This window comes from Xenopus laevis, chromosome 6L (assembly GCF_017654675.1).
Source record: "Xenopus laevis strain J_2021 chromosome 6L, Xenopus_laevis_v10.1, whole genome shotgun sequence".
Classification (NCBI taxonomy): Eukaryota; Metazoa; Chordata; class Amphibia; order Anura; family Pipidae; genus Xenopus; species Xenopus laevis.
This window is the reverse complement of record NC_054381.1, coordinates 136437075-136489483: the sequence shown is the minus strand read 5'-3', so window position 1 is coordinate 136489483 and position 52409 is coordinate 136437075. Positions and strand designations below refer to the sequence as shown.

Below are 52409 nucleotides of genomic sequence, written 5' to 3'. Positions count from 1 at the left end.
GTTTGACACAGGTCCACTCTGTACAGTGTTGGAACAGGGAATTATGCTTCATAAATATATAATCAAGATTGTGCCACAAATAAATGTCATTATCAGATGACCTCCCTTACAACATCCCTGTTATCTACATAACAACATTTTAGATATTCACTAACACCATAGCAAATAAAATTCCTGTAAGATCATTAATGCTAATGAAAATGATTCTGAAAAGAACATTTTAATTACAGTAAAGATATGACAACAACAAATGCTAGCACACACTTACATTACACTGGCACTACAGTCACTATTTACAAATACCAAAACTCAATCATCTGCAACTTATTGTACTGCAACTCCAAAGATACCAGCTTGTTTTTGGTTGAAACATCTGTAAGAGCACAATAACACTCTGACTGGCAGAAGCTGAAGATTACTTGAAGTCTTCATTTTCTGGAAAACAAAATGGGGAAATGAAAGAGTTAGATATTTTAATAGATTCTGGATCCTTCTGGAAATTTTTTTAGTACTGTCCATTATTCTGTCATCTAGAATTCAGAGCTTTGGAGTTGTGGAGTAGGAAGCAATATTGGGTAACTGGAGTCGCCAAAAATGTATCAACTCCTAATAACTTTAAATACAAGCACTGAAAATAATCAGATTTAAGAGCTTTTGTGAAGGAGGATATGGCAGAAGAAATTCTGTTTCTAAGAAAAAATACTTTAGTTAATTGTGTATTTAACAGATCTTCTACAAATGACTATGAAGATTTTCATTCGTCCAGGTCATGGTATATCTAGTATAGGTAAATCTAAAAACAACTGGACTTGCTACTCATCCGAGCAGCTGCTTCAGTTCAACTGGTTCGACCGGTGTGGTACGTTCTCGGCATATAAACTCTTCCACTAATCCAATCACAATGGCACATTGTAATTTTTCAAAGATGTGACATCTGAAAATTCACTCTTCTACAGCTATATGCCATGTTCATTTGATATATAAGTTGTTGTAGGTTTCCCAATTGTGTTTGGTTTATGTAGTATAACTTTGATTTTAGTTTAGAATTAACAAAGGATATGGTTTATAATTTTGAGCTTTGGCAGTGATAAAATGCCTTGTATGTTGTGAGCTTAATTTCTTTCAATCAACATGGAAAATACATTATTATATTAAAGGAACAGTAACATAACATATAATATACTGTTAGCATGCATTGATAAAAACTGAGTGTTTGCTTCAGAAAGACTAATATAGTTTATATAAACAAGCTGCTGTGTAGCCATGGGGGCAACCATTCAAGCTGGAAAAAAGAAGAAGCAAACACCAGTTTGTACCAGTGCAGAGGATCAGTACATTATATTTTAATTGCTTTGATACACTTTCAGATTATAGTGATACTGTTCCTTAAAAAACATAGGAGTCAGAGGTACCATAAACTGAGGAATCAGAATCAATGGATTTATGTACTCACTCCACAGCCCTGCCAGCATTTAAATATTTCCAGACCATTATCTGAGGCATCATTGACGGTGCCTTGTTGTTAGGTCACCTGTTCTGTGGTAGGTACTCCTGCTAAACTTAGTATGCTGGTCCTGCTATTGACCTACTTCTGTTCTGACTTACATGAACGCTGCCTGCCTTATACTGTTGCCTGGAGTTTGGACTGTGCGCTGAGTTAACGCATACTGTACTGTGCCTTGGGCTCTTGCCTGCCTGTTCTCTGAAATGTGCCAGTACCGATATGTGTGTCTTATTTTGTATACCAGGTACCCCTACCTGTACCAGTGCCTGCCCTTCTGTTGTATGTTGCTTTAATAAATTTATTTCTGTCCACAGTCAGCTGTCCAGCCAGTTTTCCAGTCTGCTTCCCTTTTGATCCTCACTGGACTCTTAATAAGGACCAGAGTCCATAGCGACCCCTGGTTTCCAGACAGGGTGCCACCTGGTTGACCTGGTGACCACTTACTGTGGCTTTGTGTATAGTTTACCTTGTTGCACACACTCTATAAGAGAGCTACCAAAACCTTTCACTTGAGCCCACAGGCTTTTGCTAAGGATGTTTTCTACTGTTTGTGGCAGACTGACTTTTTAATCCCATACTTTTACACATTTATTCTGAATATTCCATTTTAATATTGATTGCCTTTCCTCAGTAGTCCTAGGCTACTTTTCTAGGGTTTAAAACATACCAGAAATAATGTTAGAAATGCATCCATGTTGCCATGTTTAAAATGCAAAGCAGGTAAAACCAAATAAAATATATACTTTTTTCACATCCACAAATGTTACACATTCGAGCCACATGTCTAGAAACCACGTTCCGCACAAAGCACAGATGTTTCTACTTGAGAGGACTGATCTTGCTTCTGGATGTTGCTGGATTTGTTCTATGAAGAATGAGTTTCTGCTGCGCAGATGGTTCAATATCAGCCTAGCAGTTATTTCCTAAGGAAGAATATGAAAAGGGTAAACAAACTGTGAACAAAGGAAGTATGTGATAAATATAAAAAACTGTAGTCTGCATCTGACATCATCTGATTCTTTTCTGTTGAGCAGACCAACTTCTCTTGGTTTTACCATTACTAAAACTAAAGCAAGCTGGGTTTTTACACAGCCACACTTGGAGAAGAAGCTTAAGGATGAAGTTGAAGTGCCATCGTGCTGATACAGCCAATAAAGTAATTGCATTGTCTTACTGTGTCCAGATGTATTTTTGGGAGAGCATCGGGTCAAAGTCAGACTTTACTGTATATACAATCCTTTTTTAGACCCTCCAGATCCAAGCACAGACAACCACAGAGCATGCAAGGACCAAACTGGCTAGAGAAACCTCCTATGAGTGGAATTTATCCAAGGGATGCTGGTTCTATGGTGATCCTTGATCGCTGTCATAGGGAGATTAACTTTTAGATCTTCAATAGCTTGAAAATGCTACAAATATTTCATTGTAAAAGTGCTTTGGGTAACAAAGCCATTAACCAGTGTGACAGTGTGTTTAGAAAACCCATCTTTATTGCATGTACAGAAAAGCATGCATTTAAAGGAGAATTCAACCTTTGGATAAAAAAACCCTAACCCCCACCCCAGGTAGACCCACCTCCCTCCTCCCACCAGGCTGACTACCCCCCGGAGAGATGCCCCATACTCCATACTTACCTCTCGCTGCAGATTCTTCCAGCGAAGTTCCACGCGTCCATCTGCTGCGTCCTCGGTAAGCTGACTGCGAGATTGGCCATTTCCGTCTAATTCCGTGCATGCACAGTTGCGCAAACTGCTCCAACTGCACATGCGCAGAAATACAGATCACGCAGTCAGCTTACAGAGGATGTAGAAGATGGACGCGTGGAACTTCGCTGGAAGAATCTGCGGCGAGGGGTAAAAATGGAGTATGGGGCATCTCCCGGGGAGGGGGGGTAGTTAGCATGGGGGGAGAAGGGGGGTCTACCTGGGGTGGGAGGTACGGGTTTTTTATCCACAGGTTGAATTCTCCTTTAAGCTGTATGATATGGGCTGAAGGGGGATGCCTACTCCAGATAGGGTTAATATTCCCTCCCAATCAAGTAATTAGGTAGCAGAGCTGCTACTGCAGGTAAAAGGGGTGCGCTCCCATACCTATGGACTCTTCCCTGGATGTCTGGGAGAGACACAGTCCTGGGGGTTCCTAGTATGGGAACAAAAGCCTGAAAGAAGACCAAAGGGCCCATGGAGCCTGAGACACAGAAAGTGTCTGATAAAGAGAGACAGAGTGCCTGAGCTTGAGAGAAACAAGTGCCAAGGGACCAGTGACTGTGCCTGGCTGAGTGTTTAGGTGAAAGTGCAGCAGTGAAGCTGACTTGGAACTGTGACTAACAGGGTGCAGACCTTGTAATGAACCAGAATCTGGGAAAGGCCCTAGGTTAGTCAGAAAGACTACATTTCCATATACGAGAGACCGCTATATGTTGATGCTATATCTGCATTTGTGTGTGTCCCTGTCTCTTCTGTCTCTACCATGACAAAATCTAATCTTCCCACACCAGTTAACTAGACCTAAATTGATTTTAACATATTGTTTTAACATACTGTCCAGCAGACAGCACTCTTTATGAAGAACGTTGTCACTAAACCTGTTCCCTGATGGGATAGTCAAAAATACTTTGAATGATATGAAAATCCCATTACAAAAGCTCAATAGGCTTCCCTGTTACTGGCAGAATAAGAATGTGGTTAGCCAACTGTTTAATTCAAGAACAGAATGAAAGTTTAGATTGGCTAAGAAAAGCAAACAACTTGTATTTCAACTTTTACTGCAATAAAAAAGAGAGTTCATCTGTTATTATTGTAATAAAGAAAAAGGTGGCTCTGTTTTATCTGTGTCCTTGAATATTTGCAAGTCATTCCACAGAGATCATTTCTGGAGTGAGATAACTGTTATTAATATCAATATGTACTACTGTGTTTTGGTCAAGGTCTTTCACATTCTGCTTGTCTGTATCAGCACTTGTTTATAGATACTAGTATTTGCTGTGAGCAAAGTTTGTAGCCCACGTGACTGAATTGACTTTAAAGCTGACGGCATTCCTTTTGGAAGGCCTCTTTTTGGAAAAGCTTTAGCATCAAAAGTGGGTTTCTCACTATATTGTAGTCTGTTTTATTCATACAGTTAGGGTTAATAATCCAGTAGACTTCATAAAATCAACAAGGCTTAAGGGGGACCTGTCATACTAAGAAATAATTCCCAATTCTTTTCAATAATGTTAGTTGAGCAGCAGCTATTTATTATTTAAATTTTGCTTCTCTCAGTCTTGAAATTCATAATCACAGTAACTGGCAGGGGAATGTGAGGAGTGCAGTGACATCAAGGAAATAGGGATGATCGATTTTTTTTGCTAAGTTTTGCTGCAGAAATGACGCCCTTAGACTTCAATGGTGTAAAAAACGCCCATAGACTTTAATGCTTTTCGGCAAATTCTCGCCATAAACTAATTGACTACGCCACTTCTATGTCTACGGCATAGAGGTGGGGAAGGCAATATATGATTGACAGCTCACAGCTTTAAATACATTTTAACAGGTATGTATATTTTAATTAAAAAAGAATTTGGGTTTCATGTTTAATTTGCAAAGAACAATATACAGCTTTTTATGTGTGGGTGACAGATCCTACTTCAGGCCAACTGCACATCTCTAAAGTGCCATAGACAGCAGGCAGGCCTTTACTGCAGCGGCTTTCAGTTGTTGTTTGTGGGCCTTTCTGTCCGAAGTTTAGTCTTTAACAAGTGAAATGCAGCTCAATTGGGTTCAGATCAGGTGACTGACTTGGCCATTCAAGCATTTTCCACTTCTTTGCTTTAATAAATTTGCGGGTTGCTTTGGCTGTATGTTTTGGGTCATTGTCTATCTGTATTATGAAACGCCATCCAATCAATTTGACTGCATTTAGCTGGATTTGAGCAGACAGTGTCTCTGAACACCTCAGAATTCATTCGGCTGCTTCTGTCCTGTGTCACATGATGGATAAACACTAGTGTCCCAGTGCCACTGGCAGCCATGCACATCCAAGCCATCACACTGCCTCCCAAATGTTTTATACATCATGTGGTATGCTTTGGATCATGAGCTGTTCCACACCTTCTCCATACTTTTTTCTTGCCATCATTCTGGTAGAGGTTGATCCTGGTTTCATCTGTCCAAAGAATGTTTTTCCAGAACTGTGCTGGCTTTTTTAGATGATTTTTAGCGAAGTCCAATCTAGCCTTTCTATTCTTGATGCTTATGAGTGGCTTGCACCTTGCAGTGCACCCTCTGTATTTACTTTCATGCAGTCTTCTCTTTATGGTAGACTTGGATATCGATACCCCTACCTCCTGTAGTATGTTGGTCACTTGTGTTGTTTGGCTGTTGTGAAGGGGCTTCTCTTCACCATGGAAAAGATTCTGTGATCATCCACCACTGTTGTCTTCCATGGACGTCCAGGTCTTTTTGCATTGCTGAGTTCACAAGTGCTTTCTTTCTCAGGATGTACCAAACTGTCGATTTTGCCACTCCTAATATTGCAATTTCTCGGATGGGTTTTTTCTGTTTTTGCAGTTTAAAGATAACTTGTTTCACCTGCATGGAGAGCTCCTTCGCCATGTTGGTTGTTCACAGAAAAATCTTCCACATATAAGCACCCCCCCCCCGCCCTCAAATCAACTCCAGGGCTTTTATCTGCTTCATTGATAATGACATAACAAAGGAATTGCCCACACCTGCCCATGAAATAGACTTTGAGTAAATTGTCCAATTGCTTTTGAGCCCCTGAAATTAAGTGATTGTGTTAAAAAAAAGGCTTTAGTTCCTCACATTTTTATGCAATGTTTTTGTTCAACCCACTGAATTAAAGCTGAAAGTCTGCAGTTCAACTGCATCTGAGTTGTTTAATTTAAAATTCATTGTGGTAATGTACAGAACCAGAATTAGAAAACAGTTGTCTCTGCCAAAATATTTATGGACCTAACTGTACATGCTACATAATTCTCTCACAAGCTTTACTAAAGACTTTCGCCAGCATTGCCACCAAATTAGAACAAATTTTAATTTTTTTTTTAAATTTTCAAAGCGCATCAGTTAATAGTACTGCTCCAGCAGAATTCTGCACTAAAATCAGCAAAGTGTTTTTTTATATTTAATTCTGAAATCTGACATGGGGCTGGACATTTTCCCGGGTGCCCCCAGTCATGATACTTTTCACTCTTTACTGCTGCACTGCAAGTTGGAGTGATATCATCCATTTCCCCCCCCAACAGCCCATCAGCAAAACAATGGAAAGTAACCAGAAAACAGATGCCTGAAATAAGAACAGCACCCAATAGTAAAAACCCATGTCCCACTGTGACTCCTTCAGTTACATAGAGTAGGAGAAACAATAGCCTGCCTGAACGTAGTTTCATTGCATACCTCCCAACTGTCCCGAATTTAGAGGGACAGTCCCGCTTTTGACAGCTCAACCCGCAGTCCCTCGTTTGTACTGGAAAGTCCAGTTTTTCTCTGCACTGAACAGCCACAAAAAGAAACAAAGTTTCTAACTTAATTGGCTTTTGGCAGAGAGCCCAGAACAGCAACTGCTGCAGATAAGATACTGTTGTAACAATTTCGAGATAAGCAAATAAGTAATTGTAACAATATAAGATAACAGGTCTCTTGGGAGAAGTTAGACTCACAGTCTGTTGGGAATAACATTTTACCTGGTACAGTGAATTATCTGCAGTGTAAACAGTGTAATTTAGAAATAAAATCTACATAATAAAAATCATGACAGAATCCCTTTAAATGCTGGCTTATTGCAAGAAAAATTTGACAAACTGCACTTTATTAAACACGGGGACATGCAAGAATATTTGCAGCCTTAATGGGGGATGAGTTATAAGCAATCTTTAGTAAAGGAGTGCCTTAATGTAATACAGCAACTCACAAGGGCTCTCCTTTGAAGTCACCTGACATTTCTAAACATACAGTTGAAGTTGTTTCCATCGTTACACCAAAGATGAGCTATGCATGTTGCTGCCCTACCAGTAATTTCCATAGAAGTCAATGTATGTGGTTCCTGTGTGCTCTTGGAAAAAGACAGATTTGATTCTTGGTGAGTAGTTGGCCTAAATGTCTTTTACTCTTGAACCAACAAATTTTGTTTGTTAGCTGTAATATTGTTGTGGAGGCATCTATCTCATTGTGCCTGATTCTGAGGAAGGAAGGAGCCAGCACTTCAGGATGGAACTGTTTGAGACAGCTATTGTTTCTCGCCTTCTCATTGTACTTCAATATGCTCCACCTAGTGGTAGAAAATCATTTTTTTCCTGCATGGGTACAATTCTCTTTATCAGAGCACAATCACATGGTTGGGGACACCTGGGAAATGGACATCATGTCTAGCCATTGCTTGTTGTGTCATGGACTTTCCAAATCAGTACAACCACTGAAGTTTCATAGCACCCCTAGCAAAGCAGACATTTTTTTTATTTCTTGGGGTTTCCAGTGTCTAGAGAAAATTAATCATACACATGAGCATCAAAAACAATAAATAATGTTTCTTTCCAAGATTTCTTTTTCACCATTCCATTTGTAAGTATTAGGGCAGAGCGGATGTACAATAATTACCTTCAGAGTCAATATTTCCTCTTGTTGTCTAGCAAACACCGGCTGTTTCTCTAGCAGCGGATTTTCTTCACAGTACAGTTCCGTCAGAGGAACCCTGTGCATCTGCAAATAAAATGCAACAGTCCAATTTCCCAGCAGCATTAGTAAATTAAGTATGCAAATAGTATGGGTTTGGTGAAAGAAAAGGTTCTGGAGCTCTTTAAAATTTGGCATGGAGATAAGTGATGTGCGGGTCGACAAATCGTCGAGCCGCACCTAGGGTTGCCACCTTTTGCAATGGTGGAGACCGGGCAGGGCTGTGACATCAGGGGGCGGAGCTGTGACATAGATGGGAGTGTCTGTGATTGCAGTGTCAATAAAGGGAATCCTGCCCGGTTTTCCTTTTTTGGAAGTTTTGGCCGGGGCAGCCCTTCAAAATATCAGGCTGTCCGGGTCACAACCAGACAGATGGCACCCCTACCCGCATCCGACTCTAACCCACCACTCCACTTCCCCTTATATACAGTGCCTGACTATAACTAGACGATTTAGGTCAAGAATTCACTGTGCGTGATGTCCCAAACCTGACCGGCCCGCGGGTATCAGACCGGAACGCACATCACTAATGGAGACGTCTCTGGAGTAAGGATGCACAGAATCCAGGATTCGGTTCGGAATTCAGCCAGGATTCTGCCTTTTTCAGCAAGATTCGGATTCTGCCGAATCCTTCTGCCCGGCCGAACCGAATCTGAATTTTAATTTACATATGCAAATTAGGGGCGGGAGGGAAATCATGTGACTTTTTGTCACAAAACAAGGAAGTAAAAAATGTTTTCCCCTTCCAACCTGTAATTTGCATATGCAAATTAGGATCCGGATACGGTTCGGTATTTGGTATTTCCAAATTTTGGTTCAGCCGAATCCAAATTTGTGGATTCGGTGCATCCCTACTCTGGAGAAAGGCTCAGTCTAAATTATCTTATGTGCAATTTTGCATAGCATTACATTCAGTTACATACAGTGTACATTAAAGACAAATATTAAAATGGTCGCTCTATTAAACCTGTAATGCTTTTTTTTCTCTTTTCAGTTAGCTGAAATGAACTGTCCCCCATTAATTCCAACACTGTAAAACCTGTACAGTACCTGCAGTAACCAATCAATGACTTGATGGGGGGGATGCACATGGGCCATAACAGTTGCTTTTGAATCAGAGCTGAATGCTGAGGATCAATTGCAAACTCACTGAACAGAAATGTACCATGTGCCCCCCCCCACTTAAAGTCACTGACTAACTCAGTGTTAGAGAGCTGAAAGCAGGAAGTAGTGTTCTGGCTATTATGTTAGCCTTCCAGTCACTCCAGCCTTTATACATTACATTTTTGCCTAACTAACTATATTAGAAACCTTTTTTGTTTTGCACAGCCTATCTATTTTTACACTGAACTGATCCTTATATATGATATAAATATCTGTTGATTAAAGGGGTTGATTAAAGGGGTTGTTCACGTTCTAAACACTTTTTTAAATTCAGTTGTTTTCAGATTGTTCCCCAGAAATAAAGACTTTTTTCAATTACTTTCCACTATTTATTTTTTTTCTAAAAAAAAGTTGAATGTTCCTGTCTGTGGTGTTTCAGTTTGGCAGCTCAGTAATTCAGGTGGAGACTCTAAACTGTTACAATTTTGCAACATTTAGGGGCACATTTACTTAGCCCGAGTGAAGGAATAGAATAAAAAAAACTTAGAGTTTCGAAGTGTTTTTTTGGCTACTTCGACCTTCGAATTGGCTACTTCGACTTTCGACTACGAATCAAACGATTCGAACTAAAAATCGTTCGACTATTCGACCATTCAATAGTCGAAGTACTGTCTCTTTAAAAAAAACTTCGACCCCCTACTTTGCCACCTAAAACCTACCGAGCATCAATGTTAGCCTATGGGGAAGGACCCCATAGGCTTTCCAAGGTTTTTTTGATCGAAGGAATTTAGTTCGATCGATGGATTAAAATCCTTCGAATTGATCGATTCTAAGGATTTAATCGTTCGATCAAACGATTATTCCTTCGATCGAACGAATTCAATATTCGAAGTCGAAGGATTAAACTTCGATAGTCGAATATCGAGGGTTAATTAACCCTCGATATTCAACCCTTAGTAAATGTGCCCCTTAGTTGATACATTTCTCAGCAGCATCTCTGGAGTATTAGCAACTATTGTATCAATTCTAACAACTGCCTGTAATGAAACCCAGAGATTCTGCTCAGCAGGGACAAAGATAAGAAATGTGTCAACTAAATGTATCAATTTAGAACAGTTTACAGGGTAGCGACCCCCCTCCCAGAGCTGTTTTAGAAGGTGAAAAATGACACTTTACTCTTCAATATTAGAAAAACAGTGACACATAGAAAATAGAAAGAAATTGAAAGATTATTTCTGGTGATCTATCTGAAAACAAGTAGTTGTTTGAAGGTGAACAACCCTTTTAAGTATCCATTCTGATGAAAAACATTTCCTTTAATAAAGTAGTGTCTGCTCCTCAGAGGTCACTTACTTTGACACCAAATGCAAGTACAAAAGCACTAAGGGGAAGCAAAATCCTAAACCCCCTGTCCATCCCTTATGAATACAGTATCGCCAAATGAAGGCCCGGTGGGTTGTGTCTGTATTTTGCACTTTGCACCCTGCCCTACATGTAATATATGAAACCCCCCCCTCTACCATGAGTCAGTACAGTATGATGTAATATATCTGATTGACTGTATATACTGCATATCTCATATTATTTATTGTAAAAGTCACAAGCACAAAGGGACTATAAAATCGAACTTAGCTGTTACCCGTCACTGATGTATTTGAATGTAATGTTAAAGTAAAGACAAATAGTACCTGAGGCTGTTGTTTACACCCTCTACTAATGTATCATGGGCAGCATTTTAAAAACATATCAGTCAAATACACCGTCAGATAATGTGCACTTACCGCAGATGGAAAAGACCGAATAAAATTTCCTGCCACATCAAGAATTTTGAGCTTTATCAGTTTGCAAATACCCTAATTAGGTGGAGAAACAAAGATACAATATGTTACTCACGTGAACATATAGGCTCACCACTATACAGTAAAGCACAAGAACTATACTCTCAGGGCTACTCATACTGGTTTAATAATAAAATACCAGGTATAAGTAAGATATGTATAAACACATCATCTCATAAATGGCTCAATAAAAATTTAGATATCCAACAAATTATAAATCAGTATCTTAAAACATGTTAAAGTTTTCAACCGGTTAAACATTTATCCATCTGAAATGAATGGTAGGGCTTTGTATTACACTGTATGAGTAAAAAATAAACCTTTACACTTAGGGGGTTATTTATCAAAGGTTGAATTTTAAAAAATTTTGTGAGCTTTTTTAGATCTTCACAACTTAAATTTGAGAAAAAAACTCAAATTTAAAAAAACTTAGTGTAGTCGGGGTGAAAAACTAGAATACTCTGATTGACTCAAAAACTCAAAACGATAAAACTTTCGAGCGAAACCCACCGAAAAAACCCAACATCTTCAAATAGTTCAAGGGACCTCTGCCATTAACTTCTACATGACCTCAACGGGTTTTAGATGGTGTATTTTTTGGAGCTATTTCCAGCTATGGGTATAAAAATATCTCGAAAAATTTAATTTTTAAAAATAAAAAATATAATTTTTTGAGTTTTTTTAACCCGAAAATGAGAGTTTTGATTGAACAATACCCTTTGAAAAATAGAATTTTTCATGGAAAAAACAACATGACCATTGATAAATAAGCCCCATTTTTGGCCACGTCCTTTTTATGGCCACACCCCCTAATTACCATGTCCATTTTACAAAATTTGGCAGGTTATGAAAGTTGGAACACATTGCTATGGTTTTTATGTGTTATTACAGTTTTGCTAATGAAGGTGAATTGCCAAGTCTCAGTCTCAGTTCTCCCAAGACACCTGTTTATCTTAAATAGTTACAATTGTATCTTTGCTTATCTTAAATTGTTACAAAAGTATCCCACTGCAGCAGCTGAGTGTTCTGGGCTCTCTGCCAAAAAGACTCTTATTTTAATTAAGTTTCAGAAACTTTGTAGCTTTTTCTGGCAGAAGATCAAAGATATAGTTGGGACATTTCAGTAAGAAACCCAGGACTGCGGGCTGTGCTGTCAAAATCAAGATGGTAGTGATGTGTGGGGCGACCTGAAACACGTGGGACCTGCACCTAGATTTATATATTCTAGCCCGCCCCTTTTGTGACGTCCCTGCAGGGCAGGTGTGGAAGGAGTCTATAAATAGAGGAGGAACAGCGGGCCGGATACTGGATGGGAGGGGGCGGGTTAGGGTCAGGGGCGGGTCAAGAATTTCTTGACCGGCACACCACTACGGGACTGTCCCGCAGAAAACAGGACAGTTGGGAGGTATGGAATAAAGGCACACATGTAAAGAACGCACATTTAAATGCACAGACAAGAGAAGGTAATATCCTTATATTTAAATGAGAAAGCATTCAGTGTTGAGTACAATAAATCCGTAGGGGTTAACTTACCCAGAAAAAAGGAGGGTCCAGGTGCTCAAGCCCCAGACCTTCAGCTCAGGAAGGCAAATATTGCAAAAAGGATGATAATTTGGCTGGCACATACCAAACCACACTCATTGAATTCAATGTAGTTAAAAAATATTTATTTATTGAGCAAAAAACATCACAAGGCCTAACGCATTTTGTGCTTTAGGGGCACTTAGTCATAGGCTATATCCTGATCATAGGCAATATCCTGATTCATTCAGGATAATGAAGTCAATCAACCTAGAGAACACATTGTGAATGTACCCTTGTGCTGCAGCCATAACTCACTTGTGTTCTGCTTATCCCACGTAGCTCGAAGCAGCCAGACTTGTCAGGAATCAATTGCACAATATAATCCTTTCTAGGTATTTACAAAACATTATACATATTTATAAAACAAAGGCTCTGTGAAATCCAATTAAGATGCATTTTCTACGGAGGAGTAACCCCTGAGGCTGTATTTTTTCAATTTCAATGTCACAAAAAAATGAATCTACACCCAAAGTTTGAGCACAAGATTATAGGGTATATTTAAAAACCAGTGTAAAAATATTGGTATAGAAATTCACCAAGCACTGCCACTATAAAGCCAAGGAATGGCATGTAAAATTATATGTATTTCTAAAGCTATGCAGGACAGTGTAAAATTATAGTGTTAAAATGGTTGGTAGCTGAAAAAGCTGCATTTAAACTCAGCCACTACCCTTTATGTGCCATTTTATAACATTCTTTATTTGTCCCACTGACTTCAACACAAGTTCTGCATTAAAATAATGAAGTCATTTTTAGTGTTAGTCTGATCTATAAAAACATACAACTTTATAATTATGCTCATTGGATGATCCCCATGGATTAATCCCCATGTAAGGACAGTGGCTGAGTTTTATAAATATTCCATTTATTTTACACCACCCCTTTTTTTTTTGCCTTACAATACTCAATACAGGTTTTGAAAAGATTCGAGTTTTTAACAATGGGTTGTGATGCTGCATCCACATGATCCTCTCATACACAATAGTAGTGAATAGAAGATTTATAATTAATTTGAAAATAAACTTTAGGTATGGAAACTGTTATCCAGAATGCTAGGTTATGCGGATAAGGGGTCTTTCCCAAATTCAAGTTTTATTTACTATATAATCCAAATTTTTAGTCGAAAAAAATTTTGAATTTTTTGAGATTTATCATACCCCGAGAATGCAAAGGGTCAGAATCCGAAAATATGCCATCTCAGACCTCAGTCCCTATCCTATTTGGAAGTTTCTGTGGTCTGCGCAGGAATTAGCCTGAAAATCCGACTATTTTATACTTTTAGGGCAAAAATTGGAGCGATTCAGGAAAAAAAAATTTTGAAAAAATGGTACAATTTAGATTTTCACTAGATTCTATAGAGTTTTTCCATGATCCGATTAAATCATGCTTTTTTTAACAATAAATATGGTCAAATCATGGATTCGAGTTTGCTCAGACTTTTTTAAATAAAATTATCAGAAAAATCTGGATTTTGATAAATAAGGCCCTAGATCAGGGGTCAGCAACCTTTACTATCAAAAGAGCCATTTTGCCCCATCTTCCACTAAAGAAAATTAGTCTGGAGCCGCAAAACATAACACAGATTATAAACTTTTAAAAGTTTTAACCTTTTTTAAATTTTAACTGTTACAACAACAGAATACAACAAACAGAAGTGCAGTGTGTACGTGTAGGCCTACTTTGAAATAAATTATACACTGAATAGCCCTATTAAATGCTACTTTTCTCATCTGTTTAATGTAAATTCTGTTTCTGAAGTTCAATGCTGATCTTCCCTCTATTGTCTTGAGTTTGTGACCGCGGTAAGGACCATGATGAATCATCTTGCTGCTGCTCGGTCTTGCCTGTTACTCCTGGGATGTCTATACTGCCCTCACACCTGCTGGCGGCTTCTTGAGTGTGTGACTGCAGTAAGCTAACCGTTAACTCAAGCAGCCGCCAGCAGGTCTGAGGGCAGTAAAAGCCACAAGACCGAGCCACAGCAAGCAGGATAAAGAGCCACATGAGGCTCCCGAGCCTCAGGTTGCCTACCCCTGCCCTAGATGTATTAAAAAATCATTTTAAACATTAAACTCAATAGGATTGTTTTACCTTTAATAAGGTTAAATTGTATCTTGGGATCAAGTACAATGTACTGTTTTATTATTACAGAGAAAAAGGAATTTATTTTTAAAAATCTGAATTTTTTAAATTGAGTCTATAGGAGATGGCCTTCAAGCAATCTGGAGCTTTCCGAATACCGTATATACTCGTGTATAAGCCGACCCGTGTATAAGCCGAGGTACCTAATTTACCTAAGAAAACTGGAAAAATGTATTGACTCGTGTATAAGCCTAGGGGCCCCATGTCAGATTTCAAAATGTGAATGTGTAAATGTGTAATCATGTTTTATGGCATAGAAATCTATCTAAAACTATTTAAAAGAGCCTCCCCATAATTCCATCAGCAGGAACATGACACTGCAAAAATATGCTTACCCTGAGAAGGATCAGTGTGGGCCAGGTTATAAATAGCCATTGAACCTCACATACTGGCACCCAGTACATTTGAATGTTGGAGTTCCCTGTGACTCCCACCATAAGTCACAAGCTTGGCATGTTTCTATCTGACAACAGCAAGAACTTGCCAGGCAGCATTGTTCTCCGCCCTATGTACCTGGCGTAATGATGACAGAATGAAAGGGGAGTGACAAGGCAATTTATATGTACATGTACAGCTCCACAGATAGCACTCTGCTGCTGGCAAACTTGGAATCAAGCTTTAGGACCTTTTAACAATGGCCGCCAGGGGCCCTGTGAAAGAGCTGCAGGACGGTTCACTGTGTCCACTCTCCGGGCGGCGCGTCCTTCCCTGCCGGCGTAGATACCGTAGATATGCCCAGCAGTGCGACCCCCTGTGACCCGGCCCCAGCAGGACTGTCTGTGACGCCGCCCGCCGCCATTTTGGGAGCGAACGCTGGCAGGGAAGGACGCGCCGCCCGGAGCTCCTGGACCTGCTCCGGGCGGCGTCACAGACAGTCCTGCTGGGGCCGGGTCACAGGGGGTCGCACTGCTGGGCATATCTACGGTATGACCCGTGTATAAGCCGAGGTTGAGTTTTTCAGCACATTTTGGGTGCTGAAAAACTCGGCTTATACGCGAGTATATACGGTAATGGTTTTTCAGATAACAGATCTCATACCTGAACCAAAACAAATAGGAGGTTATTTATTAAATCTGAATTTATCTCATATTTTATTAAAAAAAAAAAATACCACAACCATACTCCCATTCCTGATTTTAGCTTATTCATGATTAATAATACTCAATCGAAAACCCCAATCACACAATTTTTTCAAGGCTTTTCTGTGAATTTCTATTATTTTTCTGGCTTTTTTTCCAAATTGCTAAAATTTTTCAAGTTTTTGCCTGAAAACCCTGAAAAAAAAGTCAGATTTTCAGGCTAAACCCAGCGCAGACCACGAAAAACTTCAAACTGAGATAGGTGCCTTTCCCATTGACTTATACAGGACCTTGACAGGTCTAAGATGCCGGATTTTCGGATTCAGGCTTTTTGATGCCTCGTGGTATAATTAATCTCGAAAAATGTACATTTTTTTCCCCTAAAAATTTTAGTTTTCTATTGAAAAAAACTAAATCTTTTGGAGATTTTAACATTCAGATTTGAATAAATAACCCCCTAACGGTAAATGTAATTGCAATTGAATTGTCCACCAGGTCTGTTAATAAGCTGGCCTTTGCTAAACAGTTTCAAGAGTCAGCGTCAGCAGTGCAGAGGCTAGACACTGCTTTCAAGTACAAAGAATGTTATATCATGGACACATTTTTATAAACTGGAAAGTTGCTTAGGATTACAATTTTCTTTCATTGCGCAAAGAACAGTTTGAAATCTCCTTTAAATGGAAAGCACCTTAAGCAATTTTAGTCACACACAGTTATCATTATTATAAGTCAACCCCTATTATATTATATAATAGTTATATTTTTTGGGTCATATTTACTAAAGTGTGAATTTTCTCTTCATCTAACCACCAAAATTCACCTTACTTGTCCAGGTGTATTTTCACAACACATCTCATATCTCCTAAAAATCGTAAGTTCACTTTTTCAAGAGAAATGCGGTGAATTTTCTCCTGGCGTAAATTCTCTGTGAGTATTTTCCCATAACCCCATTCAATAGTAGTGGGAACATTTATAATCGAAGTTTGCCAGCCTAAACCTTAGGAAATTTCTCTTGGCGAAAATACCTTCTTGTGCTCTTAGTGAATTGGAGCATTTTCACTGGAGAAAGTTCACCTGGAGAAGAGAGGTGCATTTACTCCAATGCAAAGAGAATTTTCACCACTGCAAAGTTAATTCTCTGAAACTTGCTGTATTCTCCTTTTAGTCAATAGGCGATGTTGAAGGATGTTCTTTTGGTGAAACTACACCAATTTTTTACTTTCACCCCCAGTGCCCCAGTTTCTTCCATATCTAATATCTAATAATATCTTATATACCATATCTGTGTAACTCACTTCTGGAAGGCCAGTTAGCTGGTTTCTTGACAGACGTAACTCCTTCAGATTAGTTAAGTAAGACAACTCGTCAGGTAAAGAGTCCAGCTGATTGTTTGCCAGGTGGAGTTCCTGTAGGTTTTGTAGAAAACACAGTTCCTTTGGAATGGCCTTCATATGGTTATTGTTAATACTCAATGTCTCCAAACTCTGTAGCCTGAAAGTAAATGTACAGGGATTAATCCAGTATAAACAAATACAAGAGTCCTCCCTTGTTTGTTATTAATCCAGTATAAGACATATTTATTGTAAATCAAGTTTTTTAGTTTAAAAAAAAAACCACATATATTTGCAAGAAAATGTAATCACGTCTTTTCTCTTGATCATGTTTTGGCATGGCAACAATGTGATCATAAAAAAACATAGGAAGTCAATGGGAAGTGTATGTCAGGGAATTTCAGTTAACGGAGACCACTTGAGGTGAAAGCTTATTAGACAAACTCCATTGACAAAGTCAGAACCACGAACGAAAAAAAAAGTCACAGTTTTTATAGACTTTTAAAAATGGAGTTACTGGTGGGACAGCATGAAGATATCACTTCACTGAACAGAAAAACAAAGAACTGCTCTTACAGCCAAGCAGGTGGCTCTGCCCTCAAGTCCAGGGTATTAGTGACCAAAGCCAGCTAGAGAACAGAATCCATCCAAGTCAAGGGGGAATCTGCATACACCGAGTTTTAATTCTCTCACATGTATTTTAAGCATTCAAGCAAGTTGTTTATTTAGGAGTTTGGGGGGTTTTTTGCAATTGTGTTCATGCAATCATAAAAAAGTCTCAATCAATATAGCATTTTCATACATTTCCCCTTACATGACAAGTTGAAATTTTGAATAATGCTAAATATTTATTCCAAACTCTGCCTAAATTCAATAAGAGCTTTACTGAACAAAAAGAAGATTTGTATTGAAGTCCTGAAACCAACTATTTGCTTCAGAATTAAATAAATATTCCATTGTTTATAATTCTTTCCTAGTACTAGTGTATGCAAAAGAAAAAAAAAGCAATGAGTTTGCAAGGAAATAAGATCATATAAAAAACAAAATGTCTTACCAAGGGGTAAGTAGCAACTATGGGGCATTTGCCCGGGGGGGGGGAGGTAGGCCAGGGGGGAGGAGGGAGGGGGGGCAACACAGGGGAGGGGGGAGGGATTTTAGCGCCGAATGGGGTTGATTTCTCCTTTAAGATGCCACTGTGAGAAGGCCTGGCGGTCTAGCGGGGCAGCAGGAGACGCCCGCAGCTCTAACCTTCCTCACTTGCTGTTCTCATTCTCCTAGGGAGTGGCGGCGTGACGTTATCACGTTTTCGTGCAAACTTTAAATATTTAAAGGGGCCTTGGGCTATTTCTCACTGCCCAACATAAAGGTTCTTGCCGAGTTCCTTGGTGCATTCTTTCATTCTTTATTTGAAGCAATTTGTAAGGACCACCCTCCATCCCAAACACTTTCACTGGTACAAATAAGTACCAGGGTAATTTGTGTAATATGATTTTAATCTGTAACTGAAATTCTTTCAGGGATATTAATATTAATAAATATGGATTTGCCCCTGAGCTTGGTATTTATGTACAGGTAATCAGTAACCTTTCAACAGACACATAAAGATTATCACACTGTGTACATAACATTAAACCTTTGTTTCAAAATTTCCACCAGATTAATTTTTAGTCATGTGGAAAATACATATAATATAAATGTTTTCATCTAAAACACTGTTAGACAATGTTACACACAATGATATTTACTATAAACAGTGACCAGCCACATTTAACACATGGCAAAAAATTGTAATAAAATGAATTGTTGCAATAGCTGAAGGTTATAAATGTATAAAAATAAAAATGTTTCAAGGCTCCTGTGTGTGTACCTACTTTGTGAGTACAGGGAAAATAATTAGGGCTACAAATCAATGTTATTTCTAAATATCTAGACTTGTTTGGGAACTTTTATTAAAGAATTCACTAGAGGTAATAGCATGAATACAAATGTGACCGAATCTTCAAAATAGGCTCACAAAAAAATTGACCAATTTTACCCTAAATCTTTTCCTGGAAAAAAAAGACAAACTTTAAAAACACACAAATCCATTGCAAAAAGTAGAATTTGTAGGTTCTCTAACAGAAAGAATACATTTTCTATTCATATCTTTATATAAACAAATTTTTTTCTGGTTTCCTCTCAGTGACCTCATCCACAAGGATGTCACCATCAGACCCCTGCATGCATTAGCCTTGTATTTCTTGGGGCCCTGTTTCATTTCATATTACTACAAATCCTTGATTTGGACACAGAATACTACTATTTCAGGGACCAACCTCTCCTCTGGAAGATGTTTAATAAAAGCATCTGTTCTCTTCCAGTTAACATCACAAAGTGAAAATACTTTCTTTTCATTTAAAGGAGAAGCAAAGTCTAAAAATTAAGGAAGCTTTATCTGAAAGGTCTATATAAATACACCAGTAAACCCTCAAAGTAATGCTGCTCTGAGTCCTCTGTCAAAAGAAACACCACATCTCTTTCCTTATATTGTGTACACATGAGCTTCTGTATCAGACTTCCTGTTTTCAACATAAATCTCCAAGGCTTGGGCATGCTCAGTTCGCTTCTCTCTCCACCTTTCTTTCCCCCCCTGTCACGGTCGGCACCCTAAACCAGAACTAATGCCAAGCTCCCTGGTCTCAGCTCGGCTTCACCAGTAGTGTGACCGCCTTTGGCTTCGGGAGGAGCCCTCAGCGTACTCAGATGCCACCTGGACTTTTCGAGAGGAGCAAAGCGAGCAGGCCCCAATGATCAGGTCCAGTGCATGGGTGGCTCAAGTTGCTAGTTTGGTGATATCTCCAAATGAATGGATCTTCCAGTGTATATGGCCACCTTTAGAACTAAACCCATTGTATTCAACACAGTTTATCTGCTAAACATGAGCCTTTTTGCCCTTTGCAACAGGAATGGCTACATAACAGCTTTAATTTTTTGGTGTTACCAGTCCTTTAATTTGGACTGACTTCGTTAACATGGCTTATTCCACCTTTACTCACAATACTGCTTATAAATTAGCAAAGATTGAACCTGAAATTTCATACTGACCCAAAATTTTGGATTACGTTAAAGGGGTTGTTCGCCTTTAAATTACATTTTTGTTTTGTACAGTTGCTATTCTTGTCTCTGAGTGGTTATTTGGCTTTTATTCAGCAGCTCTCTAGTTTGCAAGGATCCAAATAATCCTAGAAACCATGCATTGATTTTAATGAGAGACTGGAATATGAATAGGAGAGGGCCTGAATAGAAAGATGAGTACAGGTATGAGACCTGTTATCCAGAATGATCAGGACATGGGGTTTTCCGGATAACAAATCTTTTCGTGATTTGGATCTTCATACATTAAGTCTACTAGAAAATCATGTAAACCTTAATAATAATAAACCCAATAGACTGCTTTTGCCTCCAATAAGGATCAACTATAAGGTACTGTTTTATTATTACAGAGAAAACGGAAATCAATTTAAAATTTGGATTATTTGGATAAAATGGAGTCCGGATAACGGATCCCTTACCTGTAATAAAAAGTAGCAGTAACAATATATTTGCAGCCTTTCAGAGCATTTTTGTTTAAATGGGGTCAGTGATTAATTAAAAAAACTAGAAGGTAATTAATTAAAAAAACTATAAAAATATATAATGCTTGCTTTGAATTGGCCATTCTATAACACACTTAAAGTGAACTTGGAGATGAACCACCCCATTAAGGCTGTGCCCACTAGCAAATAACAGTAACGGCACCTTACATAGTTACATAGTTACATAGTTAAATTGGGTTGAAAAAAGACAAAGTCCATCAAGTTCAACCCCTCCAAATGAAAACCCATCATCCATACACACACCCCTCCCTACTTTTAATTAAAATTCTATATACCCATACCTATACTAACTATAGAGTTTAGTATCACAATAGCCTTGGATATTATGTCTGTCCAAAAAATCATCCAAGCCATTCTTAAAGGCATTAACTGAATCAGCCATCACAACATCACCCGGCAGTGCATTCCACAACCTCACTGTCCTGACTGTGAAGAACCCTCTACGTTGCTTCAAATGAAAGTTCTTTTCTTCTAGTCTAAAGGGGTGGCCTCTGGTACGGTGATCCACTTTATGGGTAAAAAGGTCCCCTGCCATTTGTCTATAATGTCCTCTAATGTACTTGTAAAGTCTAATCATGTCCCCTCGCAAGCGCCTTTTTTCCAGAGAAAACAACCCCAACCTTGACAATCTACCCTCATAATTTAAGTCTTCCGTCCCTCTAACCAATTTAGTTGCACTTAGTCTCTGCACTCTCTCCAGCTCATTTATATCCCTCTTAAGGACTGGAGTCCAAAACTGAACTGCATACTGATAATATATTTTTTATATGAACACATTTATATGAGAACAGCCTATTCCAATGACGGACAAATGGTTATGTGTCAGAGTGTAAGAATAATAAAGTCTAATAACAAATGCCCCTATCATTCTGACTCAGCAATAACCACATACCCAAGGCAGGAAAGGTGAAGGGATGGGTGATGTTCCCCCATTTATTTATTCTCTTATTAATGACACCCAGTGATGAGAGGTCACTTTGTAAGTTACTGACAGAATTCAGAGTGTCAGCAGATACTAGATGAGGCCCCTTTTTACAGAAGTGTTTTCTTCATTTGCTGAGTTCCTCCCTGTGTCTGCTTTTAACAGATAAAGAATTGCAAGGCTGAGGGACAGTTGTAAGCGGGAAACTATTTTCAGTGCAATATCTGTAGCTAAGAACATCAGTCCTCTTCCAACATTTTGGGAGGGTTCAAGTTATATAACGTATGTATGTGTACTCCCATTTTAATCTATAAAAGCTTGTGAAAAGTGGAGTGTCTTTGGCAAAATGCTCGTGGGACACTTCGGTGTAACATGATCATTTTCCCAAGGCAAAACCATTAAAAATTCTTTGTTAAACTCAATAAACCTCATTTTATTTGAAATAGCCTTATCTCGATGTTTTGCCTTCCATATAACGAGGTCATAGCAATAAAATTATCAACATATTTGGTGACCCCGACGTGATTATTTTCTGGACGCTAGACGTCTGAAATTTTCCAGTCGTATTTCTTCAAGTGCCAGTTATCAAGAGGATATACTGATGGTAGTGCAAGCGGTCTATCGCTGAGGTACGAAGTAACTCCCGCTGCGGCAGACTCCATGTGTGGGTATCAATGTTTTTCAATCTGTTCTATTTTGCTCATTGTTTTGTTAAGTGTTTTGTCAATTAGTTCAAATGCCACTCATGATAGGAATATGCTTTTTCCTTACTATTTTTGTCATGTATGTCGTTCCTTATTATGAAGCATTAGACTAATCTGTCATAGAAACTACACATGCATGTTGGTTGATGAATGAAAAAGAATCCCTGTGTCTTGAGCTGGATGAATGAGGTTGAGACCAACTGGCATCAGCCTAGTGCGTGAATAAGATTTAGAATAACTATAATCTGTATGAAAGTGCCCATGAGGGAATTCGCGGCTCTTTCACAGAGTCTGTTTGTGTTTTAGGATTTTCCCTACGTTTCCTGTTTAGGAGGCGACTCCACAGGCTAGGGAATGGAAATCTAGGATCTTCCAGAGGGAATTCTTGTAGTGTGTGAAGTGTGCATCGCTTTCCTGTCCATTTGAATTGGCAGATAACAAACGAGAGCCCTAGAAACATCTAGGTGTCCACCATCTGCAACTTCAAATAAGTTTTCTTCATAGTTTCACTTTCGGTGTCTATTATCTGATATTAATTATTCCCAATTTTAAAATCCCAACCCTTCTAAATTACAGAGGAAAGTATAACATAATTTTTTACCTGCAGGTGACTCGAGGAGTTTATATGTCTGTTTGTCTCCACTGTTTGTTTTTATAAACAAAACAAATGTTAATAGCTTGCTGCTCAGCTTTTTTGCATTCTTATATTGTTATATAGGTGTCTTTCTACAGGTCTGTTAGAGCATATTTTGAATGTAATACTTGTGTGTATGTTAGAAAGAAAAGGACTTGACTTGACGGAAATATGAATTTGATGTGTGTGTGTAATGAATACATTTGCTATATTGTTTTTGGTTCTCTTTAATGTTTGTATATTTTAATAGGTACCACTTGTAATATAATATTTGTTCTATGCTTCTGTCACTATTATACTATTATTGTCATTTTGTCTTTGACTATAATGTCACTATTCTTATCTTATCCTAACATTGTCTTCTTTGTTATTTAGTTCTCTTGTGTATTTTCGTTTGTGAATGGGTTTCTCGTGAATAAGGTTAATACACTCCACTTGTCTTTATAACAGAAATATTAGTGTTATCTCTTTAAAAGTTCTCTGTTATAGTTTTTGTCTCAAACTAACTTTACTTCTATTTTTTATCTTTATGGGTCAGATTGATAATTCTTTTTAAGTGTATTATGTTTTACTTGTGATCTGAATCAAAACCACTTTCCATATCTAACAATCCTCCTAGATATGCTAGTTGAGTGCCCAAAACATTTTAAGTTTTAAAGCCTTTGTTAAGTGTCACAGTGGAGGGGACAAGACTGCGTTTTCCTGGCCAGAATGCGATAGTTTTCTCTCCTCTCACAACTTGAAAGTCTGCTGTGACAGATAAAGGATTTTATCTGCCGTAAGTGTAAACTACATTTCCCACAATTCTTGGTTGCACAATATTTCAGATGCTTAACTTTTTTCACTGACTCAGTATCTTTTACCTACAGCTAGTATTTTTTTTTAAACTTTATAGTTTCATATGCATCTGTATTTTTTCTGTATCTCCTCAATCTGGATCTTTTCACCAACATGAAGGTAATATTTCATATATTATTATTGTACTGCATTTGCAGTACAAGAGGGGAGTATTATTGTTGTTTGTATTTTTAAGCTTCAGTTTATAAAAATGCAGCTTATGTGCTTGTGCCGCTGCTATAGAAAAAATCTCCAGTATTATTGCACTTGTGTATCTTGCATCACAAGTCTGCAAGTGTAAGAAAATGCAGAAGTGACTTAATGGATTTATAGTTAATTTCATCTGATAAATAGTAATTTCACTACGAAATTTGTAGAAATAAATGATGCTACTAAAATGGGTCTATGTCATTCTCATTAGGCCTAAATATATAAAAATGTTATTAAATGTTTTTCCCTACTTATGATTAATTAAAAAATTGTCTTGTTATAAGAAGGAACAGTACAGGTTGTAGTTGACAGTTTACACAATTACATTTTCAATTCTGTTACAAATTTTGAAAATTACACTGATACTAAGTGGAGTTGTGTCTTTGTACCATCCCACTTCCAACAACACAATCACTGGCAGCATTTGGTTGGATTTACTCCCAGCTGTCCTGTCAATTCTCTGCAACAATCCTATCAGGTGTTGTGGACTTTCTAAATTTGAATTAACCACAAGAAAACAAATGTCCTTCACTCATATCATAAATATACAACCACTTCTCATAATGGACAGTTCATACAGTGGTTTCATTAGAGTTCTTTAGCTAGTACACTAGATTACTCAAGTCAGTATTACCAGAACACCAGATATTGTCACATTGTCTCTTTGTTTCCAGGTTGGTGATCTGAGCAAAACTCCATCAGTAGCTGTTGAGATTATTCACTATATTCCAATCCATTCTATTCCTAATAGAACAGCTATCATTGATCACACCACTCATTGAAGGAAACTCTGCATACAAACAAAGAGCCATTTCAAAAGTTTGCTATTCATATCTGTGATGCCTTTACCTCTTTTGCATATCCTAATATCGGATCTATGGACTGATTATGAACTCTTAAGAACTGTACAGAGACTGCTGAATTAACTGAATACAAGTGACTGCTGAATATTACTTCATATGCTTATCCAAAGCCATGATGTCTCTCTGATTGGATTTTCCTCTATAATGAACTGATGGACTGATATTGAAATGGGTTAATTTTAAGTTTTAGATTCATACAGTATTGAATGTGATATAGTTAAATTGTGTGAAATTGACAAGAAAAAATGGGAATGTGATAATGATTTTCTCTGTATGTTTAGTTATAGATTAGTTATGAAAACAACAAAGGTAAAATTGTATTTGTTTAAAAAAAGGTTTTAGAAGGAAAGTTTCCTGTAATTACTCAATTGTATTATTGCCCCAGGTCCTCAGCTCTATATGTAGCTGGTTGTGTGTAAACGGCACTGACATAAACAAAATGATAGACCCCATAATAATAGAACTTTGTCATGTGCTAATATAAGTATTGAATAGAGTCTAGATTCCAAGACTAGCCCCACCCATAATGTTAATATCTATAAATCTATCACCGTCATAAACATAGAGGTTGTCTAAATAAATAGAGTAGCTGATCAACATAGTGTGACTTTAGATTAGTATGTGTTTTGATAGGAGAAAAAAGGTTGTACTCATATTGTTTCTGAAATGTTTGTTGAATGTCATATAGCAAAAGTTTTAGAGCTACAACAATTAGTGCAATTTTTTATAGAAGAGTTCAGTTATTACCAATGATTAGGTAAAGTTTATTGCGGGTTAAACAACTCCATTTCAAGTTTTGTTAAGTCTATCCATGTCATCTTAGCATTAATACTTGGTCTATATTTCTCTGTTAGAATTCTGCTTTGTGCTATAATTAGAAAAAAATAATAATTTTATCTTAAAAGAATAATTTTTACTTTAAAGATGCAATATGTTCAGTATTATTTAATTCATTTTTGCTTAGTTATGTTTTTATGCATATGCAATGTTTTCTTTCAAACGTATATGTTTTTGCATATATTTTCTTTAAGCCTTATATAACATGATAGCATATAGATATCCACATTCAAATATTTTTGTGAGGTTTCCTGTTGCCAACTATATCTCAGCCAAGTTACTTCCTCAAAACAGGATTTACTTTTAGACCCTTTAGCCTCCTGTTTTTCTTATCTGATCTCAGTTTGAAGTTTTCACTTCTGTGACTGGTGCTGTCATGATGTTTAACTGTAACTCACAAGACCACTGTTTTCATTATGACAAACCCTCCCTTGTTCTCAGGGTTCCTCTCAGTACCCTTAAAATGCTAACGACAGGGTAATATGAAACGCATTTCTGCGTTTCAAGAGAGGATATGATAATATATTTTTTATATGAACACATTTATATGAGAACAGCCTATTCCAATGACGGACAAATGGTTATGTGTCAGAGTGTAAGAATAATAAAGTCTAATAACAAATGCCCCTATCATTCTGACTCAGCAATAACCACATACCCAAGGCAGGAAAGGTGAAGGGATGGGTGATGTTCCCCCATTTATTTATTCTCTTATTAATGACACCCAGTGATGAGAGGTCACTTTGTAAGTTACTGACAGAATTCAGAGTGTCAGCAGATACTAGATGAGGCCCCTTTTTACAGAAGTGTTTTCTTCATTTGCTGAGTTCCTCCCTGTGTCTGCTTTTAACAGATAAAGAATTGCAAGGCTGAGGGACAGTTGTAAGCGGGAAACTATTTTCAGTGCAATATCTGTAGCTAAGAACATCAGTCCTCTTCCAACATTTTGGGAGGGTTCAAGTTATATAACGTATGTATGTGTACTCCCATTTTAATCTATAAAAGCTTGTGAAAAGTGGAGTGTCTTTGGCAAAATGCTCGTGGGACACTTCGGTGTAACATGATCATTTTCCCAAGGCAAAACCATTAAAAATTCTTTGTTAAACTCAATAAACCTCATTTTATTTGAAATAGCCTTATCTCGATGTTTTGCCTTCCATATAACGAGGTCATAGCAATAAAATTATCAACAATACTCCAGATGAGGCCTCACCAAGGACCTATAAAGAGGCATAATTATGTTTTCATCCCTTGAGTTAATGCCCTTTTTTAATGCAAGACAGAACTTTATTTGCTTTAGTAGTCACAGAATGACACTGCCCAGAATTAGACAACGTGTTATCTACAAAGACCCCTAGATCCTTTTCATTTAAGGAAACTCCCAACACACCTTAATATGGTTTGCTTTATGTACGAGATATAAGGGGCAGGTATTGTCCTATACATAGGGTAATAGGGGCCAAACTATCTACCTAAACTTCTAGTAGCTGGCAGATTTCAATTACATGCATTATGAAAACCATATATGTCACTACCAAATCTTTCAAACGTCACTTTGAAAGTCTGAATTACACAGCAACAGATTTCACTTTAAGTGAAAGTTCACATTTATTGACAAGCCGCATGACTTCTGATCTATGTAAGTTATCTAACATTTTCTTTAGGGTGGTGTGATTTGCCTCTGTAAATCAATACTAACACCTCATTTAGATTGTTTAACCTTTTTATCTTTCATGTGCTTGCCTCTTTATAGCACTAGAGTTGTTCTGCACAAGCAGATGCCCATTTTATTGATTATTTTATCCTCATACAGTTATATGGTATATCATTAAATATCTAAAAGTAGCAGATAAAAATAAAGTGAAAGGAAATCAAGTTGTGTCATTCTGACTAAGCGCCCACAGTACCGCTCCCAGCTATCCTTTAAGATAAACAAACATAATAAATAAGGTGTATTTCACTCAGGATAAGGAATTGTGTATATATATATATATATATATATATATATATATATATATATATATATATATATATATATATATATATATATATCTATATATCTCTATATATCTCTCTCTATATATATATATATATATATAGCCAAATCCAAAGGGTGCACTCCGTAGACAAGGGTAATACCTGGGTGCTCGTCTAAGTGAAGTAATCATAGAAGCCAAGAATAGCGACACTCACAGGTTTTTCTTCATGGTGCAAAAATAGAAAGATTTATTGTGCTCGACGTTTCGATCCCCCACAGGGATCTTTGTCAAGAGATTTCCAGATTTTTTTTTTTTTTTGTTCACTGGAAATCTCTTGACAAAGATCCCTGTGGGGGATCGAAACGTCGAGCACAATAAATCTTTCTATTTTTGCACCATGAAGAAAAACCTGTGAGTGTCGCTATTCTTGGCTTCTATATATATATATATATATATATATATATATATATATATATATATATATATATATATATATATATATATATATATATATATATATATATATATCTCTATATATATCTCTATATATCTCTCTATATATATATATATATATATATATATATATATATAGTCAAATACAAGAGTCCTCTGCACTCAACCCATTATCAATATATTTAAGACAGCGACATTTTGTGCATACTGCTACTAAAAAATGCCTTACCCTTTAAACAAAACAGGGATTGTTTGTCCATATATTGCAATATATTTAAGCTGGCCAACTACGTCAAAGTCATCCCATATCTGGCCAGTCCTACGCTCAATTTTATCTGATTCATTAAGAATTCTGTTGCTTCATTATACATTTTACAAAGGGACTTGGTTTTACCTGCAACTTAACTTGCTGCTTTCAAAGTAAACCTCCATACTTGGCTGCCCTTTTATTAGACACCAGTGGGATCACCTGACTATAGGGTGGGAGCTACAACATGGAGCTGGTCACTGCTCCTGTATAAACTATAACAAACAAGGGAAAGTTGTGCTCACCACTTTTTTTTAAAAAAGTTGCAGGTAAAACCAAGTCCCTTTGTAAAATGTATAATGAAGCAACAGAATTCTTAATGAATCAGATAAAATTGAGCATAGGACTGGCCAGATATGGGATGACTTTGACGTAGTTGGCCAGAAGTGATAATAAGTATGGTAACATGATTTAAGATTTGTTGCATTATATATGGAAACATTATCGGCAACATTGTAACACATTGTGTTTTACTTTAGGTGATGATTGTATGTATCTGCTGTTTCAAGAAACTAAGTAAGCAATGATAAATATACTTTTATTTGTGGATTTCTTCCTGCACACCTTTTTGCAAAATGTTTTTTATTTGGACTTTGGACACTATTATGTCACTGAAGGACATTTATGGACACTTGCATATTATAATGTTACACCAGTGACACCTAATGGTGAAATTTCAGATTGCAATATATAAGAATAATCTATATGGGAAGTTTGCACCAATTGTATTTATGAGTGGTTAATAATTTTTGGAACCTTTTTTGAATGGGTTTATGGGTATTTAAATGTTTGTTCTATCACTTGCACTTTATCCTTGATAAAGACCCCAATGAGGGCCGAAACGTTGGATACACGAGTGATGTTTCAATAAAATCGTTTTTCACAAGAATCTGGAGTGCTGGTCCACATTCAAAACTATATATATATATATATATATATATATATATATATATATATATATATATATATATATATATATATATATATATATATATATATATATATATATATATCCAAAAAGGATTAAGCAAAAATGTTTGGCATTACAGAACAAAAGGCTTTCAGTTAAAGGGGGAAAACACACCTGTATTTAACAGCAGCATCATGCTTATTTATCTAAAATATGATCGATTTTGGCCTGTACATGGGGTTTTCAGTAAAATGTGTCTGCTTCCATTATTACTTTTATATTGTTATATACAATTCCATCTCTAGAAAGTTGATGTAGGTGTGAATGGCACCATTTGTTGCACCCATTAACCAGAAAGCTCCAAATTACGGAAAGGCCATCTCCAATAGACTCCATTTTATCCAAACAATCCAATTTTAAAAAATTAGCACATCAGAATGGCATAATGTTTTTAGTAGATGTATGGGATCCCTAAATCCAGAAAGCTCCAAATTATGGGAAGACCATATCCCATAGAGTCCATTTTAAGCAAATAATGCTGTTCCCTAAAATATAATTAATCCTTATTGGAGGCAAAACCAGCCTATTGGATTTATTTAATGTTTATATGATTTTCTAGTAGACTTAAGGTATGAAGATTGAAATTATGGAAAGATCCATTATCCTGAAAACCCCAGGTACCGAACATTCTGGATAACAGGTCCCATACCTGTATAAGAAGCAGTGTTAGCATGAGATTAACTACGTGTAGGTTGTAGGAACAACATACCAAGGGAACTTGGAGCATATATAGGTAAAGGATCCCTTATCCAGAAACCCGATATACAGAAAGCTCCAAATTATGGAATGACTGTCTCCCATTTTATCCAAATAATCCAAATTTTTAAAAATGATTTCCTTTTCTCTGTAATAATAAAACAGTAGCTTGTACTTGATCCCAACTAAGATATAATTAATTCTTATTGGAAGCTAAACCAGCCTATTGGGTTTATTTAATGTTTAAATAAATTTCTAGTACACTTAAGGCATGAAGACCCAAATTACGGAAAGATCCATTATCAGGAAAACCCCAGGTCCCGAGCATTCTGGATAACATGTCTCATACCTGTATAGACATAAATGCCTTTGTGACTCTAGTTTAATCAGACAAGTCCTAAATTCTCAACTGAGGGGCCCAGGTTTAAAGAAATCTATAAAGTGGGGCTCTGGCATGTTAAAGTAGGCTTTTAAACTCTCCCATACAGTGAGGGACATACTGTATTTTCTATATAGGCACCTGAGGGCCTGGGCCTATGGCAGGAGCTTAGGCACTTTTTTGCCTATATAGAAAAAAAATATTTATGGGTTCAAAAGCAAAGTCCAAACAAAGTTTGTGATTTTTCTCAAATGTTGAATAATGGAAAGAGGATTGATCCCTTTCTAAACTCACATAACCATTATTTGCAGATGGGGGGGATGTTTTTTCGAAGAACACTAAGGGGCTGATTTATCATGGGTCGAAGTGAATTTGAGGGAATTTTCGAAGTAAAAAAATTAGAAATTCAAAGTAATTTTTTGAAGTCGAAGTAAAATCGTACGACCGCGGAATACCAAAATTCGATGAAGAAAGTTCAAATTCGATATTCGAAGTATTTAAATTCGATGGTCGAATTTCGAAGTATTTTTACTTCGAAATTCAACCCTTGATAAATCTGCCCCTTATATAATGAACCAGAGGACACAATAAGGTACCATTTACTTACTTGTATATCTCTCTGGGAAGGTGCTCCAGCAAATTGTTGTTCAGATTTAGAAATAACAGATTGTCCAAGCCATCTGGGATGAAGAAGAAAAATAAACATATTATTCACATACTTTATACAGCATCAGAAATGCATTACAGACTCACAAGTGGCATTGAGAAAGAGGAAAGCATTGTATTTTTCTGTATCCAAGCATGTTTAGATTGCTTACTGTATTACTGTACTATATGGATCTTATTAACGATATTGTGTTTCAGCTGGCTAACACACTCGCTGTACAGTAATTCCCAAGTAATGCCTTGCCCATACACTAATGTACAATGTCAATCAGTGTGGTTTAGCACATCAGTATGGCATAATATTTTTAGTAGAGGTACGGGATCCTGAAATACAGAAAGCTCCAAATTATGTGTAGGCCATCTCCCATAGAGTCCATTTTAAGCAAATAATGCTACAAGTATGGGATCTAGTTAATCCTTATTTGAGGCAAAACTAGCCTATTGGGTTTATTTAATGTTTACATGATTTTTTAGTAGACTTAAGGTATGAAGATCCAAATTACAGAGAGATCCGTTATCCAGAAAACCCCAAGTCCCGAGCATTGATAACAGGTCCCATACCTGTATTATTAAATTGATTTCCTTTTTCTACGTAATAATAAAACAGTACCTTGTACTTGATGGTAACTAAGCTGCACAAATCCATATTGGCGGCAAAACAATCCTATTTGTTTTTTTAAGTTTCAATTTTTTTAAGTAGGCAATTAAAATTATGGAAAAAAAACCCTTGTCTAGACGCAAGTTCTAAGAATTGTAGAGAAGAGATCCTAAACCTGTATTAACCAGCTAATAATGCCTCCCCACATTTATTAACAATGCTATAATCAAGATAACAATAGGCCTGGATTCGGGAAAGAACAATCAGTCCATTATGATTTTTGGATTAACAAAAAATATCAGTTTATCAGGCTTGTTTTTCTTACTTGTGCTAAAGGTAGAAATACCTATTCTAATGATTCTGGATCATTAGTCTCTTGTCAAATGGTCAGTGCCTATAGTTTTTTACAAGCACAAACCAAAACAGCACTGTGCAAACTGTGCTAAAATGTGATTTATTAATAAACATCTCATGATGATCCTGTTCAGTGTTTCCACAACATCAAAGTTTCAATGCAAAGCAACAACGGTTCATTCCCCCTTTATATTATTGTATGAAACCTTCTAGAATTACAAATAGCACACAGGCTTTTCATTAAAGGGTGCATTCCAAGTGCTACAAACATTAGCAAGAGCAACATAAAAAAGTTACACTAATTCAATATTTTCAATTATTTTAAATGTATCTTCAAATGTATTTGCTAAAAAATCTCCAATGCCCCACCCCGTGCTAGACATGAGAATAGCACCCAAGCAGGAGAAAGAACCAGGACCCCAGACTCCTCCAGATAACATTGAATATGAGAAGCAATTGCTGATTTAGAGGAGTTCCATTGTGCAATGCGGGCTCTCGTTTTTTATAAACTCTACCATATTTAACAAACTGGAGGGGGGGAGGGTTTTTGTGCCAACTAGGTTTCCTTCCCCTTTAAGCTGTTGATAACTGCAACTACTAGTCTTTTGCTATTTCTGCCAGAAGTTAAATTCATAAAGCCATTGCTAGTATTTACCATAGATTATTTTGGGGGTATAGTGTTAGACAAAAATAGGAGTTGAACATTAATAGCAGATTTATGCAGCAACTGTTGCTAATGCTTTTTTTCACACACATTAAAATGTGTCTTATAAAAGTCTTTGAATTTATACACTGAACATAAAAACTAAGCTTGCATCAAATACACTATTTTGGGATTCAGCCAAAATCCCGAATCCTTTGTAAAAAATTTGTCTGAATTAAAAGATTCAGATTTGGCCAGGCACTTGGATTTAGCCGAATCCCGAACCAAATCCTGGATTCCGTGCATCCCTAATAAAAACTATAATGTGGCCAAGGCATATTGAACACAATATAGTTTTGGTGCCCTCTTGTGGCATACTAATGCTTTACATACTGGGAACTTTTAATAATGCCTTTAAATGACAAAGTAAAAAGTATTGATTGTTGTAATTAGGGATGCACCGAATCCAGGATTCGGTTCAGGATTCTGACAGGTTTTGGCCCTTTCCAGCAGGATTCGGATTCCGCCGAATCCTTCAGCCCGGCTGAACCGAATCCTAATTTGCATACGCAAATGATTGTGATTGTTGTAATTAGGGATGCACCGAATCCAGGTTTCGGTTCAGGATTCGGACAGGATTTGGCCCTTTCCAGCAGGATTTGGCCGAATCCTTCAGCCCGGCTGAACCGAATCCTAGTTTGCATACGCAAATTAGGGGTGGGGAGGGAAATTGCGTGACCTTTTGTCACATAACAAGGGAGTAAAAGGTGTTTTCCCCTCCGGATTCGGTTTGGTATCCGGCAGAATCTTTCGCGAATGATTCGGGGATTTGGCCGAATTCAAAATAGTGGATTCGATGCATCGAGAGTGCATGTAATTTTAGCTGCAGCTCCGTTTCCATCAAGTCCATAAACTTTTATTATTACAAAGGAAATGGTCAAACAATAACAGTTATTCAGACTATTATTCAGACTATTTCTGGATAATGGATTTACAAAGAATAAATTAGTAAAAAGCAGCAGCACTCTGGTAATATTTGCAAAAAATGGAAACCCTCTTAATTAAGGGCCACCGGCAATGTTTTGGCCTTCAACCCAGCCCTTTGTCAAGCCTATAATCACAAATACATACACGTGTTAAATACCCACAGGAAGAGGAAGGGCCACAAATACTCACCTCCATTACCCACAATGCTCTGAGAAACCATTTACCCCCTTATGTAATAAAAGGCAATACGTTTGCCCAGGAGCAGTAAACCAAAGGAACCAATAAGATGATTGCTTTTAAACAGGTGACCAGTAAATGCTACTTGTTGATTGGTTGCTATGGGTTACTACTACCGGGGAAAACTAGTGTCCAAAGTATTTCAAAGTGTTCCATTAGAACAATAACCAATGTCCTTATAAGGAAATCAAAATACATTGTAACTTGAACCGTGAGTACTGTGACCAAATCACATCAAAAATATTAACAACATATAAATTTAAATGTACACAGGACAAAATATGTGCCATACTTTAACATGCTTCTGACAACAAACTATAGTAGAAATGTTTTTCTCTCTGTCTCCAATGCTGAATTCAGGGGACAAAACACCCCAGAACTACTCTGGATTTGGAGCTTCCTCATCTTTAATTCTTACTGTTTTAATCTACATTTCGATAATTTATATAATTACAATGTATTTTGATTTCCTTATAAGGACATTGGTTATTGATCTAATGGTACACTTTGAAATACTTTGGACACTAAATGGTTTCATAGAGCATTGTGGGTAATGGAGGCAAACATTTTTTGGCCCTTCCTCTTCCTGTGGGTATTTAATGCATGTATGTATTTGTAAATATAGACTTGACAAAGGCTGGGTTGAAGCCCGAAACGTTGCCAGTAGCACTTGATTAAAAGTTTTTCCTATTTTTGCAAATATTACCAGTGTGCCGCAGTTTTTACTAATTTGTACTATTTTACCCTGGCGGAGGGTACGGCTTGCACCTGGGGCTACAAAGAGATGTTTTTCTACTGTGTAGTACAGGTGTCCCCAACCACCAGGCCGCAGATCAGTGGCGGGCTGTGGGCTGTGCCAAACTGGGCCCCCTCTGGTCCCAGCTGCAGTCTATTATAGCCGCAAAAAACAATAATAAAGGCCCTAATTCCCTGCAATACCAGTTCCCTGGTGCTCCATTGCCATGACAACAGCTGTGTGAAGCCCTAGAGGCTTTCTACTAATCATAAACTGGTCCGTGGTGCAAAAAAGGCACTATTTTGGATTCGGCCGAACCTCCGAATCCTTCACGAAAGATTCAGCCAGATACTGAACCGAATCCTAATTTGCATATGCAAATAAGGGGTGGGAAGGGGAAAACATTTTTTACTTACTTATTTTGTGACAAAAAGTCATGCGATTTCCCTCCCTGCCCCTAATTTGCATATGTAAATTTGAAATTCGGTTCGGCCGGTCAGAAGGATTCAGCCCAATCCGAATCCTGCTGAAAAAGGCCGAATCCCGAACCGAATCCTGGATTAGGGGGATCCCTATTTCTAATACCTGAGTAATATCATCCAGTCGGTCTCCTCGGTCCAGACTTACCAAGCGCAGCTGCCGGTATCTCAGAGATCCTATTTCCAAAGAGATGAAGCCTTTCTAAACATTTTACATACTTTATTTCTTCTGGAACTTTCTCAAAGTGGTTGTTTCCTAAATGTAACACTCTTAGCTGCAATGGAAAACAATAGACAGTCTGTGTATTAATGGCATTGAACAGGCAAGTTTGTTGTTATAGCTGTGAGATGGGTGATACCATATTACTAGGCAAAGCATTTTATACAGACCCCAGCTCCCTAATACACAATAAACAAGAGCAGGGCCACCATCAGGGGGGGACAGGAGGGACAAGTGTCCCGGGCCTGAAGGGGGCCCGGCGGTGCTGCATTTTTGAAAGAGCCAGGTCCCCCTTACGAGCGCCCGAGCCGTGCGCCAATTTCGCAGGTTGCTGAATGCAGAAGTGCCGAAAAGCCGAACAGCCAGAGCCGAAGTCCCGAAGCGGCGAAAAGACCCGAAGTCACGAAAACAGCCGAAATTAAAGTCCTGAAGCGCCAAAAAGACCCGAAGTCACAAAAGGAGGCGAAGTTGAAGTCCTGAAGCCATGAGTTCAATTCTACTGAACACCAGTTTGTGTTTTTTTAATCCCCTGGCCACAATTGTATTATTTTAATATTCTATAGGCCCCTGCCACCAAAAAATTGTAACTTGTAAGGGGGCCCTGGCACCAATTTTTTTTAAAAAAAATGTTTCTTTGTAACTTGTAAGGGGCCCTGACATGAATAGCTTTTTATAACTTGTGTTGTGTAGGGGGGGGTTACTTTTTTTTAGCACTGAAGTCTGTGTGGTCTTTTAACTGTGATGTGGAGTGGGCGGAATGTGGGGGGTGGGCGTGAGTGTGGGCGGGGCCGTGATTTCTAATGGCGGCCCTGAACAAGAGCCTCCAGCTGCCCATAGGCAGGGACAAGATACTCAGGAGAGGTCTCTGCTCGCACTTGGAGATCCCTAATGTGCATAAAAAAACTACCAGCTGTTTGTTACCCTATGAAACCATTTTCTCTCAAAGGCCCTGGAAAAATGTTGCCTCTGTCTGAAAGCTCCTCTGCTACTGTATGTGTATTGTATTGCGTTCCCATTCTCACCCTGCAGAGGGCGCTCAATTCCACGGGGAGCCGGCAGAGCAAGTTGTTCTTTAGCTGCAGCTCGGTCAGGCTTATAAGGCAGCCCACCGCTACAGGGACCCGCTGCAGCCTCTTTCCGTTCAGATTTAACGTCTTGGCTTTGCCTCGAATAGCCCTGAGAATCAGCCCGTCAGCCATGAGGGATCAGAACTTGCACTCGCTTCACGCTCACAAACCCTAAACCACGCACAACTACAGGTGAGATGACCGTTCCCATAGCGACGGCGTCCACTCCACTGTAGCAACGCGGTGTCAGCACTCGTCGGCCATCTTTATTTTGGGCACACGGTCCTACTGGAAAACAGGACAATTGATCTCGGTTTTACTGTCAAGTTTTTGTAATTATTTTAAGTAGTGTTTAATTCCGTGTCCGCCTAGCTACTGCATAAGACATATTTGAGTGGTACTTATTTCAGTGTTTAGCTTTTTGGCACTATGTGTAAATAAATAGCTGTATAACTATATACTTTCCCAATCCTTATATCTTCTGACAATGTCAAACAACATGGAAAATAAACAAATGTGTGAAATCTGTGGAGCTTTCCTTGGGAGATCTTTCTACTACTTTGAGAGCTCATTCATTGAAAGGGGTTGTTCATCTTAACTTTTAGTATGTTATAGAATGGCTAATTCTAAGCAACTTTTCAATTGGTCTTCATTTTTCTTCTAATTCTTTCCAGCTCTGAAATGGGGCACTAACCCATCTAAAAAAAACAAATGTTCTGTAAGGGTACGAATGTATTGTTATTGCTACTTTTTATTAGTCATCTTTCTATTTAGGCCTCTGCTCTTCATATTCCAGTCTCTTCTAATAAATGCATGGTTGCTAGGGTAATTTGGACCTAAACGGTACAGGGCACAGATTATAATAAACATCTAAGCAAATTTTTTTAATAATCTGGGAGTCATATCAATTGGGAAGGATAAATGTAGCCTCTAGCCTTTGTCAAAGTAACCAAATAACTATAATAACTATATTTTTTTTATAAAAAACAGCTGCACTGGCACATATAAAGCATGCGGGATTCTTATCTGCAACTGTAGTACCCTCTTTGCACTCGGGTTGTACGAGAGTTTCATAGTCAGAACCCATGAGTCCATTTGGAATCTCCATATTTACAGTCTACTGTAAGTGAAAAAGTCACTGCATTCAAACAAGGACAGTAAAAGTTGAAGAGGTACCATCTTGTAACTCAAGTACCCAATGGACACTCTTCTTTTACCCCATTGTGGTGCCTAATGCAACTGTAAGAATATATCTACCCTTCAAAAATAAAAATGAGTGCTTTATATTACATATATCTGTAATAATCTGTATGCCTCATGTTTTCTTTCATGGGGATTGAGTGGGCCCTGGCTCCTAGATTAAGAACCTGTTTTGAATTAACACTTGAAAGGAAAACCAGCAAAAGTGATGCTTATATTGGCTAAAGGCGGTCATACTTTGGCCGACCCTCTGAAATGTCTTATCAACTGGACCACAGTTTTATGCTTTAATGCGATTGGCATTAAATAGAAATTTAGCTGACTGGGCTGGTAGTATACCAACAAGGTGACTTTTACTTAAGCAGGTCTGGGATTTGGTAACCCACCAGCCCTTGTAGACTAAGACCAATGCATGGCGCATAATGGAGAACTAATGGCACACAAGGAGCATTGTCAAAAACAGAAAATCTGTACCACCATGGGTAACAAATCTCCCAAAAATGTTTTTCCATTCAATAATATTGAATTACATTACATGCAGCAATCTAGCTTGATCATGTAAAATTGCTGAAGAAGACATTTTCCTGCGAATAAGTCAGATCTCTCCTTGTAAATAATTTTTACTTGTGGTGACTAGAATGTTAGTGAAGGGAGATTTTTTGTTGTTGCACATGGTAGCATATATCTCCCACGGGCAGCAAACCTCCTCAAGTGCCATTACCATAAAGCAGACAATGGTTTTACTACAAAGCAGACAATTAATGGAGAGAAACAAACCATCCTGAGCAACCTCTAAGCTTTGTGCTCACACAAACAACAAATTGTGGCGTACACAAAGAATTGTGTGAAAACACAAAATTTAGTATTTATTCTGAACTGCACACAGTTTTTAAAAATGCACACATAACCGAGAAGGAATAAGAGGGAACATTGTTCTGAGAATGTACAGAGAGGTATTGTAAAGTGTACAGTATCCCTTTAAGCACTGTGAAACATTTTATAGCTATGCTATTTTGTCATGCCTGTAATAATTTATTGGTTATTGTAGAGGAAAATTAATAATTAGTCACAACAACAACTGTTTGTGATTTTATTGTACTGAGAGCAACAGCACATCACCAGCATGTTTCATAAAATGGGAAATTGACAGATGATGATGAGGATGATGATGATGATGATGCAGATGTCTTCCATGGAGAAATGTCAATAATCCATCTTTATTACAGATCACCATCCTCAAGATGGCAGTTAATGTCAGGTAGAACTAGCTGTTCTCTGTACTTGTGTCCAGTTGTTCCACAGAATTGTAATGCTCCCCCAGTCCATACGCATGTCGCATATATCTATAAAAAAAAAAAAAAGTGTAAAAAGACCAATATCACCTTATGTATCCAATCACAGTAAAAACACTGTATAGCATTATTTACTTTACTGAACAGAGAAGATTATAAGACTACTGTATTGACCACAAACTGTCCCAATTATTTACAGAAATCATACCAAAAATGCATAGTGTTCCTTGTCACCTTCACTACAGACCCATGTACATTTGTAGATACACAGTTTAATGGTAAATTCACCTATGAATTAATTCAAGTTATAGATTGGCGTATTTCTAAGAATTTTTTTTATTATTTCTTATGGTGTTTGAGTGGTTTGCAATCATATTGTCTTTCTTTAATACACTGCAGGCTGACCGAGGCAACCAAAAAAAAAAAATAATAATAATTCTGAGGGGATTCTTTATTAGATTTTTAATTATTCATTATTAACTGTGTATTATTTATTTTCTTCCATTCTGACTTCCAAACCACTTTCTGGATCCCACAGAGCTTGTCCACGTTGACAAGGAAAGGCTTAATCTGTTATAATAAAGGGTAAGCTCTTCCCAGGATTTTTGTTACCACACTGCTGCATTGGGCTGGGTGCATGTGCACTAGAGCTCTCATATGGAGGTTTACATTTTTGATGTATTTGTTTCTTAAGGACATTAATCTCACACGCAGTCAATTACATTGCAGTCCCACAATATATTCACGAGGGTATATACAAGGGGGATGTGCAGAATTAAGGAGAGGGTCATCAAATACTTTTTTAGTTGCCAGTCATTAATTTACAAATAAGAGACTTCTTTTGTATGTGCAAGTATGGAAGGAACTTACACTAAGGTGATCGGCTTGTTTGAGTACTCTTCACCAATGACAATAGGCAAGGATTCTGCTTGGATCACTTTAATAGGTGTTTTCAGAATATGAGACAGGGCTCTAAGCTAAAAAGAAAAAAAGGAAAGAACATTTAAGATAAAGACAGCCCAACAGATATTAGGTTATGCGTGACATACTGTATACATAACTGTTACTGACATTCTGCTGCTTTTGTAAAAATCAAATTGCATTCCAGCAGTATCCATTTCAGGTATCTTAATATAACACATAAAATGTGTTTGAATTATTTGAGCAACAACTATTATGTTCTATTGGGTGTTTATCTTAAGAGCTAACCTCTAACCCCCCCTCTTAATCCAAATTGTGAGTTGCAAGGAGGGATTCATGATACAAACAACTCTTTTCCACACTGGCACGAAACTTGGCTTAATTAAACAACCCTTCTATAAAAATGCACAAAGCAATCCTGCCCTCAAAATGGGGGCTACTCAGTACCATTTTAAGTGCCTTGCTGTGCTGTAAACACTGAAGGCTTGGGGTTTGTGAACATGAGCACCATGGTATTTATGGTTATCTTCCCATGACTATATATTGTTGATTTAGCTCCAGGTATTATCTACACTCGCTGATTATGGCGCACCCTGCAGACGAGACACGCGTGTAGCAAAAAGTAAAGCTGCTCCCTTATTTTGTTTTTTTGACCTACACAGGCAGTGGTTTAAATGAGTTTCAGAGAAATTGCACAATAAAGACATTTAAATAATGTAAAATTTGCAATAGCAAAATGGTGATATTACTTACCTCTAACTGGCCACCCCATGCTGGTGTATTCACTATGTCAGTGCAGTATTTCTGAAACTCTTCTGTTGGCACAATATTAAAAGAATGTTATATATACACTATAATGAAGTATTTAAACAAGTGCAGACAATAAGTTCAACCTACTGTGGTGTATGCACTTACATGAACTTTTTAGAAGTGCCAGGACAATGTATCATTACAAGCATCCTAAAACTGGCACTATAAAAATCATAAGTCTTACTTTGATAGCTTTCTCTGTGCAGAACAAGAGTTAAAACACTTAATTAAAAAAAAAAAAAAAAACCAAATATAATAGTAGCAAATCTTACCCTGTGTGTACATATCACCAGTTGATGAATTCGTTAAGAATGGAAGGAAATCTTCAGCACGCTTTTGCATATAGTCTGCAGTTTGGCTTCTAAGATTGGCTACAGTCAGGCTGTTACCTTGCTCGTTCAACTGATGCTCAATAGCTCTGTACATGCAGTGTCCATCAGAGGGGATCTGCCTAATCTGCAGCTCCCTCTCTGCCAAAATCTGGGCAAGTTTCTGGCTTTCAAGGTGCCTTGCTCCTGATAAATTGGCTATTTCTGCCTCAGCAATGCGATCATCCCTTTCCTTTTCCTGGGCAGCCTTTTTTTCCTATAGGGATTAAAAACATATCATTATACAGTAGAACCCCCATTTTACGTTTTTCAGGGAACCAGAAAAAATGGTGTAAAATCGAGGAAAATGTATTATGCATAATATATAGGTGGGACCACAAAACAACAATGTAAAATGAGGGGATGTAAAATTGAGGTTTTACTGTATTTATTATTATATATTACTTATTACTGACATTACCAGCTACAGAAAGGATTGAGTGCAACAAGGCACTGTTCTATGAAACTCTCTTTTTAAGGTGCAGGGAGATAAATGATGACTCAGCCTCTCTCTTGCAATCTGATCATTACCATAAAATTTGATTGCGTGGCATAGGTGCAGCACCTGAATAGCCCAATTATAGCAATCTAATCAGCTGACCCTTGAGAATGCTAAGTAAATGTACATGATGCAGGAGAAAGTGCAGCCCCTGCTACATGTTGGCCAAGAACCTCCCGCAATTGCGGATGGGAGACACCAACACAGTTTCTTCTTTACAGATAAATAGCAGTCTGATGCAACGCACTAAGGTCTGACCAATTACCAGATCACATCATTTCATCTACATACAGTATAAACTGCTTGCTACCTGCATTAAAAGTGGTGCATATTAGTCTCACTTACACAATATGGTTAAATTTAAATGGTACTGCATTTGTCACGACAGTTGTCTGGAGTCATGTGCCACAGAGTGTAACAGCAGGAAATGGACAGGACTGCTGATTTATATTTATATTTTACGCAGACTTGATACTTGGTGGAGAGCCTTCTGCCACTAAACAATGGAATCCTTCTGACCAGTCTCTTCACTTCTATCAAAAGTTGGATGGACTGGCTGTACAACAGACTAATACCAGTTTCTTTTGAGTGTAAAACAAAAAAAGAACTGTCAAATATCACTTTTACTCTCACCTATTATTTAAAATAGCCATTCCCTTCAATTGTCAGCTGGCATCCCATTATCAAGTCCTAATATCACTTCACCAGCTTTTAGATCTTTTTTGTCAAATACAGACTGACCTGTGAGTACACCAACAGATTCCATCCAATCCTAGGAAGGACACACCCATCACTTTTTTGTTGGGGCCTCACTAAAGGGCCACAACAGCAGCAAATGATCCCCCCCCCATTGGCTACCTCTTGCCATGTACATGGACTGACTATGCAGAGCGGCACAGTGGGGTTCGGACTTTCCATGTCAAGCTCACAGGCACTGTAAAATGGACACCAATTTTGGTCACGCTAAAATGTTGCATTTAGTCACCATCTGTGCCAACTATTAAATGGGTTAAAGGAGAAGGAAAGGTTAAAACTAAGTAAGCCTTATCAGAAAGGTCCATCTAAATATACCAGTAAAACCCCAAAGAAGTGCTGCTCTGAGTCCCCAATCAAAAGAAACACTGCATTTCTTTCCTTCTATTGTGTACACATGGGCTTCTGTATCAGACTTCCTGCCTTCAGCTTAAACCTCATTGCCCTGGGCAAGAGCATGCTCAGTTTGCTCCTCTTCCCCCGCCCCTCCCTTTTCTACTGTAATCTGAGCCCAGAGCAGGGAGAGACTCAGGCAGGAAGTGATGTCACACCATGTTAATACTGCAGCTGCTATCCTAAACAAACAAAGAGTTTCTAGAGCTTTTTACTCAGGTATGGTAAAACATTCTACAGAATAAATATAGCATTCTAGCTTGCACTATTGCAGCTAATCCATTGCCAATAAAATGCCTCTGTAGCTTTCCTTCTCCTTTAAGTAATTTATAAATGTATGTGAATCCAGTCTAAAGCACCATTATTGTATAGGATGTAGCAAAGGGTGCAGAAGTAAATACAGTTCTTTTTGAGTTGAGTCGGAATGCGATAGGTTTTTCCTACAAGTATGAAAGAAGTATTGTCAACATAATATATACATTAAACCATGCCCTAATCAATTGCCCTACCCGCCTCTTCTGTGCCTTGGATACGCGTGGCTGTTGGACTGGCTCCTCACTTCCCAAATCTAAGCTGGTCACGCCATTTGTAATGCTGCTCACCTGCAAAGCAAACAGCGAACCTTAACACAGAACTGCAATAAAAAGAAAAACGGTGGCAGATACCATATCAGACAGCATAACAAAGACAAAAGCTACATGTGATTACATCTATGGGCACCTACTTTTATACCTTTAAACTGAGAGTAAACAGAAATATAAGGACACATTTCTACATTAGTGTAGCATTCAAACTGTAGTGCATGCACAATAATTATTTTTCGCAAAGTTTATTTAGATATAAACAGCTTTAGTCAAACCAACACGTTTATACTGCTGCAAACAACAAAACCAATAGTGCACTGCAAATTTCTGACTCCCAATATATGCACAATATACCTTGTTATACATCTAAAGGCTGCTGTTGACACGTTTAGAAAGGGGACTGACCAATCAGCCTGTGGACTGAAAGTATGGATGGCGTGTGATGGGCCATATATGGTCCGAAATGCTCAGGGAGAAACTATTGGAACAGCAGGAAGTGAAAAGAGGTTTCTTAAATTAGCAAGCAAGTTTTTCACACAAGCCTGATCTCCGAGCCAACTGATATTATAGTACATGGATATCAGGATCCGAGGGCACCATAGATATACACCATTGATTATACAAAGATTTTATCTGTAAGTGAATGGCCAGCATAACAGAATCTGATACCAGGAGAACTGGCAATACTCACGTTCAAAACAATAGTATACATGGCATATTACATTTTGGCCATAGATGTTACAATTACGATCTTTCTTGGAAAAGATCTTTCCAGGAAAGATCGTTTGTTTCAACACACACTTGTAGAGCTGAATTTTCAGATATACAGGTAGAAACAGTAGAATTCTACCTGTATCTGACAATTAAGCACTAACAATGGCCGACGAAGGCATCAGATCAAAATGTCCCGGCCAGCCCGATCGATGAGCTGACAAATATCCAAGTCTTCTGCGGATATCGGATGGTTTGTCTCCCACCATAAATGGCCGAATATCAGCTCGTCTCCCCCAAGTGGTCCCCAACCTTTTCTACCTGTGAGCCACATTCAAATGTAAGAAGAGTTAGGGAGCAACACAAGAATGAAATTAGTCCCTGGGGATGCCAAATAAGGGCTGTGATTGACTACTTGGTAGCCCTTGTGTGGACTGACAACCTACAGGAGGCTCTATGTGGCAGTACATCTAGTTTTATGCAATTAAAACTTGCCCCCAGGAATTAAAAAATAAGCACCTGCTTTGGGGCCACTGTTGGGGGGGGACATCCAAACGGTCGGTAATCAACTTGTTGTTACCAAGCGACTTGTTGGGGATTACTGCTCTAAACTGACAGCACTCATTATACAGCTCTTGCACAATGGAACATACTTGGGTTGGTTCCGTTGGCTTCTGTGCCAGGGCTTCCAGCTTTTCTTTGTGTCTCGCCTCGACTTCTGCTTCCAACTTAGCAATATCTTCAGTCATCTGCTTCCTTCTCTTTTTGTCATTCTTGGGCACAGAATTCTTCATGCACTGTATTTTGGCTGCAAAACAAAAAGCCAAGATAAGAACCAATTAACAAACAGGTATGGGGTCAGCTCACTGGAAAGTCCTCAAAAATGTTTTCCATTCTTCCCCTCCTATGGATATTTTCTATCTTGTGGCAGCAATTATAAGCATGTATGTATTTCAAAGTATGGGTTTCTTATCTGGAAAAAGGGATGAGACAGAAAACAAACATGTATTTCACAGTAATACCCCCCATACACAAAAATAAAAAATATTTATTTTTTGCCGACATAAATGGTTTGCAAGGAAATCTATGCAGCCCTTTAATAGGGGCAAAAACAGTTGCAATTAAAGGATGTAAAGCTGGACTTTTCCATGGTTACATATTGTATAGCCACATAGAAATCTAAATGACCTGCTGACTAGCAAAACAGCATGTGGATTTTATATTAATCAGGTTTTAAAGGTTCATACATACCAAGCCAGTTGCTCACCACATGACTGGTAGAATCATATACTTTGTGAAAACATGTTTTGCTTCCCCATTATACCAGTGCCCTGTGTTGGCAGCAAGTATGGCAGCCTGGTCATTCTTGGCTTCAGTTCAAAGCTGATGACAGGGCTATAATTGTCTAACACACGAACGCTCTATCCTACACCGCTTATAACTAACCCTGCACCTCCTTCTTCTCCTTGCGGTGCTGCTTAATCAGCAGAGCCTCTTCCGAGTTCTCCTCCGCCACATCCATGCTTCCCTGTATTCCCTCACCGTCCCTTCATTACAACAACGCTAGTACCCAGCGTGAGACACTTCCCCTGCTGTAGTGACGTCAGCGGAGCACAACCAATCAGCTTCCTGCATCGTCTAAGAACCATTCGGTTAGACTAGTCAGATACGCGCAGTCCATTGGCTACCAGAAAGTCCAAGCGTCCAGTGATTGGATCATCCGTGACCTCTGCATTTACGTTCCACGAGAAAAGTTGAGCGACGCCACCAAGGAGACTGCTGACGCTGAAGTGCTAGCAGACATCTTTGATGTTGGAAATAACGTCACTTATTACTATTGGATGAATATCTGTAGTTGCCTTGATTTTTTTTTTTTAAATGCTGGCATCGCCTGACTTGTTTGGAAAATACATACCACTTTGGATAGGAAGCAGGCGATAATTATATCTGTCACGTTTAATTGTAATGATTTGAAAGACAAATTGTATTATATTTTTACTACAGTACTGTTTTATCATAATGATACATTACCTCAACTAGGGATGCACCGAATCCACTATTTTGAATTCAGCCGAACCTCTGAATCCTTCACGAAAGATTCGTCTAAATACCGAACCAAATCCTAAATTAGGGGTGCATACCTCTCAACTGTGCCTTTTTCGGAGGGACAGTCCCTCTTTTGACAGCTCAACCCGCAGTCCCTCATTTGTACTGGAAAGTCCATATTTTCTCTGCACTCAACAGAAAGGGGCATGGTCCAAAAATTCCGCTTCGATACGTGCAAAAAAAAAATTTGTCTCTCTTTTTACTTCCAAAATGTTGGAAGGTATGGGGGTGGGAAGGGGAAATTTCTTTACTTCCTTGTTATGTGACAAAAAGTCACGCGATTTCCCTCTCCACCCCTAATTTGCATATGCGAATCCGAATCCTGCTGAAAAAGGACGAATCCTGAACCAACAGGGGATTAAAAAAAAAAACCACACATTGGTGTTCAGTAGAATTGAACTCGTGGCTTCAGCACTTCAACTTCGCCTCCTTTTGTGACTTCGGGTCTTTTCGCTGCTTCAGGACTTCAATTTCGGCTGTTTTTGTGACTTCAGTTCTTTCCGCGCTTCAAGACTTCAGTTTTGGCTGTTTTTGTGACTTGGGGTCTTTTCGCCACTTCAGGTTTTCGTGAGGTCTTTTTGTGGCTTTGGTTATTCGGGACATCAGGAGAGGCAAGGCGGCACGGCTTCATCAAGGGGGCCCGGCTATTTCAAAAAGTGCAGCACAGTCAGCCCCCCTTCAGGACCGGTACAGGAGTACCCCCTGTGCCCCCCCTGATGGCAGCCTGTATACCTCCCAACATTCTGGAAACGAAAAGAGGGACAGAAAACTGTGATTTTTTGACCACGCTCCTTTTTGCGGCCACACCTCCTAATAACCATGTCCATTTTACAAAATTTGCCAGGTTATGAAAGTTTGAACACATTTCTGTAGTTTTTATGTTTTATTACAGTTTTAATAATGAAGGTGAATTGCCCTTTAAGCTGTAAGTCTAACTTCTCCCAAGGGACAAAACTGTTACAAATGTATCTTAATTATCTCTTGTGGGCCAATTAAGTTAGAAACATTGTATCTTTTTTGGCTGTTCAGTGCAGAGAAATCATGACTTTCCAGTACAAACGCAGGACTGCGGGTTGAGCTGTCAAAAGAGGGACGGAGAGTTGGGAGGTATGGCCCTGTACATAGATATATATACATATATATTTTTTTTTTTATTATTTATTTATTTATTTTTTAGATGTTGAAATAGAACCAAGATGCTGACAACTGCTCCAACAATTTATAAGCTGCTTGTTCTGTTTGATTTGGACGTGTTGCATTGAATTACAAACCATACCCCCATCTTACTACAAATATGCTGTCTTCTGTACAGCTAGTGAAACACTACTGTCATGGGAAAACATGTTTTTTCCAAAACACATCAGTTAATAGTGCTGCTCCAGCAGAATTCGGCACTGAAATCCATTTCTCAAAAGATCAAACAGATTTTTTTATATTCAATTTTGAAATCTGACATGGGGCTAGACATATTGTCAGTTTCCCAGCTGCCCCAGTCATGTGACTTGTGCCTGCACTTTAGGATGGAACTACTTTCTGGCAGGTTTTTATTTCTCCTACTCAATATAACTGAATCATTCTCAGTGGGACTAGGCTTTTACTATTGAGTGTTGTTCTTAGATCTACCAGGCAGCTGTTATCTTGTGTTAGGAAGCTGCTGTCTCGTTACTTTCCCATTGTTCTGTTGTTAGGCTGCTGGGGGGGGAGGGAGGGGATGATATCACTCCAACTTGTAGTACAGCAGTAAAGAGTGACTGATCAGAGCACAAGTCACATGACTGGGGGCAGCTGGGAAACTGACAATATGTCTAGCCCCATGTCAGATTTCAAAATTGAATATAACAAAATCTGTTTGCTCTTTTGAAAAATGAATATCAGTGCCGAATTCTGCTGGGTCAGCACTATTAACTGATATGTTTTGAAAAAAACATGTTTTCCCATGACAGTATCCCTTTAAAAGGGAAATTTGACTTTATGTTTTATTCTTTGCATTTAAAAAAATGTTTATGTTCTATAGTTCTCCAGTATAGAATTTAAATGGTTTTCTGGTTCTTAGCTTTGTACTATATCAAAATGGTGCTGGGTTGAATGCCAGGTAATAAGTGTAAAAAATGAGAAAAAAAATGTTAATGTTGTACAATGCAGTATTTTAAATTTCAAGCTGGAGAGAGGCATCACATAAAACTGAATTAGTCTCAAGCACAAAAACGAAACATGCAGACTATATGCAGCTTGACTCAGCATTTCACCATACTTAAACCTTTTTTCAAGGCATTGCACTAGGTGTCGCATTACTTGCTCTCCAGTATGTCATTTACCGTCTCACTATGGGCCATGAATATGGTTTTAGAATGGCCAATTCTAAGCAATTTTTCATTTTTTTTTTTTTTTTTATAGCTTTCCAATTATTTACCTTCTTCTCCAGCTTTCAAATATCTAAAAACAAATGCTCTGTAAGGCTACAAATGTATTGTTAATGATACTTTTTATTACTGAACTTTCTTTTCAGGCCCTTTCCTAATCATATTCCAGTCTATTCATATCAATGCATGGTTGTTAGGGTAATTTAGGCCCTAGCAACCAGATAGCTGAAAAAATGATTGCAAATTGTAATTGCAATTGCAAACTGTCTATGAATATCAGTCTCTATGTCCTACTAAAAGTTAATTTTAGGGTGAACAACCCCTTTAATGTATTATTACTTTAATATTAAAATGTGTTATTTCCACAAATTAGAAGAGTTTCTCTGAGTTTACATGGCTATACATTATATTACTCCATCTTGTATAGTGGAGGAGATGTGATGTATGTTTGATCTGAAAATTATACAATTATCTGTTGTTTCACAGTCATTAGGCTAGGATGAATGTGTCTATGAAGATGATCCATTTATATAGTGAATAAAGTAACCCCTATTGTAAAATATAAGGATATTATAAGTCATTGAGGAGTTCCATGACAGGTCATGGAACTCTGAGGAGCTGCCAAGAACAAGTTTGTCTTTCAGTATTTGATTAGTTAATCAAATACTGAAAGACAAACTTGTTCTTGGCTGCTGCAGTGAACACAGGGACACACAAACTGCACAAAACACACACATAGAGGTTGTCACTTTCACAAGGACTTCCTCTCTCACCAAATGGCACCTATAGCATTTCTTTCAAACACAGGTTGTCCCCACACTCAGGCTATAGGTCCCATGCCCAAGTAGGCTTTTCTATATGAATGAGTTTAGTGAGACAACCCAATAAAAGCTAGAAACACAACAATAAGGTATAAAGTTAGGAAGGCACAGGGCCATATTTCTTTATTACCATAGACCAGAACCATACAGTATCCCAGTGGCTAAACTACCTAAATGTGTATTGTGTAATGTAGCTGTCCTTTTAATAAATGATAAAACACAATATTCTAGGGTCCATTTAATAGAGAAAAGCTGTGCGGATTCAGTGATAATATGGCTGTGCAGACACTGTCTCTGTGCTGGTGATAGGACTTGTCTTATGCCGAGTTAAAGCAAGATTGAGAGCTCCTCCTCTAATGTAATTTTCCACTGTGTCTACTGTTAGAGACGTATCTCAAGAAGAATTTAGCCAGCAGGTCTACTGGGGCATATATTGTAAGATTGTTCATAAATTCTTCTCTACAAAATAATGTGACTTGTGAGAGAGAGAGAGAGTGATTGCGAGGGACGGAATTAGAGTGCAGAGGCAGCAACTACATCATTTCTTGCTACCCTGGGGTAAATAAAGTTGGCAGTTTTCATAGAAAGAATTAGGCAATGACATTTGGAAGTAATAAATTACCTGGAAGCAGATGATGTTTGAAATGAATTTTCTATTTGGCAGAAATTCTGACTTTTATTGGAGAATTGAGACTTTATTCTACAAGGCAATACAGTTGTAATGGGTTTAATCTCTAGTCCCCAACCTTTTTTATTCGTGAGTTGCGTTCAAATGTAAAAAAAAGTTGGAGAGCAACATAAGCATGCAAAAAGTTCCTGGGGTGCCAAATATGGGCTGTGATTGGCTAACTGGAAACTGCTATGTGGACTGGCAGCCTACAGAAGGATCTGATTTGCAGTACATGTGGTTTTTATACAACTAACGCTTGCCTTCAAGCCAGGACTTCAAAAATAAGCCCTTGCTTTGAGGTCACTGGGAGCAACATCGTATGGGTTGGTGAGCAACATGTTTCCCATGAGCCACTGGTTGGGGATCACTGATCTAAAGGGTCTGATCACTTCAAAAGTGTTTTAAACCCTTCAATGTGTGGTACTGTGTATGACCTTTAATAGCATTACCTCAAGTCTATGTCTTGTCTAATCCACCTCAAGGTAAAGGTTGTTAGCCTTAGACCAATGGCACATAGGGCTTTTTGACTGCTTTGGTGCTCTAGCAAGTCTAAATGCTTGAAATCAGATGTCACTGCTTTATAGATCTTCCCAGTCTGTAAAGCTATAATTACTTTTATCTTTATTTTATAGAAACCTGAGTTCATGCTTCTTCACCCAAGTGCAAAAAAATATGCACACACACAATAAAGTGCACTAGGTTGCTCATAAACAGGCATAGAAAAAAAGAAGAAAAATTGATCAATGCACATTCCCTGGTCCCCTGTCATATCAGTAATCTATGCAGATGCATGTATTAACAAAGACAGGGGGTTTTTTAGTTACAAAATTATGATCATAAGATTGATAAGCCACCATACCACGTCAAGGTAAAACCCATATGGCGGTCCCTAACTATTTACCTCTGGTCATAATTTCAAATGCTAAAGCCTCCCGGCATAAGAGCATTACCTGAAAAATAAGGTCTCCCGACCTGGGCATTGGTTTTCATCATAGGGCTTAGTCCTCCTCCGCCATTAGCTTTCAAAGGGGAGAGATAACCTAGACCCCAGCATTGGTTCCATGAGATTAATCCTCCCCCGCTTGCGGCTTTTAAGGGTAGGGACACACTGGGCGATTTGGGGAGTTTTAGTCGCCTGGCGACTAATCGCCGCGACTTTTCTCCCCGAATGCCTCCCCTCGCTCTGCGCCTGGCTAAAATGAAAAATCGCCTGCGCTAATCACACGCGGCGATTCGTTTTCCGAAATCGCCCGAAGTTGCCTCACGAGGAAACTTCGGGCGACTTCGGAAAACGAATCGCCGCGTGTGATTAGCGCAGGCGATTTTTCATTTTAGCCAGGCGCAGAGCGAGGGGAGGCATTCGGGGAGAAAAGTCGCGGCGATTAGTCGCCAGGCGACTAAAACTCCCCAAATCGCCCAGTGTGTCCCTACCCTTAGAGAGAGAAACTGCCCAGACCAACACCCATTTCCAAAGGCATTGTTCCACCATTTAAAGAGACAGGTATGGGGGTGCTACAACCACATGGAAGCCTGGCCTGCAGCATAGCTGCTGAACTTCCAAACAGAATAAATCTGCTACAATACAAAATACAAAAAGGAAAAATTGTGAGAGCACTCCATGGCTAAATAAAAATGTACTAAAATACATTTTAGTACATTTTTATTTAGCCATGGAGTGCTCTCACAATTTTTGCTTTTTGTATTTTGCTCATAAACAGGACCTGTTTTAAAAAAAAGATTTGCGCTGAATATACAGTTTGCCTATTGTTTTAATCATGAAAAATATATGGTTTAAGTTATTTCTTAAGCTAAACAGGGTAGACAGCACAGATAAGACCCCCTGCATAATGGACTCCTGCTTACAAAACAGTCACAACAACAGTTAAAAAGAGGGGGTAGTATACTGGTAATTCAAAATGGAAATGCCCTTATGCCTTGTACTTAACACTTGCATGCAGTTCATCAAAGAAATCTGAATGAGACCCTTTGATGCTGCTCACAATTTGTAAGGACCATGTCTGGGCACTTTGAATTTATAAATCATTCTTTTGTGCTCTGATCAAAATAAATTCCAGACCACATGTTATCTCTGCAGAGTGGAACCTTTTCAAGAGGAGAAAATAGTTATTTCTGTGAAGATTATCATAGGAACACAAGAAAATCTGAAAACTAGCTTTAGGATTTAAATAATCCTTTCTTACCTAATTTTTAAAAAATTTTTTATAGATAGAATATTCTAACTCAGCAATTTACAAACT

General features: G+C 38.2%; 2 protein-coding genes across 4 annotated transcripts; both read right to left on the bottom strand.

Annotated features, from left to right (window-relative positions):
* Positions 1-204: 204 nt before the first annotated feature.
* Positions 205-36833, bottom strand: lrrc69.L (leucine rich repeat containing 69 L homeolog). The gene is given in 8 exon segments (NM_001095336.1): positions 205-435; positions 2248-2427; positions 8098-8199; positions 11058-11129; positions 17215-17410; positions 31284-31356; positions 35525-35651; positions 36619-36833. Coding segments are annotated over 8 exon segments (1038 nt in total). The 5' UTR covers positions 36796-36833; the 3' UTR covers positions 205-324.
* Positions 36834-38939: 2106 nt separating this feature from the next.
* Positions 38940-45804, bottom strand: otud6b.L (OTU deubiquitinase 6B L homeolog). 3 transcript variants are annotated; one of them, NM_001092702.1, is given in 7 exon segments: positions 38940-39206; positions 40026-40132; positions 40830-40891; positions 41159-41471; positions 43409-43501; positions 44848-45002; positions 45641-45758. In NM_001092702.1, coding segments are annotated over 7 exon segments (885 nt in total). In that variant the 5' UTR covers positions 45717-45758; the 3' UTR covers positions 38940-39127.
* Between the last annotated feature and the right edge of the window lie 6605 nt (positions 45805-52409).

What these genes read in the sequence shown, in the direction of transcription:
- otud6b.L (XM_018266500.2), bottom strand. Translation starts at nt 45,716, where the DNA reads ATGGATGTGGCGGAGGAGAACTCGGAAGAGGCTCTGCTGATTAAGCAG. An exon ending in TGGTGATATGTACACACAGG is followed by an intron (nt 40,892 to 41,158) that starts GTAAGATTTGCT and finishes TTGTGCCAACAG; the next exon opens with AAGAGTTTCAGAAATACTGC. An exon ending in CATGGGGTGGCCAGTTAGAG is followed by an intron (nt 39,207 to 40,829) that starts GTAAGTAATATC and finishes TTTTTTTTATAG; the next exon opens with ATATATGCGACATGCGTATG.